Source organism: Leiobunum rupestre, chromosome 11, assembly GCF_980474605.1.
Source record: "Leiobunum rupestre chromosome 11, qqLeiRupe1.1.hap1, whole genome shotgun sequence".
NCBI lineage: Eukaryota > Metazoa > Arthropoda > Arachnida > Opiliones > Sclerosomatidae > Leiobunum > Leiobunum rupestre.
The window spans coordinates 48,151,555-48,223,643 of NC_143394.1; the positions used below are offsets into that span (position 1 = coordinate 48,151,555).

At 35.2% G+C, this 72,089-nt stretch overlaps 1 protein-coding gene across 1 annotated transcript; it reads right to left on the minus strand.

Annotated features, from left to right (window-relative positions):
- Nucleotides 1-12,749: 12,749 nt before the first annotated feature.
- Nucleotides 12,750-37,788, minus strand: LOC149923106 (uncharacterized). Its single transcript, XM_090162984.1, has 2 exons — nucleotides 36,846-37,788; nucleotides 12,750-13,716 (listed from the first exon to the last, which is right to left on the minus strand). The coding sequence occupies exons 1-2, from the start codon at nucleotides 37,786-37,788 to the stop codon at nucleotides 13,256-13,258; spliced, it is 1,404 nt and encodes a 467-aa protein (XP_090019110.1). The 3' UTR covers nucleotides 12,750-13,255.
- Nucleotides 37,789-72,089: the final 34,301 nt, after the last annotated feature.

Genomic DNA, 72,089 nt, shown 5'->3' on the forward strand with positions numbered 1-72,089 from the left:
ATGGCCCCGCTTTCTGGGAGTCCGCACCAGGCGCCACTTTCGGCCATCATTTGCCCTCTCCCCGTGTTCCTACACACCCTCAGATAGAAGAGTCTACGGAAAAGTATCCCCCGTAAGATGCGCTTCTCCTTTTTTCGATCGGTCATCAGTGGTCAGTCGTATATACCAAGGAGATGTTCTTATAGCGTCGTCCGAGGCAGGATTTGGTCCCTTATAGCCGAAGGCTGTTTTCGCCGTCGAGAGTTTCGCGATTAAAGTCGTGATGTTCTGGCTGAATTTTCGTCATGTCGAAGTAAGGGCTGCTTTTCACTAGGACGGCGAGGGTGGACGCAAAAATATTGTATTAGGCCTAACGGGGATTTTTTGCGTCGAAGCTATGACCGTCGTGGCATTTTAGGCTTAGTGAAAAATAGGATTTAGTTGTTTAGATCGAGCGACTGTATGAATCTGCCGTCTATATATTCCATAAAAATAAATATGTGTTTATTCTGTTAAAACCCTCCATCTAAAATTTTCCAAAATAGGATTTTGCCAGAGTATTTTTCGTTTAAAAATATGTGATATCTAATTTATGAGGTTTTCATACAGTACTAAATATAGCTCCAAAAATATCAGATGAAATTTTTAATACAGTAAAAAGTGTAGATTCCAAAAGCATCAGTAAGAAATTTAGACTCCAATAGTACTAAATGGATTTTTAATACAGTAGAGTATGGCTCCAAAAGTACTAAATGGATTTTTAATACAGTAGAGTATGGCTCCAAAAGAACCAAATGAATTCTTAGTACAGTATACTATATCAATTGTAAACTCCAAAAGTATCAGATAAATTCTTAATACAGTACAAAGTATGGCTCCAAAAATATCAGATGAATTCTTAATACAGTTCGAAGTATGGCTCCAAAAATATCAGATGAATTCTTAGTAAAGTACAAAGTATGGTTCCAAAAGTATCAGATGAATTCTTAATACCTAACAAAGTATGGCTCCAAAAGCATCAGATGAATTCTTAATACAGTACAAAGTATTGCTCCAAATGAAGCAGATAAATTTCTAATACAGTATAAAGCATGGCTCCAAAAGTTTCATAGGAATTCTAAGTACAGTAGCAAGTGTAAACTCCAAAAGCATCATATAGATTATCAGTACAGTACAAAGTGTAGACTCCAAAAATATGAGTTGAATCCTTAATATACTACAAAGTGTAAATTCCAACAGTATCAGATGAATTCTTTGTACAAAAGAAAATATAACAACGGCAAGAGACTAAACTGTCGCTACGATTCTAAAAGACGGAAAACACGAAAAACCGCGATAAAACGACAAAAGGAACGATGGTTAAAGGTTAAGATTTTTGGTTGGGAGTGACTTTATCTTGATCATTTTACGGAGTTGAGCGCCGCGGCGTACGGGCTTCGCGAAACGAAGTCTGAATTATTGGCATTTCGCCCTGAACCTAGGGATTACGTTTTCGTTATTCTCGATGGCATGTGTGTTGTTTCTCCGTTCGTTCCTTCGAATTTCGGTCACTTCCAAGAAAAGCGGCTCGCGTTTTGCTACGTTTGATATGAATTATTGCGGAGAAACCCAAAACGTCCGGACATTTGTCTTGGTTTCTGGCCGATCCCTCTGCCACCCAACTGGATTTCGGAATTTCTCGTCAACTATACAGCGCGAACAACAGTGATAAAACGTTGAATTTATCAAGTTGAATTTTTCCACAAAAAAAAACCAAAAACCAAATGAGCCGGGATTATACAAGGTCATCGTTGGTTCTAGGTTTTCTAGAGAAATAGCTCAGCTTATATGGATGTTTGTTTTTATTTGTTCATTTGGTGCAGTCTCAAATCTTCAACATACTGTTCTCCAAATCCCAACATTACTTCACGTAATACTACTTATCCCGTCCTTCAATTTATTAATTAAATAAGTTAAAGGCAGGTTTATTCGCTTCGAAGAACCTTTCGGAGTTTTAATTATAGCATTCTGTTACTCTTAGTGCTGTCTCGAGATAGCAAATCATCATTTTCCTTGTTTTGTCATCGAATCGATCTCAATTTTGAATCAAAGGTTTACTGATGTTTTCTACCATTAAAGGTATTTTTTACTATCATCATTTGATCACCCAACTCAGTCCTTTGAGGTTTTGTAATCGACTCCGTGTAAATTAAGGTAAAATTTAACACTGAATAATTTTACGTAATGAAATGATAAATTCAAGCTTTACTTTACCAAAATAATGTGATCTACTTTTATATACGGAAATAGTAGTTTTAAAATAATGTTTCGCAGACTTTAAAAATACATTTAATTTAATTCATTGATAATAGGAAAAAACCCAGATACTTTTTTAGCGATTAAGTTCAAATCAGGATGGCTGTAGGTGAATGTATATGCCTAGTTTTTTCATTAGTATTACATAATCATTTCCGCAAAAATGTTCAAACTGGCATTCAAAACCGACTGACATATGTAAAATATGTTGTACACTAAATCTAATCTAATATAATTGTAGACTGTTTGCTAGCACAGGCTGGTCCCTGCACATATCTGACTCTAGTGTGTTATCTATATATCTATATATCTATATATCTATATATATATATATCTATATATTTATATATCTATATATTTATATATCTATATATCTATATATCTATATATTTATATATCTATATATATCTATATATCTATATATCTATATATCTATATATATATATAACTATATACCTATATACCTATATATCTATATATACATTCCAATTATAAACTATAATTTCAAACTGATTTCAAGTTATTAATACATAAAATGTGACGAAGAACAACTTCCTAATTTAAATTTTTGCTCTAAACCTAATGGTTCTCGAGATAATTTAAGTATGACCTTGAAGACATGGTTCAAGGTCATACAATTTTCCGAATATTAAAATCTCCTACCGTGATGCGATTGTCTAGCAAATTTCGATAATGTAGCATGGAGTAATTAGCGCTGTCTTGCAATTTTCCCGTGTACGACCTTTGCGATTTTGGGTAAATTTTTTCTCTACTTCCTATTGGCATACATACATACATATATATATATAACTTATTGCTCCGTAGTTTACAGAAGTACGTGTGAGAGCATTTTAAATAAACTTGAAAATATACAGAAAAAGTGTATTATTTATTTAATGCCATTAATGGAAACCCGAACGTAGAATTAATAGATTCAGAATGTAATCAATTTTTATTAAAACACGAACTAGACAGGCTCAACATGGACTAATTAATGTATACACAGGGACGGTCCGCATAGGAAATTTAGCGGCTAGCGATTGCTAAATGTGCCCTCGAGCGGCGATTGTGCGAACTAACGACAAACTGAGTCAAGGGGGATGGAAACGGGAGGAAAGGTTTAAGGGAACAAAAAAAAAGCAGTTGCCTTGCCGGCGATGTTGTAAGCTCCACGTGCATTTGGTAAATGAATTCATTTATATTAACAATTAAATTGATTGATATTAATTTTTCGGCCCACACATTCGAGACGTTATTCTCAATTTCTCCAGACAAAAAGAAGATTAAAAAAGTGGATTTAAGTGATTCCGATAATGGTAAATCAAAGATATTTTTGGACAAGGCTTAGAAAAAGATGAACAGGAAAGGTATAAAGAAATCTTTCGTGTGTTCTTTATGACAATACTTCGAATCACTTTTACACGAAGGGTAAACACACAGCTTTTTTCTCATAATTAATTTGTAAAACTACTTAAATAAATTAAAGCTCCTAAATCATACACCTTATTCAAATGAACGAAAAAAACCGTTTGTTTTTCAAATCATAAGCAGACGCCAACATCGATAGACTCCAAGACTTGCAGATAGAGGGCAGCATCGTTTTTCCGTTTGTGGACGTTTTGACTCGGCTAACTTTGCTTAAGGGGGGAGGAAAAGAGGGAACGGCATTAACAAGACTTAGTCGCCGATTTTATGAGAGAGTAGCGTTGTGCAGACCATCCCTGTGTATACATTAATTAGTCCATGGGCTCAAGGACATTATAAAAAAATTGATGTAAAATTTAAAAAAAATGTAATTGTGTCACGTATTCAATGTCCTGAGCCACGACAAAAAACTTTATCAAAAATGTATTGCAATGAGAAATAACTAAATAACATAACTCAAATTTTGAATTGTTATTTTATTTAAGTAATTCTATTGTATAATTTCATTTCATGTTTTACTTCCAATTTTTTTAATATATATATATATATAGTGTTATGGACGTCGGGTTTTTTCCTCTGTATAACACCATGATTCTCCTGTTATTGTATACTCTATACTCTAGGTTTGTTTTTTGGCTATTTATTTTAAACTTAGAGTGTTATAACTTTCTGGAATGTATTTTCCGTTTTCTAGCACAATAAACTCAATTCAATTCAATACATATATTGAATTGAATTGATTTTCAATGTGCTACAAAACCGTTGAGAAGACCAACAACTTATAACACAGTACCTTACTGTTTTGCAGCACAATAAAAATCAATTCAATTCAATCGGACTGAGCAGGACCAACGCTAAAAATCTAGTGTGAGACTCTATAGTTGACTGGACGAAAGGTACCATTAAAAATTAACTTGTTGATGGCTATAAAAAATATGTAAATTTCAAAACATTATAATTCAGAGACTTTTAATTAGTGCCTTCTATTTTTATCATTAATTAACGAAAAACAGCAAATGAAGTAATTAGGCGTTGAATTAAAAATACACTCTGGCATTAATTAAGTATAATATTGACTTGAATTACGAAGAAATATTTCTCTTGGCTGATTCAGAAAATAAGGGGCAGCCCAGCGTGGAACTTTCTGTCCACATAGGTCTTTTCGTTATTTCGGCCCACTGCAGGTTCGTTAAAGCGACCCTCGGTCATAATGATAGGGTCCTCGCTTCTCCGTGGTGTAATGACTCCAGAGTATAGGCGTCATGAATCTCGCGCTCAAAATTAAAATGGCGAACAAAAACTACTTAATTCATACACTAGCTGTCACACACTGTAACAGCGGGTCCGCCGTTTTCCGCTACTTCACGTAACTAAATCGCGGCGATGGTAGAGTGGTAAGGTAAGGAGTTGCGCTTCCCGGGGTTTTAGCAGGGCTAGATAATGATTTGTACGCATATTTAAGTAGTAGGAGGTTGCCAAAAAACCGCGCCAAGAAAAATATAGAACTTTTCTGGGATTGACGTTGGGACGCTAATAGTTTCGAGCATTTTGTTGGGAGTCGTACACCTTATCGTTGTTGCAATTAGCATAATGCCTTTTCGGCTAGCGTTACAATATAACGTATGTATTTCATGAAATAGTCGTCTGGTCGGCGTTGGTACGGGAATTCGCTAATGATAATTACGCGCTGTTAAGGTCCCTATTCATCGGTGTTGGTGCGGGAATTGAGCCAGGGGCAAATTTAGGACCCGCACGGTATTACGACTTTCTCTATGGACTCGGGCTTTAATGTTTCACTTAAGATGTTAGCCACATGTAGAAGTTGTACGCCGCGTGTTGTATATTATTGTTCGTAAGAATCATTATTTACTTTGATGGCACCCTTACTAATGTTTCAATGTCATTCTCTACGATACGCTATTTGCCGGCTCTGATACGCGCTGCTAGAATAATAAAGCTGGATTTGACCACCCCCAGCGGTTCTATAGAATGTTTTAATGGTGTCATTATTTCTTGACAAAAATTCCACACCCAAATAATTGATTTTTATTAATTTTAATATGAATTAAAGGTCCGTAGAATCGTTTGAAAATGCGGATATTTCAAGTAGCTCCTCCCCTTTAGTCACGTGGCTTAAACATACCTTGTCACTGGTTTGAAAAACACGTGATTAAACTGATTATGTAGCTTCAACCTCGAAATTCAAACGATTATGTGGCCCTAAAAAAATCCGGAGTAAAATTAGCCGCAAAATAAGGTGTAGTAATCTTGGAAACTGGATTTAGAATAAAATATGTATAAAATTGTACTCTTAAAATCTCAAAAAAACCTTAAAAACAGGATGAAGAATAAATTATATAGTTGTTCATTAATTCACGTTCAAGTAGAACACTTTTAATTCCACTCGCAACAATAAAATTCTGGACTAGAGTACACGGTTATCTAGTTTTTAAAATAGTTTTCGACAATTTTACAGTTAATAATTACTAATTACTAATTAGTTATAACTTTTTAAAAAGAAAGAAAAAGCTATATTCGCCGAAAACCAACCTTGAATTATGACTTTATATTTCCTTAACTAATTAATGGTATATTCCCATTCGATCGAAATCCCATTCGACCGAATTCAATATGTTTCCGAAATATAGCCCAAAAGGCGGATTCGGTTTATTGGGACCTTTTGTTTTGTTTTTTACTTCTGCCCCGAGATATAGCAGGGTACGCAAAAAACGTTATACCTAAACAAAATTGCTACAGGTGTACTAACGGTAAGGTTAGGTTAGGTTAGGTTAGGTTAGGTTAGTCTCTCACTTCCCTAGGGTGGCGTGCTTTTATAAATATATTTATGCTTTGACCTTTTTATTTATATCAAGATTACAATAATTCGAACAATTTCATTTTTTAATGTGAATGGTTAAGTTTGTAGCAATTGCGTCGAGTAAGGCTAATGCGACTTCTTCATTCGAACCCTATTTTCTCCATTTTAGCTAACTGGCTCCAATAAGACTATCAACACTTATTTATATAAGAAGTAAACCTATTTAAAAAACGTCTCATAAAAACGAAATTTGATGTACTATAAAAAATAATATAAACGTGCAAAATTGGGCTGTAAAACGCACAATTGGGGTATTTTCGATTGATTGGGACTCAATGTTAAATCGTTTTCGAACGAATGGGATTTCGGTTGAATGGGACCAAAGCTAATTAATGAAGTGAAATTCAACAAAGATATTGTTAAAAACTAAAAGAAATAGCTTTAAAATATGAATATTAAATCAAAAACTTTCTACTTGAACTAAAAAGCATGTCGTATTTTTAAAAACTATTTGGTTGTCAAATTCTGTAGACCCAACGTAGCTTATAAATCTTTCACAAGTTTACTTAATCTAATAGCCAAAATTTTGGTAAAAATTAATAGTGCTCGGAATTGTTTATTCATTATCCACAAATTTTCCGATTTATTTTAAAGAAGTTGGTAAAAACAATATAATTTTAACTTATTTAATTATGTTTTTTACGCAACCAAGCATTTATTTGAATAAAAGTGGTATTTATTTAAATAATTGTTTGTTTTATTTAAATAATAGGCTTATTCACTTTCGACTATTTAAACATTTTACAATTTTTATTCAACTATTGGTTATTTAAATAAATATTATTTAAATATCGCCGAGCTTATTTTATTCATGGATAAAAATTAATCGAATTCCGAGCACTAAAAATTAAAAAAAGTCCTGTTGAAAATAATATTAAATTTTTTGTAATAATGGAATAATAGAGAGTGACTTACAAAAATGTAAATATTATTTGTAACGGACCATTTTTTTAATTTTTGCCAAAATTTTGGCTTTTTGAAACACTGCCCATCAAAAAGTTTGAGAATTCTCGAATAGAAACATCGCGTAGGAAAAATACGTACCAAATTTCGCGCTACGAAGAAACGTTTCCAACCTTCGTAACTAGATGGCGGCTGCGGCGCTATAAGAAAACGAATGATAACAATCTACCTCTTGGCTTCAAATTAACCCAAAACTAACGAAATAATAATACGTCATTTTTATTTGTATCTTTTTAATAATATACGAAATAGGTATAAAATAAATTGGTGAAATTTAAAAACGTGGAAACCCCCCCCCCCCCCCGCCGTGGAAGTTTAAAAATGGCGTCCAGCATCGAAACATTATTCAAACGCGTTATCAGCGTCGAACTGGCCTCTAGCGCTGGCGAAAAAAAAGAGTGTATTCCCTTCCGTATTTGATATCGAAAACGGGCAGAGACTGGTTCCCGCGTTTTAGAATGGGCTGCCTTTGAGCGCGGGGCTTCTTTGGGTACACGCTTGATTAGAGATGGTATGATAAATGGCTCGGTCTGGTCAGGACGTCCTGGCCGTTTTCCCTACCGCGCCAGAAATGAAAAATGGCGACTTTGACACGGTTCGGTTTGTCTCCGATAAGAGAGAGGGCGCTTCTCCCTTCTCAACCTTGGACGGCCAAGCACGCTTTTCAAACAAAATTCGCCAGCGGAGAGACGATCCCTAATGTCCCTCGAGTTTAAACCCTGGCCCTTTCTCGGTGTCTCTCAAACACGACTGTGTGTGTCTCTCTGAGCTTATATTCATTCCCACTATAAATAGATTCGATACGTTTTCCTGTCCACGGATTTTCTAACTGTACCTTCAAAGCGGATACTTTTTCCTCTATTTTTATTTCGGCGAATTGACTATTTTAAAAATTGACTATTTTAAGAATTGACTATTTTAAAAATTGACTATTTTAAGAATTGACTATTTTAAAAATTGACTATTTTAAAAATTGACTATTTTAAAAATTGACTATTTTAAAAATTGACTATTTTAAGAATTGACTATTTTAAAAATTGACTATTTTAAAAATTGACTATTTTAAAAATTGACTATTTTAAAAATTGACTATTTTAAAAATTGACTATTGTAAAAATTGGCTATTGTAAAAATTGACTATTTTAAAAATTGACTATTTTAAAAATTGACTATTTTAAAAATTGACTATTTTAAAAATTGACTATTTTAAAAATTGACTATTTTAAGAATTGACTATTTTAAAAATTGACTATTTTAAAAATTGACTATTTTAAAAATTGACTATTTTAAAAATTGACTATTTTAAAAATTGACTATTTTAAAAATTGACTATTTTAAAAATTGACTATTTTAAAAATTGACTATTTTAAAAATTGACTATTTTAAAAATTGACTATTTTAAAAATTGACTATTTTAAAAATTGACTATTTTAAAAATTGACTATTTTAAAAATTGACTATTTTAAAAATTGACTATTTTAAAAATTGACTATTTTAAAAATTGACTATTTTAAAAATTGACTATTTTAAAAATTGACTATTTTAAAAATTGACTATTTTAAAAATTGACTATTTTAAAAATTGACTATTTTAAAAATTGACTATTTTAAAAATTGACTATTTTAAAAATTGACTATTTTAAAAATTGACTATTTTAAAAATTTACTATTTTAAAAATTGACTATTTTAAAAATTGACTATTTTAAAAATTGACTATTTTAAAAATTGACTATTTTAAAAATTGACTATTTTAAAAATTGACTATTTTAAAAATTGACTATTTTAAAAATTGACTATTTTAAAAATTTACTATTTTAAAAATTTACTATTTTAAAAATTGACTATTTTAAAAATTGACTATTTTAAAAATTTACTATAGGGAGCTAACAGTACTACGTCTCACGACGTCACCCATGCTTTTTCCTATTGAAAAAAAAATTCTACCCAACATGGCGGCCAAAGCCAAAGCTACGGAGTGTTAGCTCCCTATTTTAAAAATTTACTATTTTAAAATTTGACGTTTATTTTTCCCAAGACGTTAAATTTATACTGCGTGTGTGGAGATGTTTAAATGGTAATTGTTGGAGGTGGTTAAAATTTTATCGTAAAATTATGGGAAACAGACATTTAGTATCAATGTCATTAGAGGTTTGATTTTAATGCTTTTATTTATTCGAGATGACGCTAAATTCAAAGTTCTAGGTTTCAGACAGATGGCGTCATCTGGTGAGACGTGGGGTATTTCAAAATTGGCCTCTAGTTTGTATAAGCTTAAAAATCTAAAACATTTATCAGCAACAGTGGCGTAGACAAGGGGAGTGTTTCCCTTGGGCGTATCTTTGGCTGTAGTTAAATTCAACCCTTTATCAGGTATTTTATCTAGTTTAAATCCCTAGTTTCTTAACGTTAATATTCTGAATGTAACTTAATAATAAAGATAAAATAGAGACACCACGATAGGCCCAAGTCAGCTAGAGACTTTTATTGCGTGTTTTCCAGTTATAACTCGTAGAAGGGTGGTGTTAACCTCAACAAGTTTTCATGGAAACTTTTCTAAATTTAAATTGTGAGCTACATAATCACGTGTTTTTGGAAGTCTGATTTCAGCCCAAAGTTTTCAAACGATTCTGTGGACGTAGGGTTGACATATTTTTAAAGATGATGGCTGTAAGTGTTAAAGTGTGATTATCTTAAAAATTAAAATTAAAAATATAGTCTGAAACTTTGGTATATTTAAACAACAAACATTTTATACAAAAAAATAATTTCACATAATTGTTAATTATTATCTACAATTATTCTGCAACGAAAACCAGCGCGTATATTATTATGATCGTTAAGATTGGAAAGTATAATCACCTCGCTTAGACCACATTTTTATCTATTGTTTTACGTATCCACCTGGCGTTAATTTTTGCTTTCATTTTTCTCCGAAGTTTCTAAACAAATATAATCTATAATTTGGTGTTTGTTAATTCGCGAATGATTCGTTACATCGAGAAGGATCTCTTTAATCGAATTATTCAACATATTCGGGGCGTAAACGGTGATAGCATTGCAGTTCAATACTGAAGAAAAGTTCAACGCTATGGTTTATGGCGAAAACCTAAACGATGGTCACCATAGCAACGGAAAGCAACCAATAGGGTGAGACTTAATACAAAGGGCGTATGTCACATAACGCTTCGTATATACGTGTTTTTGTCGCGTATATAGACGAAAAAATATATCAAATAAATAGGCTTAGATTTAAAACCAAACAAATCTTCTATTTGCGAACAAAACATTGCTTTTTTTACATAAATTGTCGAATAATTTAGCTTTTTGTCCAACGATAATAATTCTACATTTAAAATTGTCTATTTGCGGTCAATTGAGGTTATAGTAATAAAGGCCTACTTTGTTTAGGAGGGCATTCAGTTTATTTATTTTTTATTGAGGTACGTTTTTTTTTATTTTTTGATTCTATACATTTACGGTGCCAGAAATTGAAACAAAATCACTTATTTAAATAATTTTGGAATTAGCGTTTTCGGTTAATATAGAGACACTTACACGTCAACGATAAAAGTTCACTTCGCTGTTAGATTTTCGACGTAGCAGTTTTAAATTAAGTGTCTACGTGAACTTTCAGCGTTAGCCGCTAGGTGGCTCTATTTTAATTATAAATGTTAATTACGAGTATTATGAATTGAGTATTTTTTCGTACGGTTACAAAATAATTCGGTTATATTGCAGGCAAGTATATTCAATAGTGATATAGCTTATTTTTGAGTACCCCAATTAAGAAACATTTCAGTTAATTTTGATTCCAATTACGACCAAAATAAACATCAAGATGTTAAAGCGATTAAATCAATTTTCATAAATTTAATTCCCTTTGCCCAACTTTAATTTTTTACTTTATTTTAAGTTTTAATTTTAAGTCCAAGTCAAGGTCTAACAACAGTTTTTCAGTTAAACGAATAAAATTGAAAAAAAAAGTCAAAATAAGTTAACGAACGTAGTGTTTTCTATAGAAAACAAAGAATTTGGCGTTTATATAATTTAATAAAGCCAAAATATAATTTTATTTTACACAAAATGTTTTAGTACTTTTCGCGTCATTCTAAATCCGTGCATTTTTGCAATTTTTTATACGTGAAACACCGCGTATTATTACACTTTTGTTATTAATTTACAATCATTTTTAATTCAAGCGTTTGTCGTTCAATAATTCGAATCGAGAGGTATAATTTCATCATTTGTTTTGGGCTTCGCTTTTCGAAAAATACCCAGCAACCGAAGATAATTCATTGAGAATTTATGTATAAGAAAAAAAAAACTAATTTATTTACATTTCCGAAAAGTAGAATTATACAAAACCTATCGGGCAGTTAAATCTGGGTTGGTGAGTTTCTCTTTTTCGTGGGCTTAATATTATTATATAATATAATATTAATATATTATTATCAAAAAAATTACGTAGTTTAAAAAAAATGTTTTTAGCTAATAGCGAGTTTTTATTTTGCGAGGTAGAATATAATTTTAAATTTAGTATTAAACGAGTTCATATCAATTATACCTTTAAAAGGGGTAATTTTAAGTATAGTAAATTTAACAATATTTTGCAAAAATTACAAATATATCAGTACAGATTACAAATATTTTAAATCAACTATAAAGTACACTGCACTTTTTACTATTTTTGAAAAAGGTTGCGATTTTGAAAAAAAAATGAATTGTTAAAATATACGTAACTTTTGTAACGTTTGAAAGCAATTAAGGGGGAAGACTACTGTGGCCATTGTCTACTTTCGCTCTATTTCAAGCTGAACTCTTTAAATTTTGTATTTTAACTTAAAAAGTTAATATCTAAATGTAGAACAGCCTCTAGTTTAGTGCCTAAAATAATTTTGACAATATTAAATTTAAAAGTAATTAAGTTATTACGTTTTAATTCGGACCCCCGGAGTTAAACAAGTTGGGCAAGCGCCCAAACTACCCTTTAGTTAGGACCTTATATCTCGTTAACTATTAATATTAGAATTATCAAAATTATTTTAAGCACTAGAGGAAGGTTCAGCCTAATAAGAAAAATAAAATTCATTTATGTAATTGTAAAAACAGAAACGTTCAGCTTGAACGAAAAAGAGGCTTTTACTGTATTCTTCCCTCTGAATCGAAGGAAATATTAGCCTGGCAAAGAGAAATTCGCAAACCCCAAACATTGCGATAAACTCCTGAAGTTGGTTTTCATAAACGATTAATTCTCTCTGTACAATAAAACCCAAAAGAGTCGTATAAATAGGACCATGCCCGAATTTCCGATCGAGCTTTCTTTCAATATAGTTTTTCTTCTTAATTCTTTGTTTTATAGTTAATAGTTTGTTTTAATAGTTAATAGGTCTGCTTCCGTAGCTTGTAGACGAGTTTTACAAATAGTTCTTTGTTTTTAAAATTCAGACGATCGCGCGTGTTTTAATAATAATTAAATTTAAATCCCAGCTACGAGAAGCGGCTAATATATCACTTTTTTTGAAAATTTTAATTTTGGTTATCATTTTTTCTATAGAGAAAAATATATAGAAATAGTGACAGTGTTGTTAAGAAAAGGAACTCACGAACCCGAGTATGGCCGAAACGCGGTATCGTCCATTTTCTATCGTCTTCAACGTCTATAGTTTCGAACGTTTTAAGTACCGCCGGTTTTTAGTAACGATGATTTGAAGCGAATCACTGGCTATTGTCACTGCCGGCGAGCATGCCACCGCCGCCGCCGGCCGAGTTGGGTTGTCCCGGCGACTGGGCCGACGACGGCGGCGACGAACTGTCGGTCGAGATCGGTTCGGGCGGGATCAGTCCTTCCTTCATGCGTTTCTTTTGTTTCATGCGTCGATTTTGGAACCATATTTTGACCTGCGTTTCGTTGAGTTGCAACGCGGTGGCGATCTCGATTCGTCTCGCCCTCGTCAGGTACTTGTTGAAGTGGAACTCTTTCTCCAGTTCCGTCAGTTGCTTCGTCGTGAAATTCGTCCTTCCCGAGCCGGGACCTCCGGCCAGACCGTTCGAGCCGTTCACGCACATGCCCGAGCCCGGCATCCCGCCGCCGCCGAGGCCGCCGACGCCGCCGCCCGAACCGTTCACGCCGCTCACCATGTTCCCTCCGCCGCTGAAGCCGAACTCCGTTTTGTTGACTGAAAATAAAAAACAAAAATCATTAATTATTCGATAGATAAAGCGCTGAACGGGATGATATCAGTTTAATGTTTATTATCTAAATGAATTGAGAAAACAATTTATATTTAAGAAGCTGTAAAAGAAAATATACTTAATATTCATCGGACTATTTAATTTTGTATTAATTAAAATAATATTAACTAATCTATTTCATTCTTACCATAGCAAAATCTTAATAAGATTAATGTTTTGTATAATCTAATTAAATTGTGGTAAAATATTAATCTGTTAATAAATAGCTTATTTTTACGTTTTAATTTTATAATTCAGACGACTATTAAATTTTTGGTTTTAATTACAAACTAAACTATTTTATATTGTAAATATTTTTAAAAAGTTTAAGGTTTTTTATAACCTAATTGAATTGGATGAACAACATAATTATAAACATAACATAAGAAGCTGCAAAAGGAATTACGTTAATTAAATTTATACTTAATGTATAGAGCAGTTATTTAATTATGGTTTTAAATAAAATATTTAACTAATCTATTTCATACTGAATATAGCCAAATCTTAGTTTTAATTAGCATGAGTTTAATGTTTTGCTTTCCTTAATTTAATTTAATACTTAATATTCGCTCGACGATTAAATTTTTTGATTTAATTAAAATAATATTAAACTAATCTATTTCATACTGAATTTTATTCAAAGTTTCATATTCTCTAGTATTTCTAATTGAATTGGGAAATATACTTTTGTAGTTTTAATTAAAATAATTAAAGTATTTTATACGAAAAATAGTTTTAAAAAGTTTAATGTTTTCATAAACTAATTGAATCTGGATCATATTCTTAAAAGGCTGTAAAAAATTGCGTTTATTTAATTCTGTACTTAATATTCAGTTGACGATCAATTTGTTTAGTTTTAATTAAAATCATATTTTACAAATATACTCGTCTATTTTATACTGAAAATAGTCAAATCCTGTTTCAATTGGCATAAACTAATATAAACTAATTGAATTGGGAAAAGAATTAACCCATGCCATTAAAAGGCTATAAAAAGAACATTAAAATAATGTTATTTTATTTTATACTTTAATTTAATTAATTTAATTTGATACTGAAGTTTTCTAGTGCGATCATTATTTAGGACTGTAAATCCCAAACAAAATAATAATACAGCTTTTATATTGTAAGTTCAACAATGTATATAATCTTTCAGGGCTGAAAATAGAGAAGTTAAGTCCGCGCTAGATAACGTGTAGGGAAAACGTGTAGAATGTACTCAATGAAGCTAATTCTCCTAACGCATTTGCTATCGGGTGCTTAACCTCTATTATCTATAATATCAGGTAATCTTTATATACTTAATGAATCTAATTTTAGGGTGTTTATAACAGCGACGCTCGACGAGCGAGTTTAAGTTAACCTTGGAAAACACATATAGGCGTAACGCGTAGGAGTGTAGATGTATCATTATTAAGCAGAAACTGTCCATAATATAAAACTCGTAGATTATATTAATGCGTAATGAAATTGGTCTGCTTTATGAGTTTTCTGTTAATTTCGATGTCTAACACGACTTAATTCAATTTATCAGGAAGATATTTCGTATCGAAAATAATGTTAATAAAGTAGGCAAACTGGGCGCGTTCTCCCTACACTTAATATTAATATTAATATTAATAACAATAATTAAAAACCATGTTAATAAAGTAGACAAATTCGACTTGTTCTCCTTACACTTAATATTTATATTCATAACAACAATTAAAAACTGTTAATAGAAAGTCGGAAAATTCGGCATGTTCCCCCTACACTTAATATTAATATTAATAACAACAATTAAAAACAATGTTAACGAAGTAGACCAATTCGACGTGTTGTCCCTACACTTAATAAGTTAATATTAATATTAATAACAACAATTAAAAACTGTTAATAGAAAGTAGGCAAATTCGGCGTGTTTCCCCTTATCTTAATATTAATATTAAAAACAACAATTAAAAATCATGTTAACGAAGTAGACCAATTCGACGTGTCCCTCTTAAACCTAATATTAATATTAATAACAACAATTAAAAACTGTTAATAGAAAGTAGGCAAATTCGGCGTGTTTCCCCTTCTCTTAATCTTAATATTAATATTAAAAACAACAATTAAAAATCATGTTAACGAAGTAGACCAATTCGACGTGTCCCTCTTAAACCTAATATTAATATTAATAACAACAATTAAAAACTGTTAATAGAAAATAGGCAAATTCGGCGTGTTTCCCCTTCTCTTAATCTTAATATTAATATTAAAAACAACAATTAAAAATCATGTTAACGAAGTAGACCAATTCGACGTGTCCCTCTTAAACCTAATATTAATATTAATAACAACAATTAAAAACTGTTAATAAAGTAGACAAATTCGGCGTGTTCTCCCTACACTTAAAATTAATAACAACAATTAAAAACAATGTTCATAAAGTAGACAAATTAGACATGTTCCCCTACACTTAATATTAATATTAATAACATCCATTAAAAACAATGCTAATAAAGTAGGCAAATTCGGCGTGTGGTCCCTACCCATAATATTAATATTATATATTATATTACATTATATGATATTATATTATTAACAATTAAAACAATGTTAATAGATTAAGCATGGTCGACGAGTTCACAATACACATCTTAATATAACGCAAATTAATTAAAAGCTAATGAAGCTTTAAATTCCTCACGTTAGAGTGTTTAATTTAATAATGTCATGATATGGATTTCAAAATTGGCCATTTTTAAGTATTCATAAATTATAGGTGAAACAACGCGTTTTCCTGTGCCAACTTAGAGAAATTGCATAATTACCCGGTAAAGAAAATCCGTGAAAATTGACTTTTCACGCCGCGTACGATTATCACGCGTACACTTAAGGGAAATTAATGTAAAATTAAGTACCGGCGAAGAATCTCCGCACGCAAGGTCAAGGATGCGTTTGCCAAGAGGCAATATATGCTAATTTCTCAGCCGTTGATGATGAGGATGCGAGAGCCCTTTAGAAGCGAAATTATTCGGCACAGTAACGTCTTTGTGTGTGTTTTTGGGCGGTTGTCGCGATCAAATGTTTTCATCTGAATTCCCTTCTTATCCGCAAACGCGTGGGGCTTCTACGGATCTCCAACATCTCTCGGTCGGAGGGGTGCCGCCAGAGGACAAGCAGCTGCGGAATGGCGCTTAGTTGGCCATATATCATGGCGTAACGAGAGCCTACCATTTGGGATGGATAGGACCGAGAGGGGACTAACTTGACTCCATTGGACCTCTTCTCAGAAGGGGGAGGAAGCCAGCGCCATTTTGCCAATTGCATTTGAAGGCAGACGCCAAAATCGGACGAAATTTCGAGGACGGGCCTTCGCCAGAATAGTTTCAACTTTTTCATAACTTTGCGTTAACGATACAAATTATTTGAATATCTCACCACGTAAGAATATTGGTTGTACTTGCGAATTTTATTTCAAATAATCTTAAGTAAAAATGCTTTACTATTTACGTTAAAAAACCTTAATTAGATCATGATTAATGTTTCATGTTAATCAAGAAAGTAATGGTAATAGATATATCAATGGTGTGATGAAATTTGGTGCTGTGGGTTTCTTCGGAAGCGTTTTAGACTATCCGTTTTAAAAACCGTAATAAGATCATGATAAATGTTACGTGTTAACCAATAAAGTAATCGTTATGTAACTATCAATCTCGCGATAAAATTGGTGCTGATGGTTTCTTCATAAGCGTTTTAGACAACCCATAAAAACCTTAATAAGATCATGATAAATGTTTCTTGTAAACCAATAAAGTAATGATAATAGAAATACCAATGGTGTGATGAAATTGGTGCTGTGGGTGTATTGATACACGTTTTAAAACCTTAATAAGATCAAGATAAACGTTACATGTTAACCAAGAAAGTTAACTTAACGATAAAAGTCCGAGAGTAGGGTTAAAGCTCATTGCCCAATGGTAGAAATATTTTTGATTTTGTATTCGTGTTATGAAATCACTTGTAACAGTCACTCGCTAAAGAAGGACCACGGTCCGAAAGCTCTGAATAAAATAAAGTTTTTTCTAAGTCATGAAGTAGCAGCTTTTTTAAAATTTAACAATTTAACAAGAAAGTAATGATAATAGAAATATCAATGGTGTGATATGAAATTCGGTGCTGTTGGTTTCTTCATAAGCGTTTTAGATTACCCGTTTTATAAACTTAAATAGATCATGATAAATGTTTCATGTTAGCTAAGAAAGTAATGCCAGTATAAATATCAATCGTTTGTTGAAATTTGTGCTCTAATGGGTTTCTATACAAGCTAAATCCGTTTCCTTTTTGTATTTGTTACGCGTCTCGAAGTATCTTACGCGAAACAAATCACGAATAAATTCATGATAAAATACGCGAAAAAGATCTAAACCCTAAACAAATTTGAAGAAATTAAAAAACTTACTAATAACTCGTACCAATAGGTCTTCGAGCGAATCTCGGATCAAATAGATCTTCGACTAATAAACTACATAAAAACTAAATAAAATAGCCAGAAATTCCAACGGTAGACCGGTTTCGTTCTATTTGGAACTCATCAGTACCGTGCGGGAAATCTGGCTGGCGACTGTTATATCGAAAAGAGAAACTAAGCCTAAACATTAAAAATTTCAAAACGCGTTTCGGCTTTCCGTTGCTATGCAACGCGTTTTGAAATTTTTAATGTTTAGGCTTAGTTTCTCTTTTCGATATAACAGTCGCCAGCCAGATTTCCCGCACGGTACTGATGAGTTCCAAATAGAACGAAACCGGTCTACCGTTGGAATTTCTGGCTATTTTATTTAGTTTTTATGTAGTTTATTAGTCGAAGATCTATTTGATCCGAGATTCGCTCGAAGACCTATTGGTACGAGTTATTAGTAAGTTTTTTAATTTCTTCAAATTTGTTTAGGGTTTAGATATATTATCCCTTTTAATTATGGACTAATCTACTTTTTCGCGTATTTTATCATCCTTCTCACAGTCCATAGGTGGTCTCTTCTAACTTAACTTATCACGAATAAATTAAACAAAACATTAGCTATTTCTAGTGACTGTTTATGTGCCCTTTCTATTCAGCACATTATCTTTAATTTCTGCGCTGTTCGTTCTTGGAACAAGTCTCAAAATTATCCTAAATACTACAATAATAGAAGCGGTATTTTGGTTTTCCTCTTTATATGTCATTTGACTGAGTACAATAATCAGAGTTAGTTGAAGCGATATTCTTCGGACTGTTTGCAGGGTTTTTGATCATTGCTATAAATTAGCCTCGACTTGGCGGTCAGTCGTCATTATCGAAGCAGCGTCCCCCCTAGCTCCCCATACATTCTTGGAACTCTTTTAACATTGAAATTTTTATGGTCGGTTGAGCGTGTCTCGCGTTTAATAGTCGATAATATATACGACTGTATTCCTCCGTGTTCTGTCATTCAATCACGGCCTCCTACAATTATCGTACCGCAAATAACACGCCCCAGAAACAGCGCATCCGGTACGCGAAACTGAAAATGCTTTTTACGCTACTAGAAGTTGCCATTAAATTTTGTAACTATGTAATTTTATACCAATGTAGAAATATTTAAAATTTTCTTACTTCATTAACCTATGTTCGAATTTCAAAAGATAATTTGACAAAATTGTTGTTAACGCCATTAAAGGGGAATTGTCACCAAAACCAAAATTTACGAGGGTTTTTTACAGAATGATTTATAGTTATTGGAAAAGTATTTAAAAAGTTACGCTACCTTTCCCGCAACCTACATCAAACGGCTCCAAAATTTTCAGGAATCGCGGTTGAACCTACGTGCAGCGCCAAAGGAATGAAGCGGCAAAAATTTGAGAGAAGGCGGCGCTTAAGGCGCATTTTAAAAACACGATAGACTACAATCTACGAATATAACTCGGTTAAAAAGCCTCGGAGAATGTCGTAGCAGACGACAGTTCCGACCGAAAAACGATAAAACCGGGGAAAATAATATTTCGTTCGTGAGATGGCGCTGCGGGTAGGTTCAATCAAGCGGTTCTGAGATTCTCGAGTCGGGGAGATAAAACACGAAATTTGGTTGCTAATAATAAATCAAATACTGGAAATATTAACATGAAATTTTTTGTATAACCATTTTCGGACGTCCTCTATCCGTTTAACCAATTTTAGGGTGGTGACAATTCCCCTTTAAGAGAATCAACAGGAATCTGTGCGGCTTTGGCACTAGGAGGGTTGGAAGGGTAAGTCAATGGGGAATCACTGTTTTAACTCCCCCCCTCATTGGTTACGCAATTTTTAAGAGTATTTTCATGGGCTGAAAATTTCGTAGTGCGAAAATATTCATTATCTTTGCTGGAATATATTTTATAGATGCAATTTAAAACTGATTATAAATAGAAAGTGGAACAATAGGCGATATCAAGTTAATTCAATTAATATTAATTAATATTTAAAAACATTTTTTTATATATTTTGTGTCTAGCGCCACTCAAACCAATCAGTGCACGTGGAATTTATATAAAATATATATATATATATATATATATATATATATATATATATATATATATATATATATATATATATATCGAAATTCACGCGTATAATCCACGCCAGCTGCTTGACGTACTGAATAGTTTCACTTGATCATAGTTTTCAATAAACTGCCATGTTATAAACTGTCACATCGACTATATGTTCTGATCATAATTAATTAAATTGAATTAATTACCTGTCTAATTACGTTCAAAAATACAAAATTGGTACCATTTGAGTGTAACAATCAGATAGGCCTCAGCAGGTTTTCCACAGTTTTTTTTACAATCAAATTCCCTGACTTTTCCAAGTTTTTCCTGGCCACGTCTGGAGATTTCCCCGTACTTACTTTGCGCCAAGATTTTGTATTTTTTAACCTATATTTTAGTAAAAGTTTTCTATTTGTAACCGAAATTAAATTCCCTGACTTTTAGACTAATTTTTAAAATTCCCTGACATTTCCCTGGTTTTCAGACTAAATTTTAAAATTCCCAGACATTTCCCTGATTTTAAGACTAATTTTTAAAATTCCCTGACATTTCCCTGATTTTCAGACTAATTTTTAAAATTCCATGACATTTTCCTGATTTTCTGAATAATTTTTAAAATTCCATTTCAGACTTTTTTAAAATTCCCTGACATTTCCCTGATTTTTAGACTAATTTTCAAAATTCCCAGACATTTCCCTGATTTTCAGACTAATTTTTAAAATTCCCTGACATTTCCCTGATTTTCAGAATAATTTTTAAAATTCCCTGACATTTCCCTGATTTTCAGACTAATTTTTAAAATTCCCTAACTTTCCCCTGATTTTTATACCCATATTGAAGTTCCCTGACTTTTCCAGGAATTCCAGGTTTTCCAGTTACTGTGGCAACCCTGCTAAGTCATCGAGCGACTTTTAAAGCCATTAATTCAGGTGGCCGGGTTACAATGCTGTAAAGGATTCGTATCAATAATAACAACATAGCTGCGAGAATCAAAATAATCCTATTAAGTTTAAAATCCAATAAAGAATTTCGAACAGAAAATATTCTTGTAAGACGATAATTCGCCCGCTAAAACAGATTTCGCGTTAGAAATAGATCTCTTGTTCGAACATTTTTTCTTCTCCCCCACTCCTCTTTGAAAGCGATATTCCTGAACGTTATTTTGGCTGGAGGATTTTTTGGGTTCGTCTCTCTCGGGGGCACGGAGAGGGGCCGAAAGAGATTTAAAGTCAGTTAGGGGCTTCGTCTGAAAAAGATGAATTTGGCACCAATTTATCAAAGCAGTTCGGCGGTCATTACCGAGCAGCCGAAAGCGCCGCAAAGCGCTATTGTTCATCCCTGCCTTTCCCCCTTGTAACACTTCACCGCTTACCGCCAGCCTAGACGTATAGCTGAGCGGCGCTCTTTTAAAGCGTAGACCCGCGGAAGAAATGACTCTCGTGTGTCGGGGCCCCTGCGTAGAGCCCGTGCATGTGTATCGCTACTTTTTTTGGCTTATTTTTTATTTTAAATTGTTTCCGCGCTTGTGGAAATTCTGTTTCCGCGTCATTTCTTAAACCCGTGTATACAGTGTACGAAGCTGTACGCTGGAATTGGAGGGTAGACCATTATTATGAACTTATCTTTCACCTCGTTAACGTTCGAAAGACTTAATGAAAAAAAACGGTTCTTTACAATGGTATATATCCTAATATATTTAATTTGAAGTATTTTCAAGTTAATATCTTGTGCGCTATATCAATGTTTTAAAAATAAGAACACCTATTTATTGTATTAATTTTAGATTGACTGCGTTAAGAGAAATGTTCTTTCTGAAATTTGTGCGCTATATCAATGTTTTAAAAATATGAACATATATTTATTGTATTAATTTTAGATTGACTGCGTTAAGAGAAATGTTCTTTCTGAAATTTGTGCGCTATATCAATGTTTTAAAAATAAGAACACCTATTTATTGTATTAATTTTAGATTGACTGCGTTAAGAGAAATGTTCTTTCTGAAATTTGTGCGCTATATCAATGTTTTAAAAATATGAACATATATTTATTGTATTAATTTTAGATTGACTGCGTTAAGAGAAATGTTCTTTCTGAAATTTGTGCGCTATATCAATGTTTTAAAAATATGAACATATATTTATTGTATTAATTTTAGATTGACTGCGTTAAGAGAAATGTTCTTTCTGAAATTTGTGCGCTATATCAATGTTTTAAAAATATGAACATATATTTATTGTATTAATTTTAGATTGACTGCGTTAAGAGAAATGTTCTTTCTGAAATTTGTGCGCTATATCAATGTTTTAAAAATATGAACATATATTTATTGTATTAATTTTAGATTGACTGCGTTAAGAGAAATGTGCTTTCTGAAATTTGTGCGCTATATCAATGTTTTAAAAATATGAACATATATTTATTGTATTAATTTTAGATTGACTGCGTTAAGAGAAATGTTCTTTCTGAAATTTGTGCGCTATATCAATGTTTTAAAAATAAGAACATCTATTTATTGTATTAATTTAAGATTGACCGCGTTAAGAGAAATGTTCTTTCTGACATTTGTGCGCTATACTAAAAATATTAACATATATGTTAATATTTTTAAATTTCGCTCATAATGTCAGAAATAAATATATATATTTATTTCTGACATTATGCGCGAAATTTTTATTTAAAAATAGATTTTTAACACATTTAGACTAATTTTCAGATTTAAAAATTGATTTGGAGATTTTAAAGTATGATTTCGCTAATTATACGTTTGATTTTTAAGATTTTTAGTATAGATTTCTATAGTTTGAGCCTTGATTTTAATATTTTCACTCATTTAAATGTTTCACGTATATGCCATAAGAAATATTTGGAGGTTCGTTTATTTTTGCGTGGTGTTAAATCATGTTGACACATTCCACAACACGTCTTATCTTTACATAAATAAATGTGTTCTTGATGACAGCTATTGATGTATATACATAATTATTTGTAACACGATATATCATAAAATGTAATTTGATATAAGATACAGTTTGATACGGTTCTTTCGCTTATTAACCCTTTGACAAACTCGACATTGAATGTATACACTATTCTATCTAAAACTACTGTCAGACTTTAGCTAGAAATCTGGGTTTTAGGATATTGTGTTACAATGGTTTTAGCTTTATTAGTTAAATAACGCGGGTCTTACATTAGTACAAATCTCGTACACTTATAGATAAAAATCATTTTTTAAATCTGGAAATCAACTTTAAAATCCCGAAATCTGGGCGAAAATCAGTGCCAAAATCTCCCTACAAAAACCAGAAATAAACACGAAAATAATGCTCTGAAATCTCAAAATCAGTTTCTGATTTCTGAAATAACTTTGAGATTCAAAAACCCGTAGGAAAAATTTTGCAGATGTCGGAACCCTCGGTAAAAATTTGACATAATTAATAAAGCACCTAAAAATGTGACAACAAAGATGCAAAGACGTTAGAAAAAAATTGAGCGTCAAAAAAAGGACGGATCTATAGCAATAAGTTTGATCAAATCGTTGGCCTTTTTACTCGTTTAATATAGTTGAAAATTATCCAGAGGTGGGAACTATTTCCATTACGATCACACATTTTTGGGGAACGTTTTAAAGAATTTTTCTAGCTTATGTTTTTCGGGTTGACGACAATTCTAAGACACATAGTGAGTACCCATTTGGGTCATTAAAATAAAATAACATTAAACGCAAATTTCCCAACAAACCATGTGAACACGGCATTCATTACATCGCTTAAAGATGTAAAAATTAAAAAAAAACACTGCGTAGGGTTATTTAACTATTGATAAACCATATTTTGCCGATGAAATAGTAGTAGAAAATCAATATACAACTGTTTTAATTGGCAAACGTTTTTTTGGAAAATTAAATTTAAGCTAATAACACTAGCAGGATATGCAGATTAATGAATATTACATCAGTTATTATTTTTATTAACTGAACATGGCCGCTTTATCCATTGGCAGGACCACACTCAAAATATTCAATTTCTTTATAGGAAAAATAATAGGGCTTTATAGGACAATTATTTTAAATTATAAGATTTTATAGGACTATATATGCTCTTTCATTTACTAACTTTGTGCATTTAAAAACAAAATCTATATAAAGTGAAATAAATCTTTGACCTTCACTTGAAAAATAGAAACAATTTAAAACATTTTAACACGAAAATATACTACAAGCTAACCATGTTATCGATAACAAAAGTATAGACTAAAATGACTTTGTATAGGAATTTATCCTATAGTTAAATCTAGCAATTTAACTGAGTGGCGGGATTGGTAAAGGCTAAAATATCAAAATTATATTTTTGTAGAGGACTTTTTGGGGATTTTATAGAAAATGTAGAATGTTATAGGTTATTTTGAAAATATAGGATTTTATAGGAATTATATAAAATGGACACAGTGCCCAGGGCCTACAAAGGATTATGAATATGAAAAAAATCAATTAAAAAATATATCCTTAGAAATAGGGCCTACAAAGGTCTTACCGCCTAATCTGTACAAAGAAAATATATTATTTACGCTGGCGAATAAATTTAGCGCACTCAAAAGAGGTAGACACGGTTTAGAATTTATCTGAGTAACGATAAATTTATGGGCATATTGGTACTAATTATTAAATAACCGTGGTTATCAAATTATATACCCATTATGGGACGTGGAAATAAATTTCAACGTAAAAAAAACTAAATCATTAATCGTAATAATTTCTGCGGTATATTATCACTTAAAACGATCGTTCTTGCTGGCGGGAAACGCGTAAACAATATCTGAGCCCGAAATCTGCTTAAAAAACCATTTATCTTAATATTTTTCGGTTAACGGAAAAGTGTTTTAAATTGTGTTTCGTGATTCTTTTTTTGTAGGGGCCACCTTCTAAGTATCCACTTCACCCCTTTACGTCACTAATTGACACAAAGCTCTATTGGAAATTGCGTTTCTTATCACGTATTTGCCGCGTGTTACTATTAGAAGCGTAAATGAAATATTTCCGTGATATTATAGTAAAATTAGAAGCTTATAGTTGCCGCGTTAAAAAGGCATTTATCACGTAGCTTTGTACCAATGTAGAGTCTGATTTTAATATTATAAACATTAGCGTAAGCGCGTAATTTCAGCCATTCGTATAGTCGCAAACCTAACCTTCGTCCGGCGTTGTCCTTCAATTGTCCGGTTACTTCGATCTAGCCAGGGGAAAAATACGCCATTCGTCTGTTAGTAAAGAAACTGACTTTCGAGAGCGCGGTACCGAAAACATTCAACGCGAAAGTACAATTTATCACTTTTGATTACGGCCATATGAAACGGAGACCCGCTTGGAACTCAATTAATCACGTGTTGGAAGTTGGTACTCCATGTTCGCCACTAGATGGCAGCGTCGACGCTTAAGAGCGGACGCGACGGAGAATTAAACATTTTTTCGCGTATACGGGGTGCGACGATGGGACGCGAAAATACCACCAAGTATACGCGAAGATATCGTAGGCCTCGGCTTCAGAAGCGCTTAAAAAATGGCAAAATGAAAGTTTGAGAAATGGAAAAACATAGCTCCACGCTTCAATACCACCCACTTCGGGCCTAGGCACTTTTTTGTATTTTCTTTTTCAACGGATCTTCTTTGAATGAGTCAAAGATTTTTCATTCTGGCGAAGGCGCTTATATTGATGGTATGCCTCATTTTTTTGGATTCATTATGATTAGGAATGGTCAAATGTGACGACTTCATCGGCTCATTACGAGATGGATGATTGTGTTAATGCGAGGATACATCGAAATCTCTCGCTAGGGGCGCCGTATAAGTTCCATTCTCCCACATTTCGACGGGCGTGCGCTTGTATTTGTGTTTCCATTAATTTTCCTATAATAAGGGTTGTAATGGAAGGCCTCAACGCACAATGGATGGATTCGACTATTATCAATACGAATTATAATTAATGACTTTTTTTGTCGGGGTGTTGACGTGATATATAGTCCGTGGGTAATAGATTCTTGTGTGCTGTTGATATTCTTAAATAGTTTAAGATTTGATCTCAAAGGATATATGAGATATCAATTGATTTTTGTGATATCACCGGCGAGCAAACTACGTCATATCAGAAATATATAATATATATCTTAGGGGATATTAATATTTTCTTATGAGATATTAATATGTTTCTTATGAGATATCAATATATATCTTATGGGATATTAATTCTTATGAGATATCAATATATATCTTAGGGGATATCAATATATTTCTTACTAGATATCAATATGTATCTTAGGGGATATTAATATGTTTCTTATGAGATATTAATATGTTTCTTATGAGATATTAATATGTTTCTAATGAGATATCATAATATATCTTAGGGGATATTAATATGTTTCTTACTAGATATCAATATATATCTTAGGGGATAGTAATATGTTTCTTATGATATATCAATATATATCTTAGGGGATATTAATATGTTTCTTATGAGATATCATAATATATCTTAGGGGATATTAATATGTTTCTTACTAGATATCAATATATATCTTAGGGGATAGTAATATGTTTCTTATGATATATCAATATATATCTTAGGGGATATTAATATGTTTCTTATGAGATATCAATATATATCTTATGGGATATTAATTCTTATGAGATATCAATATATATCTTAGGGGATATCAATATATTTCTTACTAGATATCAATATATTTCTTACTAGATATCAATATATATCTTAGGGGATATTAATATGTTTCTTATGAGATATTAATATGTTTCTTATGAGATATTAATATGTTTCTTATGAGATATTAATATGTTTCTTATGAGTTATCAATATATATCTTAGGGGATATTAATATGTTTCTAATGAGATATCATAATATATCTTAGGGGATATTAATATGTTTCTTACTAGATATCAATATATATCTTATGGGATATTAATTCTTATGAGATATCAATATATATCTTAGGGGATATCAATATATTTCTTACTAGATATCAATATATATCTTAGGGGATATTAATATGTTTCTTATGAGATATTAATATGTTTCTTATGAGATATTAATATGTTTCTTATGAGATATTAATATGTTTCTTATGAGATATCAATATATATCTTAGGGGATATTAATATGTTTCTAATGAGATATCATAATATATCTTAGGGGGATATTAATATGTTTCTTACTAGATATCAATATATATCTTAGGGGATAGTAATATGTTTCTTATGATATATCAATATATATCTTAGGGGATATTAATATGTTTCTTATGAGATATCAATATATATCTTAGGGGATATTAATATGTTTCTTATGAGATATCAATATATATCTTAGGGGATATTAATATGTTTCTTACTAGATATCAGTATATATCTTGTGAGATATCAATATATATCTTATCGGAGATATCAATATATCTTATAGGAGATATCAATATATCTTATAGGAGATATCAATATATCTTATAGGAGATATCAATATATCTTATAGGAGATATCAATATATCTTATAGGAGATATCAATATATCTTATAGGCGATATCAATATATATCTTGCGATACATTAATATATATTTTAAGATATATCAATATATAATTTATCAGAGATATCAATATATATCTTATCGGAAATATCAATATATCTTATAGGAGATATCAATATATATGATGCTTGGTTTTGCGCTTGTTGCAGCCTACTTCCAGGGGCTAGTAGGCCACAATTGGAAGCTCTCTGGCGCTCTTTTAACTCATCGTATCAAAATGGGGGAAAAAACAGGCATACTTCTCAACTCACCCCTTACAACTTCTAAACATTTTTTGCATAAATTTTGAAACACCCAGTATATCTTACGAAATATCAATATATATCTTTTAGAAGAAATCAGTATATATCTTACGAGATACCATTATTTCTTACGAGATACCATTATTTCTTACGAGATACATTTATTTCTTACGAGATACCATTATTTCTTACAAGATACCATTATTTCTTACGGGATACCATTATATGTCTTACGAGATACCATTATTTCTTACGAGATACCATTATTTCTTACGAGGTACCATTATTACTTACGAGATACCATTATTTCTTACGATATACCATTATTTCGTACGAGATACCATTATTTCTTACGAGATACCATTATATGTCTTGCGAGATACCATTATATGTCTTACGAGATACCATTATATGTCTTACGAGATACCATTATATGTCTTACAAGATACCATTATATGTCTTACGAGATACCATTATTACTTACGAGATACCATTATTTCTTACGATATACCATTATTACTTACGAGATACCATTATTTCTTACGATATACCATTATTTCTTACGAGATATTAATATTTCTTACGAGATACTAATATGTCTTAGGAGATACCATTATATGTCTTACAAGATATCAATATATATCTAACGAGGTATATTTTAGGATGTAAAAATGAAACTTGCACCTTCGCACACTCTGGAAGTTTTCAATGAGTTTCAAATGTGCTCTCAATTTTCTAGTGAAGAATTTCCCTAAAATGTCAATTAACGTTTTCCATGGACTCGCTTTGTGACGTTTCCGGCTTGACGCGAGTACCAAGGGTTAACAAATTGAGCGGCTGATTCGGTCTACCGGCGCACACCTGTCACTTGGACCTTTTCCCGGCCGATTTGACGAATGCCGCCAATTTCTACGGTTACTTTTCCCCTATTTATTTTCGCATTATTTTTAGTTATTGTCAAGAGTTTTGATAGCCTGTCGCTCGTGACTGATATCAGATTTGAATTTTGCGACGTGATCCAAACACGTTTAGCGACGAATCGTAATACATCCACGTCGAAATCTATCCGACTATAGAACGAATTTCGGCTAATTATCAGGCCAACATTTTCTATAGATATTCCAAACTTTAGTACTCTATGGAGATTTTATGAGGCTATATAGATTTTATAGATATTTCTAAAGAAACAGCTTAAAGAAAAACATTCTAACTTGTTTCTATAGATAATTCGCAAGTTATTATAAAAAGGGTATATTCCCATTCGATCGAATTCAATATGTTTCCGAAATATAGCCCAAAAGGCGGATTCGGTTCATTAGGACCTTTTGTTTTATTTTTTACTTCTGCCCCGAGATATAGCAGGGTACGCAAAAAACGTTATACCTAAACATAATTGCTACAGGTGTACTAACGGTAAGGTTAGGTTAGGTTAGGTTAGTCTCTCACTTCCCTAGGGTGGCGCGCTTTTATAAATATATTTATGCTTTGAACTTTTTATTTATATCAAGAATACAATAATTCGAACAATTTCATTTTTTAATGTGAATGGTTAAGTTTGTAGCAATTGCGTCGAGTAAGGCTAACGCGACGAAATTTGATGTACTATAAAAAATAATAAAAACGTGCAATATTGGGCTGTAAACCGCACAATTGGGGTATTTTCGATCGTTTGGGACTCAATGTTAAATCGTTTTCGAACGAATGGGATTTCGGTCGAATGGGACCAAAGCATATAAAGACTATTATTGTAAAAAAAATTTCGTGGAATGGTTTTGCATTTAATTTTTGGTTACTTGAACGTTTTGGGAATAATTTTTGGCAGAACTTTGTTAGTTGATATATGGGTTACAACGTTTATTGGAAAAATTAAACCTATTAACATTGATTTTAAAACCGCTTAGTGGGAGATAAAATTCTACACTAGTAACACTACAAGTTAAATGAATATGATTTATTAGAATTTCGTGGTTTTAACACTAGGGTTATGACCTAATAGAGTATAATCATTTGGTAGGTGCCATTTGTCATTAATTTATTTGTGGTTTATTAAAGGTAATATAACCTGTAATATTTCTGTCACTCCCAAAAGTTAAAAAATTGACCGCTCCATCAAATTGCTTTTAACAATTTTGGCACTGTTTAGTGATTTGTTACGGAAGTAAACACTAAATTTGTTACTTTCCCTTTAAAATAATAAAATTTAAGTACAACCCTTTCGAGATAATCTGCAATAATTGACAGGTTAAATCAAGCACTAAACCGTGTAAAGTGAACTTGAAGGAGGTGCAGGCTGTACACACAAAGATACGTCTACACTCTTAAGAATTTCCTCTAACACGTTTTCGCTTAACCTCTCTATTATAAAATAATACCTATAGATAGGGCTGTTACTGACTAGGCAATTGGTTAGGGCCCGAATTTTAATTAATAAAATAATATTTTTTATTATTGATTAGAAACTTTGCCTAGGCTCCGTAAAGCCCATAAAAATGCTACATTGAGGCCCGATTAAATGACAGCATAGGTTACGTAAAAATGCTACATTGGGGCCCGATTAAATGACAGCATAGGTTACGTAAAAATGCTACATTGGGGCCCGATTAAATGACAGCATAGGCTACGTAAAAATGCTACATTGGGGCCCGATTAAATGACAGCATAGGCTACGTAAAAATGCTACATTTGGAGTCCGTTAGAAGGCTTTGTCTATGGCCAGTAAAATGCTACATTGGGGTCCGACTAGAAAACTTAGTCTAGAGTCCGTAAAAATGCTACAACAACATTTTGGAAATACCTTACGCGCCTAATTAAAATAAAATAATAAACACGAAATAAATGCGTAAGTAAAAGGTTTATTTATTTCGTGTTTATTATTTTATTTTATTTTTATTTTAACAGCCTAGGCCCCGTAAAAATGCTACATTTGGCGCACATAAGAAGGCTTTGTCTAGGGCCCGTAAAATGCTACATTGGGGCTCGACTAGAAAACTTTGTCTGGAGCCCCTAAAAATGCCACATTGGGGGCCCGTTAGAAGTCTTTGTCTAGGGCCCGTAAAATGCTACATTTGGGGCCCATTAGAAGGCTTTGTCTAGGGCCCGTAAAATGCTACATTGGGAGCCCGTTAGAAGGCTTTGTCTAGGGCCCGTAAAATTCTACATTGGGTAAGGATTAAAAGGCTTGCTAGGGCCCGTATTAATGCTATATTTGGACCCGGTTAGAAAACCTTTTATAGGGCCCGTAAAAATCCTACATTGGGGCCCGGTTAGAAGACTGCTTTGGGTCCGTAAAATGCTACATTGGGCCCGAAAAACAGCTAACGCGGCTCTTTCTAAAGTTAGTTTTGCCTTTGTACAGGCGTGCCGCTATTGTTGGTAAGTACTTCGTACCAAATTCATTGAATATTTATTCAGTGCTTCGACTTTGAGGGATTTTATCCCTTTTTAGGGATTTTCCGACCTAAATGGGATTTTATTTTGGAAAAGAGGGAAAAAGGTATAATTTAGGGAATTTCTCGAAAATTAAGGATTTTGGAAATTTTCCTAAATTTCGCTAGAAATATTTTGGTCTAGTACTTCAAATACCGCGCTTCTACCTTTATTGGAATCCAAGATTTAAATTAAATGGGATTCGGAAGTGTGTCATAGATTTTAAAATATTTTTAAGAAAAAACATTTTCTTTACATAAGGCCTAAAAATTATAAATTGTTTTAGTAAATAAAATTGTGAAAGGGATAAAAAGGGATTTATTAGAACCGATAGAGGGATAAATGAGATTGTCCAAGTGGAAGCGCTGTATTTATTATCTTAATACGCGTATAGTTTGATTAAACGTGTATAGTCGGGGCGATATATCGGTTTATTGGTGATCAACAACAAGGGGGCGCTTTTGTGTTGGAGCCACAGCGCGTATAAAAATGCATCCCGCGCTAGTTGCGAGACTGTGCTGACTCGGATTAATAAATTACCTCTCCGCGGCGCGGCCCCAGACGAGTACGGCGCAAATGGGTAATTATGGCTTTATTGCGCCAGAATCCGGGGGCCTCCCCGCTGAGCGCGTCTAACCAGCTCGGTAAGCGACATTTATTGCTCAGAAAACGCTATTTGTCACCCGAACGGAACGCTTGGTCGCTTCGTACCGGCACAAAGGATCGCGACCGAAGAGACCCCTTGCAACACCAATTTCGGGCGATAAAAATATCGTCTTTTCGGGCGATCTAGCGCGTGCTGGACTGTCTGAGCGGGCGCGAGTTTTGGAAGGCGAACAACAAATCAACGCGAAGGGAACGAACGCGACCCGGCGCAAGCGCTATCTCACTTTCGCCGGCGAACGCTTTAAACGCGAAACCGCCAACACTCCAAACGGATATTCACGCGGACGAAATGAGAAACATATCTCGGCTTTTCTTTCCAAGACAATAATAGGTGGCGAATTGATATTCCCATAGCGGGAAGAAAGGCCCTTTTATATAGGCCTTGGCTTATATAAAATCTCGCTTGAAAAACAACCGTGGTTTTTGGCTGGGTTACTTCGTCTCCCGCGGGATATCTTCGCGGTTCCCGGCGCCACCACGAGATCGCGGGGGAAACCTACGAAATTTATCGCTCTCTTTGTGCGATACCATTATAAGCGATACCATCCTTTTATAACAATCGGATAGATATATATATATATATTTCCCTTTTTAGTACCTTTTGAATTTCGTCTATTTTCCGCGCTGTTCGATTTTATTGAATAAATGCGGGAAAAATGTTTAGAAGCGGTCGGTTAGCTATGCCCAAATCATCGAGATTTCAATAAAGATGGGAGCGACCCGATACTTCAAGACTCATTGTAGGGGAAAATATGGCAATAAATACCGTCGTTATTACCCTCAAATACAGAGAGGCTGTTGGCGTTGATATGATTTATACGGCCCCCTTATGCTCGGAATCGTTCGGGTAGGTTTCTCTTATTAGTATAAGACTCGCAAAGGCTTAAGGGAGCGTAAGCCTCGGTCGCTGTAGTTTAGGCTTCTTTTGAAAAGCGTTTTTCCCTGGTCATATTTCTTATTTTTTTTCGAGGGCCGGCTAGTCTTATGGTCATATTTCACACCTCAGCGGGCAGTCGCTCGTTTGATATTCCGCCAGCCCTTTCGGGTCATAAATATAACGCTCTGGTTTTGGTTTTCAACAACTTTGACTCGCTTCGCTATGTATGGCGGACGCGTTATGACGAGAGCCCCGCGCGAACCCGATACGCGTTATTTGTCACGAGAACCGTATCTCTTCACGCTGCGCCATGGTTTTAAGTTAAAGCAAATGTTAGTAATTTTCTACAGTAACCCCGTACTGCGCGAGGCAACTGAAGTACTTCTTTTATCTACGAGGGATTTGACAATGTATCACTCCGCCCGTTGCGTCTATTAAGAGCTATACTGAAGTGGACTTTAATAATATAATTTTGTTTGTTCCGCGTGTTTTTCTTATATTTTCTTCTTTTAATTATAATTATATGGTAATTTTTAAGTCCTAATTGTTTCGCTTTTGCTGGCTAATGCGAATTTGATGAGTGTCGTTACAATTTATCAGAATTAAGTATATAATATATTTATTATAGATAAGTGCCCATTTAAGCCGCGAAATGTTCGCAGGTTCGTGAAATAAAATTCAAGCATTTACCACATTTATAAACCAGGCATTTTTGATGCCTCAAAAGTAATTTGGAACGTAAATGTTGCGAGCAAATAACGTAAGCAGTATAAAAGCGAATTGGGTAACTTTTATTATATACTTATGATTTTACGTAATATTTTATTACTCTGAAAATTGTCACATGAATAATTGCATATATACCGATTTTGGCTGCCATTAATAATCTTGATACCCTGATTAATAAGTAACACCTTAATTATGCTAAAACGATAGGCTATAAATAAATCGATATTTGGTTGAGCCTATTTGGTATTCGGGGAAATTTATCAATGCCATTATTATCAATTAGGTAATTTTAATCAAATTAATCGATTTAACGAATTTTCTAACGTATTAACTTCTATAACTATCTAATAGATGTTTGATACTAAATATATCATGCAAAGAATTCGTAAAAAAATATCTATAAATACTTCTCTGTCATTTACAATTAGGTGTACGAATAACAATTTTTTCTAATATTCTTCGGTTTTTTTTAATCGATTAATCAAATTGAATTCCGAATATTAAATTTAAAAAAGTGACAAGTCGAATTTTAAAACAGTTATTCGTATTCAGATAGGGTTGAATATTTTTAATTTGGTTTTACAGCTTTGCGATATTTCTTCGGAAAATTTAAAGCAAATATAAGTTTAAAACAATTAAAAAACAGAATTTTCGAAAATTTATTTTGGGAATCGAATAATAACCGCTTTTTTGGATAACCGTTTCGGTTTTCAAGTGGGGAATTTCTTTTCGAATCGTATTCTAATCGGTTTAAAAATTCACTACTCTCAAACCCCTAATTTTCAATAGAACATAGTCATTTGCGTAAACACCAAATATGAATATTTCGAGATTAAATAATTTTACATAAAAAAGGTGAAAGTTATTTGATAAATGTAATCTGATAATAAAATATGATAAATATAATGCGGTAATAAAATATGATAAACGTAATGCGGTAATAAAATATGATAAACATAATGCGGTAATAAAATATGATAAACATAATGCTTAATAAAAATATGATACACGTAATCTTTTAATAAAATATGATAAACATAATACGGTAATAAAATATGGTAAACATAATACGGTAATAAAATATGATAAACATAATGTGGTAATTAAATATGATAAACATAATGCGGTAATAAAATATGATACATGTTAATCTTTTAATAAAATATGATAAACATAATGCCTTAATAAAAAAGGATACGTGCAATCTTTTAATAAAATATGATAAACATAATGCGGTAATAAAATATGATAAACGTAATCTTTTAATAAAATATGATCAACGTAATGTAAAATATGATCAACGTAATGTAAAATATGATCAACTTAATGTAAAATATGATAAACATAATGCGGTAATAAAAAATGATGCACGCAATCTTTTAATAAAATATGATAAACGTAATGTAATAATAAAATATGATAAACGTAATGTAATAATAAAATATGATCAACATAATTCGGTAATAAAATATGATATTCTTAATATGATAATAATTACCAATAATTTTAGGAATAATTTTATCATATCCATACAAAGGAGATCAGTATATCATTGATTTTTTTAAATAATTTCCTATAGATTAATTTGTATTTAATACGAAAATAATAAAAATATTTAAGAAATTTATATTTATAATTACCTTTATAAAATCGAATATGTAATTATCAAAGCATGACACTATATAGATTTAAGAAAATAATGGTTTTGGTGTTATTAGGGCCTCACAATTTTTGGGGAATTGGCTTCTTCCAATTATTTCTTTTCACATTTCGCATGCTTCTATATTACAATCGTGAAGCACTTCAAGCCAGTGATTTTTTACCGTTTCGAACCAAAGTGGCGTAAGTTGAGCGAACCTTTTCTTTAAAAAGTTTCTTGGAAAGGTGTTTTTAGCCCCCCTGTAAAATGGCCTTGATAAATAACAGCTCTGAGGACCTCAAAAAAAGAGAGAACTTCAAACAGTGACACGCATACAAAGTGCGATTTTACGCCGTACGTTTTGGCCATTTCAGAATAACGCCATCTTTCGGGTGAAATAAAATAAATGCCCTTAACCATTGGTACTACTACTTGAATATTATAATTTTAATATAATTATTCTGACAAGAATATTTCATACCCAATCTAGACGTCCAAATTACCGCTTTCGAGAGAGTTGAAATAGTACCGGTACGTTACGCGCCCGTACGGGACAAACGAATCAAAAAATGAAAACAAACGCTAGGCCTTGGCCGCGGATAGGTTTATAGAAATATTATAGAGGTTTTTCTCGTACCAGGTGCGATAATATATTATTATATTAGATTTCAAAACCACTTTTACGTTTAGGACACATGGGTTTTATAACAAAAGTTATTTATGATAAGAATTTTGTTATTTAGTCAATAATACTCTAATAAGTAATAAGATTTCGGATTTAAATAAATCGATTTAGGGCATATATAAATCGATTTGGGGCATAAAATGAACTAAGTTTATGCATAAAATAAATCTCTTTCTGTTATAAAATTGTGTTATAGAGTAAATATCCTGCAGTTTAAAAAATCATTTTGGTATACTAAATACGTTTTATAAAAGCGAATTTAACGTTAATTTTAAAGATTTTTGTAACTAGAATATTCAAATTTTAATTATTCAAAGTATATGATTATTATAATGCTTCTAATTTGTACATAATATATATTTCGATAATTGTATGAATTTAGTCCGTTGGGCAATATACAGTTGTATTTGTAAATTTATGTAAGTAAACTTATTAGCCGGTGAATCAGCGACGGTGATTATACCTTCATAAACGACCGTTCAAGAGCGTACTATAGAACGCAAAAGCGTAGTGGTTGGATTGTAGACGTATAACACTTTATCGCGAGCAAGCAGTTTACCCTACACGCTAGCACCTCGTGTTTTTTAGCGCCGGTTTAACCCGTCTAACATCGCTTGCTTTAGTTCGTTCTTTATTATATTAATATTGGGATTAAAAAGATTTGAGGGAGATGGGTTTATCGCGAGATTAATATTGATGGTTTTCTTACCTGGTTTGGGAACGTTTCTTTTAACTTGCATCCACTTATAGGTGGGCACTGAGGCGGCTTGGGGCGGCGAGAGTCCAGGGCGGCCGAGGGCGGTGGGGCTGGGGTAGCCCCCGTTCGGATGACACCCTTCCCGGATCGTGGCTTCGTAGCTTTCGGCGTAGCCGAAGCCGTTCCTTCTGGTTATCGTCATAGAGTCCAAATAAGGGTACGACGAGGCGCTGGTGGGCGGCAAGCCACTCGCGACTGTCCGGCTGCCTTCGCCGCCCAAAGCCGCCACCGAACACGTGGGGTCACCGCCGTGGTGCGGAGAGCCGTTGTGATGGCCGCTGTTGACGTCGTGCACGTGGTGATGCGGGTGGTGACCCCCGTAGTCCAAGTTTCTGTAGGCGAAGGACGCGGTCGTGGCCGTGGCCACCGCGTTCCTGGGCACCATTCCTCCCGCGGCGTGGTGGCTGGCGCTCATATCCGAAGGGCCGTAGCCGTGGTGGTGCGAGTGAGGGGGCATGCCCGGGCTGCCCGGGACGACGGAGCCCGGGTGTCCGCCGTTCATGTGGTGAGACTGCAGGCGCTGCTGGTGGGCGAACGCGTTCTGTTGGTCGAGGTTAGTGTAACTCAACCCGTTGGATTCGTTGATGATTTGGTGATGATGAGGTAGGTGTCCGTTGGCCGTGTCCCCGTGCAGCGGGGGCGTCCTGTGGTCACCGGGCGCGTAGGAGCCGACCAGTCCGCCGCCGAGGTAATGGTGGTTGGCCGCGGCCGCCGCTGCCGCCGCCGCCGCTCCGGCCAGAGGATCGGCGGCTCCGGGCGGCGGCTGGGGGTAGTACACCTGGGCGGCCAAGTCGGCGTGGCCATAGGCCGATTGATGCGGATGGTGAGGGTTAGCGTAGCCGGACGACGCGTCGCCGTTATGGCAAACTCCGCCGTACACTACATTTGAATTCATCATTCGCTGGCCGTCGCCGGACGCGCGCTTTTTAAAGATGAGCCGCAAATTAGCTGTCGCGCTCGGAGATAAATCAGAAAATAAATGGATGGTAAATCATCGGGAGCGGTTGACAGAAATATGGGAGTTAAATGAATCACGTGACCCGCGGGCGACCAATGGCGGGCGACGCCGGGACCCTCGACTGCCGCGCATTAGGCCGTGATAGATCGACTGACAAGTTTTCTTCCAAATTACTTTTCTGGTCACTACCAGTCGTGTTAGCGAGTATTCGACGCCGCCGCAGCGCCACGGCGGCAGCCACGGCTATCACGTCGTCCGCGCCCAGCCAACTGCACTCGACTCGTCGCCGCTACGACTCTATGGCGATTCCCAGCACGCCGGCCAGCGGACAGTTCAATAACAGTCCCTCTCTCTTATAGCCGCTACCGACGCTCGTTGTACGCGCTAACGTCTTCCCTTAATTGTTCCGGAAACTGCCGAGACCTAGTCTCTAACTCGACGCGCTCCGTCCACGTAAATTCCGCGACAAATTAATCGCTTCAATCTCTCGATTGAGAATTAAAGATCGCCCGTGGCTGGATGAGTTCCGAACGACAATCCTTTCGGCAGAAAATCGCGAGACGCGAACGGCGTGTTTTCCCCGCGCGTGCTCTCAACGACGCCTAATTCCCTACAAGCGAGAGGGAGCGAGGGACGACGTTGGAAAAAGTCGTGGTGCCTGAAAGGGGGGCGGGCGGGGGGGGCGAAGGTAACTCGACAAAAAAAAGGCGGTACCCAAGCTAACTGGTCGCCAGATCGAAGCCAGGAGAGTCCAAAGACAGTTTAACCCCGGACGACGCGTTTTTGGTCGTCGTGTCGCGATGAGGCTCTCTTTCTTATATATATATAAAATCTTGACGCACCGAAAGAGGCAAGCAACCGCTCGAACACGCACAAGAGCACAGGTGAGAGAGATGATTTACAAAAATTTGACGTGACTTTTTTTTTGAAATTTATCTTTTGCTCCTATTATTATTATTTTATATTAATAACGGCGGGGTATTCCGCTAGGTGAAAAAACGTCGTTCCGGTCGATTTATAAGATTTCGATAGTCGAGACTGAAGAGATGTCTAATTTGTACGTTAATTCGCGTTAGAGCGTCGGCGGTACCATTTCGTAATAGGCTTCGAGGTGGATGCCGGCCCGAGGCGAGTCGAAAGGGTGGGGTCTATCCCGGGAACAGGGTGTCCCTTCTCTCATTCCGCGAAAAAGCGCCGCCGGCCTCGAGACGAACTGGGAGGGTACTTTTTTTAGGCCTATCGACGGTCGCGTTCGCTCCGCAACTGAGAGCCGACGCTCCGGCCTCCCTTTCCCACCAAGTAATACGCTCTGATATGCGATTTCCGCACGCTACGGCTCCACGAAGATAATATATAGCGAGAGAGAGAGGCGAGCTACGTCATTTCCCCCACCCCTGCCTATATGAACGCGGGCCTTTGGCTCAACCTCCCGTTTTCCTCCTCCCTTCGTAAGAGTTCGAACCCCCGACGCCGACGTTCTTTTGGCCCTCCCATTCCACTTTTCCCGCCGTTCGCACACCAGGCGGCCTTTTGCATTCGCGTCGTATTCAGATTCGCGGAGTCGACACTCTGAGAGCCTCATTTATACCATTACCATAAGTAACGTAATAACAATAAGTATGACAATTAACGAGATTTACAACCAAACTGATTTTCATAGCTATTGCGTAATCAAGATGTTTTCTCAGCACAGAGCCCTCTAGTGTCTAAAATACGCGAGACTTCCGCTAATCCGAAAAATCTGGTTTCCGATAGATAGCCGGAATATTAGGCTAAAATGATAAAAATTAAAAATATTTTTTTCTCGGCGTCACGAGCTCATGTTTTTTTTATCACGCGTAATTCGGACGTGGGCTTCGAAACAAAGCCAAAGCCCCTCGCGACTCCAGACCGTGCTCTCCGATATTAAGCTTACATTTTTATCAAAACGTAGTCTTCCGAAACGGTAAGTCGCGAGTCCAAGTCACAGCTTGAAGAGAGTATCAGTGCCGAAAAAAAGTTTCGGTTAGAAAATTATCATTAAAGCAATAGGAAGTGTCATACTTATTGTTATTATGTTACTTATGCCAGTAATATCACTTAGTGTTCCCACTTTTGTGGAATTTTGTTGACACACTTTTCTCGTGTTGTCTCGTTGTTTAATTACTATTTTGGTTCGGTTTTACGAAACTTTGTAATTCTCTTGATCGACGTTTAACGGTGAAACCGTTACGTTACGAAGTTGCAAATAGATTCTTAAAATGTACAGCTATCTTTTTAAATTTTTCTATTGCTAGACAGTTTAATACATTTGTAAACCTTTTTTTTACTTTTTTTAAACTTTTTTTTTTAAATTTTTAATTAGTTTTTTAAATGGCGATAATTCTTATTTCAAATTTGAGACGAAAGTGGTTAGGATACTTGCAAATTTTCAGATTTAATTGGAAAATATAATAAAACAATGTTAGAAATGTTCAATATGAAAATCTCCCTATCGCGTGTGGAACCCCCCTTACAGGCGTTCCATTCGGATACCGTTAGTTGGCTTCTTCCTGTAAGTTAGCTTCTCCTTGAACGGTTGTGTGCTGCGTGCTGAACACTTTTACAGGCGCTAGTAGGTAAAAATAGACCAAATTTACAAACTCGTACAAATAAAAATTTTACAAACAACGCTAAAATCGTCTGAATTTATTCATTATCCCTAACTAAATACACTCTGGTATAAAATAAACAAGAATATGATTTTTTTTTAAATTTACACGTAATATGCGGTATTTCTTAGGCGAATTACCAATCGGTTTGATATGTAACAGAATACCTTCACAATACAATTACAACCAGAATTTGTAATTGAGGCAAAACGTTATGATCTTGAACCGGATATTTTATCTTTCACTCTCCGGTTAAGAGGTCATGGCACGAAAAAATATCAAAATAAAAATAAACGTCATTCGTGAGAAATTAAAAATGTTGCGCAAAGGTATCTGATCCGAGCGTAGAGGCTCGGCAGTGTGCATATATATCAGGCGGCCTTTTCTAAACGTTTAACCGCGAGGAAGTAGTTATTTAATAATATTTTAATCCCTCCATTGTGGCAAAGACGTGATCAATCATGGAACAAACCGGTTCCGAACGAAATTTGAAATCGAAACCCCGTATAATGTGTTCTTTAAATATTTCTTTCCTACCAGTCATTAAAATGCATTTAATCATTTTTGTGACTCTAAGCCAAAGGAATTATTATTGCCTCCTTTTTTTCTAGTTTTATCTCGAACTCAGTGTAAATATCACGCAGCCATGAAATGTTAAGACGCCAGAAACTTCTTGAAATTCGGTACGCGTTCACCATTTCTCGAGTTCGCGGTAGATAAGAAAAATTTCGAATTCTAAATAAACGCGAAAATAAAAAAGCGACTAATTTTTGACGTGTGGGGTTCGTTTCGGGAGTTGCTGTGTTCAGGGGAGGAGCTCAAACTGTCAGCCTCTCAAATATAATAATTGCCCCGAAAAATATATCCCAGTTTTTGGGCGAGAACCGCTTTTTACCATAGCTTCACCGTAGGCTGAATGTTGTGTTTCAATAACAGCGAACGTTGATCTGAAGTGGGAGAGCTTTAAATCTCGCGTAACAACCACTTGGATTATACAGGGTGTCCACTAAAATATGGACCAGGGCGAATATCTCCAATTAGAAAGTTAATGGTAATGTGACGAAGAACAACTTTCTTATTGGAATTTCTGCTCTAAACCTAATAGTTTTCGAGATAATTTAAGTATGACCTTAAAGCGTTTATTCCCATTCGACCGAAATCCCATTCGACCGAATCCCATTCGACCGAAAGAATTTTAAAATGTAGCCCAATTGGCGGGGTGATTTGGTATTTTATTTATAAGGTATGTACTATCGAAGATCCATGTTTAGGTTAGGTTAGGTTAGGTTAGGTTAGGTTAGGTTAGGTTTACTATTTCAGTTTTGGTTCAGTTACTTTTCTTGACTAGGTGAAGATAAAAATCAACGACTTCAGTAACTAAATTGAAAACATAGCAAAAGCCAATTTATATAGCAGCGTTCGGTCGAATGGGACACATAAAAACCGCACGTTTCGGCGGAATTAGGTCGAATGGGACACCTCAAAAACCGCCTTCGGTCGAATGGGATTTCGGTCGAATGGGACTAAAGCACCTTAAAGACACGGTTCAAGGTCATACAATTTTCCGAACATTAAAATCTCCCACCATGATGAGATTGTCTAGCAAATTTCGATAATGTAACATGACTTGCTTTGGAGTTATTTCTTTCTTGCAATTTTCCCTTTTACGATCTTTGTGATTTTGGTAAAATTTTTCTCGACCTAAAACGTGATGGGGAACACTTTTCTAATTGGAACCAACTTTCTAACAGTTACGGTTCTTGAGATAGTTTTTGGATGACCTTGAGGACATGGTTCAATGTCATCGAAATTTTCAAAGAAGGTACCTTCCCCATACACACCCTATGCGACCTAAAAATTTCAAATTCGTACCTAAAACTGTTTTGGAGCTATTCGCCCTGGTCCATATTTTAGTGGATACCCTGTATATTTGTGAGGACGGTTAGCCGATCAAGATATTTTAAAAGCTTATCTATACCTCATATCTCCATTTTCGATCCATAAATTAATTAATATTCAATAAACATAAATATTATTAATTTTAAATATTCAAGGTTAATGGTTATATGCAAAATATTAACTTAAGGTTTTTGGCCAGATTTCATATATTTTTGTAGTTTCAGAACTATTAACCACCCTGCCACCCCACCTTAACCTATAGACCTGTCTAATACTTAATTGGCACCTCTAGAATTAGACAACGCGAGATAATTTTCTTTTCGGTTTGGAAATCTGATTCTAAAACTTCCACATCCCAAATTAAATAATTTTGAGACAATAGAGAGTTTAAGCTAGTCCCCCCCCCCCCCTCCTAAACAAACGTGTAGGAGAAAATTGTACGATTTTAGATTCTAAAAGTACGCTAACCATCTTACAAATCCTTACCTGGTACGTCTTGTAGTATTTCAATAATAATATTGAATATTTAAATTATTCAGCTAAATAAAAATAATATTGAATATTTAAATTATTCAGCTAAATAAAATTAATATTGAATATTTAAATTATTCAGCTAAATAAAAATAATATTGAATATTTAAATTATTCAGCTAAATAAAAATAATATTGAATATTTAAATTATTCAGCTAAATAAAAATAATATTGAATATTTAAATTATTCAGCTAAATAAAAATAATATTGAATATGTATTCAAATTAATCAGCTAAATAAAAATAATATATGAATATGTATTCAAATTATTCAGCTAAATAGAAATAATATTGATTATATACATGTGTAGATATAGCGGAGACACGAAACCACGGAAACAAACAGGTTCTGTTGGGACGCAATTCAAAATTTTTATAAAATATTGTTGTGGGCCTAAAGTTTTTCCTCGTCAACTCGACGACGGTTAAGCACTGAGACTTATCCTTTGGAAGGCCACAATGGGAAAGCTAGTGGAAGGTGGTCACTAATTTGTATGCAAATCTGATCAGTAGGTTTTGCTCTAGAGCGGTCTGCAAGAAGAAGGAAGACGAAGAAGTTTTTTTTTTACATTTTGGCTATTCTTGAACTACGTCGCATTATTAGCATAACAGCCCCAGATTTATAGTTTTATTGTATTTTTGTCGTATGCGCCTGGACTTTCCAATGGTATATTGCTTGTCTCGCTACTCTGAGTGGTTGAGGAGATACAAGGGGCTGAAATCGGCCCTTAGTTGCTTCGGGATAATACTAGCTCGGTCTCGAAAAGCTAGGCATTTTCCCGGACCTTGCTATATGGGGACTACCGTCCCCTCTGATTTAACTAAACGAAATGTGTTAATAGAAACAAAAAAGGATTATAACTAATTTAACTACACGAAAAAGGTTAACAGAAACAAATAATTCATACAACGAATTTAAATACACGAAATTTGCTAAGAGTAACAATATACAAATTAAAACAACGAAACTTACTGAACGAAATTTGCTAAATTTAAAATAAACCAATTAATTATCTATTTATGACGTCGATTTACGATAAAAACAAATAAAACGAAATTAATAAAACGTATTTTTTACAATAAAAAGTTAATAAAATGAAATTAACTAAACTAAATTTGTGAAGATAAACTACAAACACAGGAATATTAACAATTTTACTAAACGAAATAATAAATATTAAAAAATGCGTATAACTATTGTGACTACACGAAATATATGCTAACACAAACAAACAAATGATACAACGAATTTAATTAAACGAAATTTGTAAAAAAAAAAACAATATACAAATTAATACAATGAAACTTACTGAACGAAATTTGCTAACAAAATAAATTTAAAATAAACATATTAACTAAAATATGGTGCAAATAAAGTTAATTTTAACAACTTTAGAAAAACAATACATTTAAATATCTAAAAATAAACTAACTTGGAATAATTTTCAGCCTTTCCCTGGAAAAGAACTGATCATTAGCTTAATTAAAGTTTCTCATTTCGTATATATCGGAACGAAAAAACATAAAAATTCCGTTTCCGTTTTTCGTTTGCGGCGTTATTAAGTTGGAAAACGCGAATCGTTTTAAATAGGGGCGCACATCCTATTTTCACTTTTCAAAAATAGAAGCGAAGAGGGGTTCGCATGATGACGGCGGCTGGGCTTGATGGGGAGAGCGGCGCGGGGTGAAGCCCAACTTTTCAAATCGATGATTGCGTGCATGCAGAATTCTCCCTTCTCTCTGTTGTTTCTGCCAGTTGTTTCCTGTCTCCTGATGAATTTTAACAGCGAGGTTCTGCCCCTTTAACATATTCCTGCGCCCCTGCTCTTTAACCTTTCTTCCCAGCCACCCCCAACCCACTTCCCTTTACATCCAGCCTTATTCCCATCTTTGATGGTGGCTGTCATTAGGAGTATCGACTCGCCATCGCAGCCCCGTTGAATCGACCGAGTTTCATTCTCACTTTTAGCAGTTACTTAAGCTCTCGTTCGTTAATGAACTGCTTGACTGTATAATTTGGGCGTAGCGTTACTCTATTGCCTAATATGTTTACAGCTTCGTAATTATCAGAAACGGGTTGTTTTCGTTTCATCGTTTCATTGTTTGTGGCGTTTATGAAGTGTGTATTTTAATGCCGGTTCTGTAACGGTGCTTTTCAACCGAAATTTGTGGTTTTATAATATTGTTAAGAATCTTCAATAAAGTGGTCCTATAGCAACCATTTTACGGTGCAATAGGGGCTGCAATAAAACATCTCCAAGGAAATCGTCAAGAAGTAATATTTCCGAGAGCCAGGATCTGCAAGTTACAGTTTATATTGTGCTTGTTGAAATAATGGAAACTTTTCACCTGTACCTTACGCTACGAGTGCTTAATTTTAACCAGGTAGCTTTTTTGACGTATTAAGGCTTAGTAAAAACACGACGTTCTGTTTACAGGTGAAAAGTTTCCATTATTTCAATAAGCACTATATAAGCAGTAACTTGTAGGTCCTGGCTCTCGGAAATATTACTTCTTGGCGATTTCCTTGAAGATGTTTTATTGCAGCCCCTATTGCACCGTAAAATGGTTGCTATAGGACCACTTTATTGAAGATTCTTAACAATATTATAAAACCACAAATTTCGGTTGAAAAGCACCGTTACAGAACCGGCATTAAAATACACACTTCATAAACGCCACAAACAATGAAACGATGAAACGAAAACAACGCGTTTCTGATAATTACGAAGCTGTAAACATATTAGGCAATAGAGTAACGCTACGCCCAAATTATACAGTTTTGAAACCAAGGAATTGAGAAAGTTGTTAGTCCCACAAACTTGGTCGAATAGTCTTTGTGAAATGTTGCTCCGGTTTTTCTCGGATTTTATAGAACGGGCTATAACCCATGAGCAGGGCCCACTGAAGCTCGCCCCCCCCCCCCACAGGAGGCCCTGCTCACCATCAACTACGCCACTGTAGCTTAGGCCTAAGTCAACCAGCCTCACTTGGCCTTTGAAATCGCGTCACTAGAAAGGAGATTTTCTTCCTGAAATGACGTCACTTCTTAAATAGCTCTCAGTAAAATATTTCACGAAGCTAATTTTGGTGCCCTCTTTCACTGGCGAGCGAATAATATAATTGACAAATTGATGGAAAATACCATTTCAATGTAGACTTTGCTGATATTTTAATGACGTTAATAAATTATTAGTTAAAAGGAACCACCTATGGACTGCAATGTAAAGGATTATATAATTAGCGAATAGAGTGATGGCAGTGCTACGTCCCATGACGTCACCCATGCTTTTTCCTATTCATAAAAAATTCGCGCCCACAATGGCGGCCATGGCCAAAGCTACGGAGTGCTACTACTCTATTTAATTTAGTTTTTCTCTCGAAGATCTATTTGGTCCGAGTTTCGCGTCTTTTTGTTCGCACGAAGACCTATCGGTACGAGCTATTAGTAAGTTTTTAAATTTCTTCAAATTTGTTTAGGGTTTAGCTTTATTATCCCTTTTCATAATGGACTACTCTACTTATTTGATAATTATATAATCCTTTAATAAATTATTACTTTACATGGTATCGAAAAATGTGGAAAATATTTTTTTGTGAAAAGAAAATTATAACTTTTGTACTTTTAATATTTTTGAAACTTCCTGGTGCCCCTTGTAGGCTTGGTGCCCTAGTCGTCCTATTGGGTAATCCGGCCTTGTATAGCTGGTGGCATTTAAGTAACAAAGTGCGACTTGGAGGTAAAATCCCGTACAACCCACAAAAAATATCTTAAAGAATCATGAAAGTTGGTAGAAAATCGGTTCTAAATTCAAGAATCTACAACAAAACATAACAAAAGTTATACCTATATTTTTAATATATAAAATCTCAAAATCAATTTATTTTAAATTGAGTTTTATCCGAGGGGCTAACCAATTCCTTAAATTCTGTACACCGATTACAGCCTTTGGTAGTGCTAAATCGGTAATCGATTGCGTAATCACTTTAGTACACCGATTACGGATAGATAGTGGTCAGCAGTGTGAGAAATAAGGCACTATCACAGGCCAATCACCAGTTTAAAAATTTGCTGGTCCAGTTTAAAAATTAAATGCTTGTGGTGTTAGTGGTCCTGTTGACCACTTAATTAATTTGTTTTTCCCTTCAAGATTTTAGTTCATTAAAAAAATAATATATTAATCCCTAAAATTGTTTGGTCTTTGCTTCTAGCACATATTTTCAAGAATGGATAATTTGACCATAATTTATGAAAGCCTGATTTTTAAGGTTAAAAATGGTAAGTGGCCAGTGGCCAGTTTTTTAATTAAACTACCTAGGCGCTACTGGCCACAGGTCCAGTGTATAAAATTCCTTATTTCTCAGCCTGGTGGTCAGCCCTTCGGTTTTATCTGTTTCACCAAGAATGTATTTAATTCTAAGAATTCTTCCCTTGATAGTGAGAATTATCACTTCTCAAAATTTTGACGGTCCTTCTCGCAGGAAGTGACGTCATCTCTTCTCGCAGGAAGGGACGTCATCTCTTCTCCACGAGTTCTCCTGGTCAAAAAGGGGGGGATATTAAATAAATATGGCAGCTAATATTCTAATCAGTTTACTAGATGCCAAAGAAACTAATCATTATGATATTTTGGTTTGAGTCTATTTGATCGATTCCCAAATGATCGAACGGGTCCCATTTGATCGAATTTCCATTTGATCGAATTGCATTTGATCGAACGAAATTTGATCGAAAGCTACTGTAGGGTAAAACTACTAGTTTTTGGGAGAAAATCGAAAAGGCAACGGTGCATACGCGCCTACGGCCCGCGTACCTTAACCTAACCTAACCTAACCTGACCCTCTTTATATATATCTCAAAAACAACGGGCCGTTATCGTCGATGTCATAAAAAATTCAATCATATAGTGTATAAAGTAAAAATCTCTTCATCTTTTTGGCTTAATACAGTTAAAGCAATGAATTATTCCATCATTATTCCTTCTGCACTTCATATTGACATTCGGTAAAATAAAAACATACCAACTGGTACTATAAATACTTTTGAATTCGATCAAATAGTATTCGATCATTTGAAGGTTCGATCTTATGAAACAAATGACAAATGGGATTCGATCAAATGGAATTTCGATCAATTGCAACGTATAATGATCGACTGTCGATCACATATTTTTCGATCAAATGGACCAACACCGATATTTTTGTGGACGAAAATTAATTTCAGAGAATACAGAATGGTTAGTTAATTTCCGAATAAACATTTCCTTTTAAATTATAAATCAAATGTTTTCTTCTTTTATATATGGTCGTGAAATCGTGTAAAAATAATATTTATCGTCCAAGGCTTAGTTTACAACGTTCGTGGGATTCTCGTAAGTCGCCATCTTTAAAAGAATCATTTTAAATTTGACGCATTTTAGCGAGTTCTTACGGGGAGTAAAATTCTCACGAAGAACTCAAAAAGAAGAATTCCTTCTAATAATTTTGACGCACCCATGGTTGAATTTTATCCTAGAACGAAAGGAAAAACATAACCGGCGAGCACAGGAATCCATACCTCTAAACGGAATGTTCATCGCGGTAGATTTTCGTCGCGATGTGGCTGACGGTTTTTTTGACGTCACTATGTTAATTAACAAACAACAACGTGGGAGGGGAGTGCGCGCAAAGGGGTCATTTCTCTCGTAGGCGGGGCCAAAGCCGTCAGAGTGATCTTACCATACGCGATACGCCAGGATAAGCATTATAAGTAGAGGCATGGATTCCTGTCCATCAGTATACACTCTTTTTTTGGGAATTTTGCTGGGCGCGTTCATGTTGAGTTTACCCCCCTTAAAGGCCGACTACACGAATTTTCGGTTTACTCAGACTTTAACTGGAAGTAGGCTGACTGCATAGCACACGTGTCTTGCAGTCAGCCTACTTCCAGTCAAAGACAGAGTAAACCGAATATTCATGTAATTCATTCGAAATAGAATGTCCACCTGAATAACCATCAACATATAGTCATTCACTTGGTGGAACCAAGGACTGCATTATAATACAGTCCGTGGTGGAACCTATTACGAAACGCATATATACCCTGCTTATAAAATTTCGGTTTTGTTATTTCTGGCGGCCAGGACGTCAAGGTTCGTTTGCCAATCGGGATCTCTACTTCGCTTCTGGAGGGATTTTTGACAACGTGTATATGAGTGCAACAAACGTTCAGGGGTCATTGATGTGTTGGCAGTCCAGCTACTGGCCGGGCGCCGCGATCGAAGCTTCGGTCATCCGAGCTGATTCCCCGGAATACAGGGAGACCTATCGATCCAACCATTATAACTGTGTGTCTCTATGTTTGCCAGTCTACGGTGTGTGTCTAGGGGGTCTCTACCCCCCTTGTACGCCCCGAATTGAAAATAAACCCCATACAGTAGGCAATTCTTAGAATAAAAATTATCGGCTGTGTTTTCTGGTGCCAATTTTTTTAAATGGCGCCTACCTCGTGGGTGCAAAGGCTTAATTGAAATTCCCACGTGCACAATTATTTAGATTAAATACTTGGAATTTCCTTAATTATTTTATTGTTACTGCAATTACTTTGAGTTATTATATATAAAACAATGATGAGCAACTTGACGTCGGAACCGGAAATGCGAAAAGACGTACAGCTAGAAACTGGATTCTAGGTTTATGACTAGTTTTCACTTGGTCAGAAACACTGGACGCAAAAACAAATAATATTAGGCCTAAAGGCTAGCTTTCGCCAAGGCCGAAATTCTTCAATGGTGATCATAGACGCAAAAATAAATGTATTAGGCCTAACGGGAATTTTTTTGCGTCGAATTTTTTTCCTAGTGAAAACTAGCCTTTAAGCCTTTCAAGAGTTTCATCGCGGCGTTTAGAACCAGCCCGCAGACACTGTTATTTTGGACGAAATTAGGTCCCATTCAATAAATATTTTCTGTTGAGATAAACGATCTAATTTTACAATTGCTCACAGTTTTCCTTAACAGATATAGGTTTGTCTGATGTAGCGGGGAGGGGGGGGGCACGCGGGCAAAAGGGAATAAAATAACAGGCTTTCAAAATTTTAGTAGTTTTTTGATAAGCAAAGTTCGCGTGTTGTCGCCTAATTTGGTAGGTTTGGCAGGTGACCGTGAAACGTGTCAGGACTACCTTTTGTCCGCCTGTCCGCGAGGTGTCACTCTCGACGACGGTGTCGTCCCCGAATTCCCACCCTTTCCGCCGACGCTGATGCCCAAATGAGCCCGCACTCCTATTACACGAAAACCCCTTCATTTAGGTTTCCCAGAATGCCACATTTTTTTCTTCGTATCCCGTCTGATTTGATGAGCCTTTCACTCCTATCGATATTAACACTCTTTTTTAACGGTTCATTTTAACGGTAATTTTTTAGAAGTGTTGTTAATTTTCCGGAAAAATAAAATGCGGAAAATTTTCCGCAAATCGGAAAAATAAAAATTTGAAACCTAAATTACTTTTTAAGGGTTTTTAATGTTTTTAACTTTTTATCGATATAAAATGTCTAATAACAGTAAACATACTACAAAAGATTAATAGTGTTACATTGTTAATCAGTTTAAACTAGTCTAGAGGTTTAATTTTATTTTCAGATTCGAAAAAGTGTGGCGAAAATGCCGCTTTATTTCAATTTGCAAACAATATTAGACTAATCATGGAATGAAAACTTTTTTTGCGGAAAAATACGGAAAATTTTCCGGAAAAAGGCCTCGGTCATTTTCCGACTTACAACACTATTTTTTAGTATGTAATATTTTGGTTAGAAATATTTAGGTGTATTACCCTAAAGGTTTCGTGTACTACTCCAATATTAGCGTGTATTCCGTTGTACACTTTTTTTGTAATGCAAAATAATCGCAAAATGTTTGACGATAAATATCATGTATCATCGTTTGTTCAGGTGTACACTCTATTTCGAAATAATCAAACAATCTAAAACCAAGAATAGGTGTACTAATACTTCTCTCCCTACTGGTTAAAACGGTGGTTTTCATCCCGAGTTCTTCGGTCTCACTTCCTCGAGTGGCACGAGGAGCTAGCCACCTACGAAATATAACCAGCCACCTGAATATAAGGCAATGAAAGTCGCTAGATTACTCGGGCACTAGGGGTTAGACTTTCACCAAAAATGTGTTCGGGATTTTCAAATCCGGGATTTCGCGTTGGATTTCATAACGTTTGGCCCGGATTTCGAGATTTCAAGATTTCCCGTCGGATTTCTGGATTTCATGCCAGATTTCGAGATTTGGAAAAAATCTCCGGATTTTGAAATCCAGGCTAGATTTCGGATTCGTTGTCGGATTTCTTGGAAAGTGTACGGAATTTCTTTGAATGTTTGACCCATCGCTCGGGCCTAAGGTGGTGCCTTAGGAATCTAATTAGGCTATTGAGAAGGTACGAATTTATATACAGGGTGTTTCAAAATGTTATTCAAAAATTTGAAGGAGTTGTAGGGGTGAGTTGAGAGGTATACTTTTTTCCCCACATTTTCCTACGATGAGTTTAAAGAGCGCCAGAGAGCTTCCAAGTGTGGCCTACTAGCCTCTGGAAGTAGGCTGCAACAAGCGCAAAACCAAGCAGCTGGGAAACGCGAACATTAAGGTTTCGGTTCGTGTGATAGGTAAAAAAGGACTTTGTAAAGAAATCGAGGTAACCAGCTTAAAAAAGGAAACTTAAGCAGTATTTAAAGTCCCCGCTGCTTGGTTTTGCGCTTGTTGCAGCCTACTTCCAGGGGCTAGTAGGTCACACTTTGAAGTGGCGCTCTTTTAACCCATCGTAGGAAAATGGGAAACCGGCATATTTCTCAACTCACCCCCTAAAACTCCTTTAAATTTTTAGCATAACCTTTTGAAACACTATGTATCAAGAACCTATTTAGGCTATTGATAAAGTACCAATTTACATATCAAGAACCTATTTAGGCTATTGAGAAGGTACGAATTTACATTACAGGCTGCTAGCGTGATCAACTTCTCAAACCTAATTTCTCCATTTTAACAATTCCTTTGTTGAATCGGTGGTAATAACGTATTCTTTTCATATAAAATTAGTTGCGAGCTCTTAATTTTGTTCGTGAAACTAAAATTGGATTCTGAATGATTAAGATTAAGAAAAAATATTTTAAATCAAATCCTCCAAAGATGACGTTAATTGCGATTTCCAGTCTGTCCGAGGTAGTAAGTCTTGGTACTATAAAGCGGTCAGCTCGTACGTTCTTAAAAAGCTCAATACGTTCTTTATCATTTACAATTTATAAAATAAAAATATTATCATTAATGGTCATGTATTATCACATATTTTTCGCTTAAAGTATTGAAATATCGCGAATTTTCATTATCTTATTGTATTGTATTAATGAATAATTTACGAAATACGTAATATTTTCGAATAATGTTTAATCTCAAAAGTAATATATGACATATTATTAAAAAAATCTTGTATCCCCTTGAATTTCGAAATAATATATTAATACCGTGTAATATCATAAGTGTATAATATTATTATATATATATATATATAAGTGTGACACCTTCTATTCTTCACACGCAAAAGTTTTACTGGGAGCTATTCGCAAGACAGACTGCATTACGGGCTTCGTCGCCGTTTTGCGTCCGCTTGCTAACGCGTCACACGTAGCCTTTGACAGCGCCTCACTTATGGAAAATATTATAGACTTATGGTAATATGTATTCCTCGTACACCCTCCCGCAATGGCGTAGTCAGGGAGTTGTAAACCCCATTTGGTCGTAGCTTTGACTGTACTAAATTTTCACCCTTTGTCTGACGAATTGCCCCCGCCCGAGTGGTAATCGTGAAACATTGCGTGTCATAGGTTAGTATGTAATAAATTTCGTCATGTGCTAAGTATCCGCTTCCTGATAAGCTAACGTTGCCTAAAACAAATTTTCAAAATTAGTTGACTATAGCTTTCTTCGAGAAAAGGGGAAACATATCCACTTTTTAAAACTCTTAAATCAGAAAAAAATTATTTTATAAATTAGTTAATATCCTTACGCGTATTTTTTACGTCATTAGGTGCTAAATGAGCCGTGATTCCCTTTTATGGGCAAGATAGCTACTTCAATTGTAAGATATACATGTACTTCTGCAAATAAGGATTGTGTGTATTTCGCGGGTGCTATAGAAAAAGCTATATCCAAATGTTGTAGTTAAACTTTGTTAAAGGCCTAGGATTTATTCTGCCAGTTTTCCTGTAAGTTTTCTTCCCGCCGCGCAAATATCCTGGTGGTAGGCCAACGTGTTCCGCGGTTGGCCTACCACCAGGATATTTGCGCGGCGGGAAGAAAACTTACAGGAAAACTGGCAAAATAAATCCTAGGCCTTTAAGATTCTCAATTTGCGGGTCCTGGTCCAAGTTTCTTTCGCGTACGCGTTGCAAACTATTAGGAATATCATTTCTCGCGTGGTCACTGTTCGGAGCTCGCGGGGATCGTTGGACTTTGATCGATAACCTCAATTAAAGCTATAAAGTCCCTATCTCCGAAAAAGGGGGCCAGCTCGTTTAAACTTCTCCGCCTAAGACCAGCGTGCGCCGTTCAACCCCTTTGTACTTTTTTTTCCCACGTTCGTTACATTCGTTATACGGTACATAGCCCAAGAGCCCAGATTTTTACCTTGGCATTAGCTCCCCCGCTGACGATGGCTTCCTGTTGGATTTTGAGAAAACGGTTCCTTTTCGAACCCGACAAGTAGTCCGGCTTGCCATTTCAATCGCGTCGTTGATGGTGGTTTTATAGCTCAAAGCTTTCCGGATGCCTCGTCAGCTTGTTTCGGCTAGGAAGGGGTAACGACACGTGAATTTCATTTACCGTTGGCCCCGAGCGCTCTCAGTGGCGGTCTGTCACCGGTCAGAAAGAAACTTCGGCGGGGCCCCGGCCGCGATCGTGTTGGGTTCTCGAAAGACTTTGGCATAATGGAAAAACCCCGGCGGAGTTTAGTGCTTAGGGGTTTAGGCGGGCTTCCCCGCGTAGCTTCCGTGCCGCCTGTCACACTTCTATCAAGCGAGCCTCGAGAACCCCCGCGCCAAAGGAAACGCCGTCTGCCTCTCGCGCGAAATACCCCTCAATAATGCACCCCCGCGCTAAATTCTTCTTCACTTCTTCTCCTAATATACGCCAAAACTGGGGGTATTAAAGGATATATTGGGACGAAAGGGGTTGTACCACTCGCCGCCTACGACTAAAGTGAAAGGATTTGCGATATAAATATAGGAATTCTCCTACTCCTTCCTCCCGCCGCGGATACGAGAGCTCTCAGCGTGAGGCGCACCACCTCGCGATGAAAGGATTCAAATCTGCCGGCCTTACTTTGATATTATTTCCGAGGTACATCGCTTTCCCTTTTATTCAATGCCCAAAATGACGAATATTTTTGACGTACCTCAACGCGATTTTGGGGGTTGAATCTCTTTGTACCTCACTGTTTTTCGTTGTACCGCGGAAAAACGTTACTACTACGGTTAAAATTATTTCGCCCTGAATTACCTGTCGAAAATGCTTTGAAATTTTCAACGTTCTTTTAAGTTCACAATCGACCTCGGTTAATATTTTGAAAATTTTGCTCACCCGATAGTTTAGAAATTTGATAACTCGTTTTAAACAGGTTTTTCAAAATTCATTTTGAAAGGGGTCTTAAACATTCGTTTTAAATACGTTTTTCCACATTCGTTTTAACCGGTTTTTCAGAATTCATTTTGTATGGATTCTTCAACATTCGTTTTAACCGGTTTTTAAAGTTTAATTTTGTATGCAGTCTTCAACATTATTTCCAACCGGTTTTTCACTGGTTTTCCAACAATGGTTTTTAACTAATTTTCCAACATTCGTTTTCAACTAGTTTTTCAACATTCGTTTTTAAATGGTTTTCCAACATTCGTTTTCAACTAGTTTTCTAACATTCGTTTTCAACTGGTTTTCCAACATTCGTTTTTAAATGGTTTTCCAACATTCGTTTTCAACTAGTTTTCCAACATTCGTTTTTAACTGGTTTTCCAAAATTCATTTTTAACTAGTTTTCCAACATTCGTTTTCAACTGGTTTCCAACATTCGTTTTCATCTGGTTTTCCAACATTCGTTTGCAACTGGTTTTTCAATATTCGTTTTTAACTGGTTTTCCAACATTCATTTTTAAATGGTTTTCCAACATTCGTTTTTAAATGGTTTTCCAACATTCGTTTTTAAATGGTTTTCCAACATTCATTTTCAACTGGTTTTTCAACATTCGTTTTTAACTGGTTTTCCAACATTCGTTTTTACCTGTTTTCCAACGTTCGTTTCCAACTGGTTTTCCAACGTTCGTTTCCAACTGGTTTTTCAACATTCGTTTTCATCTGGTTTTCCAACATTCGTTTTCAACTTGTTTTCCAACATTGGTTTTAAACCGTTTTCTCAACATTCGCCGGTTTTTCAAAATATATTTTCAATGCGGTATTCGTTTTTAATAGATTTTCAACATTCGTTTTTAATGAGTTTTCAACATTCTTTTTAACGGGTTTCTCCTAAAAACCTTCTACTCAATTCGATTAATAGTTAAGTACAAAATGATTCTAATTATTATCCGCGCTTCTGGTACGTATTCAATAATTATAGATTTTAAATTTATTATAATAAGTAATTGTTATGTATTGTTTTGTGGAAACAAAGTTAATACCAATTCTTACCCAAAGATAATTTAACAAAGATGTATGTCCAAGTTGTCAAATATTTCTGATTTGGTGAAAATGAGTTAAGTATTCACCGTGTATATTAGATTATACGTCTACAAGCGTCTAGGTCGGTACCTAACTCTTTCGCGGCGTAACCCTTTTAGTATATATATATATATATATATATATATATATATATCGCTTATTGATAATTTCTTTAATATCGGGTATCGGTAACACAGAGGTTATAACAGGGGCAGAGTAGGCGGGGGGGGTATAACAGGGGCAGTTTCGGGTGGGGGGAGGACTGTGGGGGGTTGGTTCCGCTTTTGCACGTCAGTTATTGTTTCTAACTCAGCGTTTTTCTTTTGTTTCAGAGGGAGAGAGTAGCTGTCACCCGGGAGGGGGCTAATATCGACAGGCCGTGGGAAAAACAGAAGACATAACCACTTTAATCTGAAACGGAGACCTGGCTCCGCATTAAGCCCACCGAAACTCGCCGATACAAGCTGGACGACGGACTGAGGCCGCGGAGAGGGAAAGGGTGCCGATCTATAATTTTCTATATCATCACCGCGAGCGAGAGATTATTTAGGTAAGAGAATATTGCTCACGAACATACATATTTATATCAAAACCGGCCGTTGTTTCCCCCGTTATACTCCCCCCGTCCCAGCACCCGCCAACTCGCGCGCGCCTCTATCGAGGAAACGTCATAATTTGCCCTCCCGCCTAATAATACGCCGAAACCTGTCTCTATACGGTCGTGTCCAAGGAGTACCAATACTCCTTGTCATTTGCTCTCGTTGCGACTTGTAATCCATATACTGTATTAAACTTGGTAACATACGTGATAATTTCCCCCGATACAGTTGATGTAGTCTTTCTGAGACCAATTTTCGGTCCATTTATATAAAAGTCTGATCTTGTAAACCGGTTATACCGATCGTAACCTATTTGGCTTCAAATTGCTTCTCATTCATCCAAGTTTACAAAGATTTCTTGCAAGAAATCTAGGCTTTTCTATAAAATAAGCTACGCTTGCTGAACTTGTTTTTATGTAGCTCATTCGTCACGAAATACGTAGAAGTTCAGTTCAGTTTACGCTTAAAAACAGGGTGCCTCATCGAATTTACTCTTAAGTCCAGAGCTTTTCGTAGTGAAACGTCATCGATACGTCACCCGTGACGCGGCAGTAACTTTATAGAAAGGCCTATTTCGCGAACTTAGTGATTTTTCATAAGTACGTCTGACGTCAGCGTTCTTGCAAGATTCGTTAGATTGTTTGGGAGGTAGTACCTAAAACAGATACGTTTAAAATGAGTTTTAAAAGAAATAAAACTTTAGTTTCCTTATCGATTTAGAAAAAACACAATGTTAATTAAACAGAGGATGTTTTTTGCGCCTCAGGTCCTCGGAAGGGTCGCAGATAGCGGGCCCCGGGCCCCGCTGAAATTTGAATTACGGACCCCAAGAGAGCCATAACTATCGTTGACTCAAATCCGGGGCTCCGATTTGACCTCTCGTGTCGGGCCTGGCCCTAGGTAATTTTACAGGCTTACCTTGTACTTCAAACCCAGTCTCAGATAACAGTGAGGAAATATTTGCGATCGATCACATATCAGATTATCGGTATCAGATATTATCAGATCGACAAAATTTTCAAACCAAATACTTTAAACCCGAAATTAATCTGAGTTTATCGCAAGCCGACCGAATGTGAGCATATTTCAGATCGATTTCACGGTTATTTGAGATAATAAATCAGATATCAGATTGCTATTGAACAAAACAGATCAATCTGATCTGACTAACTGATATCTTCAGATATTTGAAAATTACCACCTGATTAACCTAATTAGTAGCACCTAGGAGCAACAAACACAGCCTTTAAACACGCTAACGAAGGGTTGTGTACTAATTTCATTGGACGAGCGTTTTACGGGCGGGGGGGAAGACAATTTCCGAATTTTCCCCTTCCGACGGCAGCAGGCGCTAAAGCGTCTAACCAATGAAAAACGTACACGAGAAAATCCACGACTTTTGACGGGTTGCGTTCTCCTTGTGTGGGGTGTTGTGTTTGTTGCTCCTAGGTAGCACTAGGTTTAACCTTCTCGAGTCGGGCCTGATTACTACAAAATATGTAAATATTAATAAATTCAAGGTTTAATATTTTTATTAGTTTCGTTCAGTTGAAAGGAGTGTTTACAAATTAATAGATTTAAATATTTGCCCCTAAGCCTTGGTCATAAAAAAGCTCGTTCTTAAAAACTTGATCAACAATAGCTTTAATGTACTCAACACATAATAGAATATGAATCCCTTTTCACACACAGCAATTGAGACTAAAAACATTGTTTCTAAAATCTTGCATTTCTGCGGGGGTGCCCCACTGGCTACACCGCTGGTTTGAAGAGGCCTTAAACATGCGCAGTTTAGATTAAATATTATAATAGAATGCCTTAATTAGGTATGTTAAGTTAGAAGAAACCACCTGGACTGTGCGAAGGATGATAAAATACGCGAAAAAGTAGATTAGTTCATAATTAATTTGGGATAATATAGCTAAATCCTAAACAAATTTGAAGAAATTAAAAAACTTATTAATAACTCGTACCGGTCTACCGTTGGAATTTCTGGCTATTTTATTTAGTCTTTACGTAGTTTATTACTAAGGGTGTGCGAGTCCTGTTTTTTGAAATTCGAGTCGAGTCTCGAGTCTTAGAAACTTGGACTCGCGAGTCCTCGAGTCCAAATATTAAGGACTTGATCGAGTCCTCTAGTCCTAAAGAATTAGGTTTAAAGCTTTCGAGTCCAATACGAGTCCGGAATGTTTTTAACGAGTCCAATTCGAGTCCTAATTTTTATCGAGTTCAATTCGAGTCCTAAGTGATCGTGGCCAATTCGTCTTAAATTTATTTGCCGCTGTTTAAATAATCTTGCCCAATAATAATGGACTCGCCGAGTAATAATGGACTCGCCGAGTAATATTAGACTCGCCGGGTAATTTTCAAATTATCTATTTACTCGAGTCCGCTTCGAGTAATTAAGTACCCTTTTCGTGGGAATCGGGTACCCGTGCGAGTAATAAAATTACGTATTCCGAGTCCGAGTCCGAGTACTCGGACTCGGACTCGATTACGAGTACTCGCAATTTTCGAGTACTCGCACACCACTATTTATTACTCGAAGATCTATTTGATCCGAGATTCGCGTCTTTTGGTTTGCTCGAAGACCTATTGGTACGAGTTATTAGTAAGTTTTTTAATTTCTTCAAATTTGTTTAGGAGTTAGCTATATTATCCCTTTTAATTAGGTATGACCATGCCCCGCTAACCGCTTTATCGTGTAAATGAGGAATTCGGGTGACCTGGCATAATGTAACTATTACGTAAATAGCGATGTAGATAGCGATCAATATAAATTATTTTAAATTAGAATCTTAGGAAACGCGCTGCATCATAATTTTAGCCTAGAAAAGTGTCGCTACCATTCGACACTCGTACAATTAAATAAATAACACGTCGTCAGTTGTCATTCGAAAGAAACTAAAAGAGCCGTTTAGAGTCGGAGGCCCTGACAAGCTGTCTTCAGCAAATATCCAGCCCTTTTTCTGGTTTCACAATGAAATGACACTTCGCATTAAATCCTACGTTTAATGTCAATAGAATGTTTCAACCTCTGTCACGAAATAAGGTTGCCCTTTTTTCACATTTACAGCTCGCGCACGACTTCGCGAAACCTAATTTAGACATTATTTACTTCGGAATCAGTTGCTCTTTTAAAAGGCTATACGCTATTGAAGTCGCTTTTATAGGTTGAGCACGTCGAAATAAACAGAAGCCAATTTTAAATAGCGTTCAATGAAAAGAATATGTTCTATTTATTTATAATAATATGAACAGAAGTCTCTTACCACAGAAGTGTCCACGCGGGCTCGGATATTCTAATAAAGGTGTACGGGATTAAGGGATTAGATTGAGATTTCATGATTTCAATACCGATTTTGGGATGGATTTCGGATTTGGATGGAGTGTTCATGCTAATCTTATTTGTTGGAAACATGTAGCTTCGTGGGCTTCAGTTGATTTTTCAAAATACTTTTGGAAAGAAATATCGCGAAACGAAATTCGTTGCTAAAACAATGAAATCAGAAAAATAAGGTTATTATAAGAAAATATCCCTACCTACTGGTGGTGTAGCACTCACGAGGAGACTACCCGAGGTGATAGTCACCGATTTTGTTGTAACTAGGTGGGTATGTAGACCTTATGGTAACATGAAATTTAACCAAGGGAAAAGTTGCAATGGGCATTAGTTTTGCCATGGCAACCCAAAATGTTTTTGACAACACAGTATGTATATTTTCCCATTGAAAATAACATGGGAATCTGAGCACTTCTAAAAAATAATAATAATAATTCTAATTAAAATTATTAATTTTGATCAAATTCAAACAACTAAATTCAATTTTATTAATTTTGAAAAAATTCATTTATTACCGTCGATTTGGCGATTAGTTGGTAAATACAACTTTTTACTTTATATTTCGCTTTTCTCTATTTTTACCGATTCTGATCAATTTTTACATATTTTGATCAAATTGACCAAAATTCATCAAAAGTCATAAAATTAATTTCATTTGTCAATTTTGATTTGTCAAAAACATTTTCGGTTGCCATGGTGTTATGTATTTTGCTAATCATAACGATACGATTGAAGTAAAAGTCAAGTCTTTATTACAAGGTTATAGAATGATGATATATACAATGAAGTTACATTATCCAACCTCCCAGATCGAGTGCCTGGAATCAGTAAGGTGCGCTCTTTATACGGTCGGTAAGACACGCCCCCACATATGCATTATCTAATATCTTATCAGATTCCCTTGGTGAAATTTCATGTTACCATAAGGTCTACATACCCACCTAGTTTCAACAAAATCGGTGATTATCACCTCGGGTAGTCTCCTCGTCAGGGTTGTTCAAAATGCTTTTTTTTTATCAAAATGCAAAATACTTTCTCCATAACTCAAAATGAAAAAAGTTAAATGTAAAATTTTTTCTCCATAAATCAAAATGCAAAATGTTAAATGTAAAATTCTTTCTCCATAACTCAAAATGTAAAATTATTTCTCCATAACTCGAAATGCAAAATGTTAAATGTAAAATTATTTCTCCATAACTCAAAATGCAAAATGTTAAATGTAAAATTATTTATACATAACTCAAAATGAAAAAAGTTAAATGTAAAATTCTTTCTCCATAACTCAAAATGTAAAATTCTTTCTCCATAACTCGAAATGCAAAATGTTAAATGTAAAATTATTTCTCCATAACTCAAAATGCAAAATGTTAAATGTAAAATTCTTTCTCCATAACTCAAAATGCAAAATACTTTCTCCATAGCTCAAAATGCAAAATACGAAATGTAAAAAAGATTCGTAGAAATTCCAAATGCAAAATGTAAAATAGTTTCGTAGAAACTCCAAATGCAAAATGTAAATAGTTTCGTAGAAACTCCAAATGCAAAATGTAAAATAGTTTCGTAGAAAATACTTTTTCTAACTCAAAACGCAAAATAGTATTTGGCATTTTCCATTTTGAAAATGCACTTTCGCCTCGCAGCAAGAGAAGCCGGGTTCAATCCCAGCTTGTGGCACTTGGTTTTAAACTCGGAACTACTCCTTCCACGTTGAGTTTGCACGTTATCTCCCCACTTTCATCTTAATGGCCTAAATTAATACTTCTTTCTTAAGAGATATTTTATAATATTTTGTTATAAGAAACCATATAATCCTAAAACATTCGTATTTTCCATTGGTTTGTTATAAATCCAGATATTCAAATAAACAGGTACACACAAATTTCCAATTATAGTAACAGATTTTAATTGCTTTTAATTCCTCTCTTAGCTCAAACTTCGTTTCCTGCATAATTTTATTTTCGAATGGTTCGTAAAAAGGAAAAGAACGAAATGAAAAGCAGAAAAGAAACTCCGAACCTTTTTTTTAACATGAACGAACGATGTGAATACATTAAAAATTAAGTCATCTAATTTCGGAAGGCTTCAGAATTTTTTTACGATCCTCAACATCCTTTTTTTAAACGAGAAACTTGTCTGGCAGGCACGTGAAAGTTGATTGGCGCTATTATTTTTTCCAAGTATCACCGAGTTATTCTATTCGAAGTCAGGGAGACCCTCGCGCGTCAGACCCAAGTAGCTTTTACCCGCGCACTTATCTTTGACGCACCCGTCAGTCGATGCTCTCTCGAAGCGTAGTCTTTGTAGAGGGCCTTCATTTCTAAGCAATCCTGATCAATAGTGGTATGAAACAGCGGGAAGGATTCTATATGTTAAAAGCATAAAGGATTTTTATGTTTCCTATATATATAAGATGAAGGGAGAAAAAATTGAAAGTAGTTGAATGTTATAGCCTCGTAGCGCGAGGCGTGTCTTGGAAACAAGCTTATAATAATTACCGAAAGGTATTGTATGCGAGAAAGAAGTTTGGATAGACATGTGGGCTTATTCTTCACCATCTACGAGAAATTACACAAAAGATCAAAGAACGAATACGCGAAGAGTTCGCGTTCGTATTTTTTCCAATCCATGGTCTTTGTACGGGTGGGGTTGGCCGACTTTGGTTGGAAATGTTACGTTTATTGGAATCGGATTATTTGTAATTATAACTTTTAATGGAGTATTAATAAAGTGCTGGGAGTTTTATAGGTTTAAGTGAATGTTATTTCGTTTATTGGTGACCTATTTGACCTATCAGTGGGATATTGGATTTATAGGGGATCTCTTAGGTCTATTAGCAGCGATAGACTGGCGAAATTTTAGTCAGCTGTGTGTTGTAGCCTCGTGTCCCCCGAAAGCACCATTCAAATAATAAATAGGGTTTGGTAGCCGGTCTATTAGGATTTTGCCCACTTGTCATCCAACCCTAGATATTGGTGATATTGATAAATGATTTAGCTGCTGGAGCTATGGTGGATATTGTTGGGCTATTGGTGCTATTTTTGCTTTTGTGGTGCTATTGGTGCTATTGTTGCTTTTGTGGTGCTATTGGTACTTTTGTTTCGCTGTTGGTGCTATTGGTACTTTTGTTGGGCTGTTGGTGCTATTATTGAACTATTGGTCCTACTGTTGCTTTTGTTGGGTTATTAGTGCTATTGATGATTTTGTTGGGCTATTAGTACTATTGTGGCACTATTGGTGATTTTGTTGGGCTGTTGGTGCTGTTGTTGAACAATTTTTGCTATTGATGCTTTTGTTGGGCTGTTAGTGCTATTATTGAACTACTGGTGCTATTTTTGCTTTTGGTATGCTAGTGGCGCTTATGTTGGGCTATTGGTGTTATTTTGGATTTTATCATTCTATTGATAGTATTGTTGAACTATTGGTATTTTGTGTGCCAACATTTCGCACTAAGCAGTAAGTCTAAAATATTGACGGGCCTTTGTTTTTGCACGACCTATTCGTTTTGTAACCTCTTACATTTAAATTACGCGAGTTTCTCCGACAAAAGGTTTCTTTTCAAAAGAAACTACGGCAATGTTTCGACTTTAACATTACGGTAAACTTGTCAACGAAGGTTTCTGGATCCTACAACTGGCATTGGTCTTTTAAATTCTATTATCCATTACTATTTGGGAACCTAACAACTTAGCCTATATAAACATGAATGTCTAGCGTATGATCGACAAAACTATACAGGTCATAAATTTTTAAAAGTTCGTTCTCTAACTGGCATACGGTGCCCAACAAACCGCATCTCTGCAGGAGGGAAAATTTCAATTTAGACCAAAATGGGCGTATAAATATATAGAGCCTATCTGGTAGTAAAGGGTTGAAAGCGTCAGTGGCCTACGCGAAATTCTCCGTCAGTGGAGAGAAAAGGGTCCAAAGTTAAAAGGCGTTGCTCGCGTTATGCTAATTCGCACGGGTAATGTTCGGCGTGGTTTTCTAAACGCCACGGTGGCCCCTTGGCCGTATTCTCTATATGGAAAATACACAACGGCGCAGTGTGTAGCCGCTATTAGTTTCGGGTGGCTTTTCTCAAAAATGATTTATTTTCGGGGGTAGGCGCCGAGAGATGGCGGAAGATGCCTGCCCTCTCTTCTCCGCACGTAGAAATGGCATCACCTCTGTTTTCCAGCGTTATTTATGGGGTCCCTTCTTAACTGACGGAAATACTCTAGCGCCTTCTTTATTCGCTAAACACGACAAAATTTATGACTTTTCGCCACGCGGGGAAACGCTATACTCTCGGTTTCTTAAGTTTGGCCACGTTGTTACTGGATATCTCTAGTTTTCAGCCCCTGTTATAACTATATAGTGTCTCATTGGTAGCCTTATATTTGAAAATTAAAGCTTATGGGGTGGGGAGTGGTGAATATTTCTTTAAATATATTTAAATTTAATTTAACGAATTCTGCTCGTAAGTAATTTGCAAATTTTCTACAGTTTATCAATGTTATTACTGTAAAGGATAATGACGATGAGTCGGACATTCAAAGAAATCTCGTACGCTTTCCAAGAAGTTCAACAATAAATCCAAAACTCAGCATGGATTCCTTCAAAATCCGGATAATTTTTCAAAATCTTGAAATCCCGAAAGAAATTTCGAAATCCAGAAATTTCAAAATCGCTAAATCCGACGATAAATCCTGAAATCCAGAAATCTAACTTAAAATCTCGAAATCCCGGACAATAGTTAAGAAATCTTGAAATCCGACGTGAGATCCCGGATTTAAAAATCCCGTATACATTTTTGGTGAATGTCCAACTTCTCGGATAATGACTATGTTGATTCGATCCGTGAGCATAATGGTCGAATTTTGTGCCTGGCACGACACGAGGGGGGCGGGGGGAGGAAAAACGTCACCAATGGACGCTTCAATAAAAGATACTCGGTTTCTACTCCCCTCTCCAAATTCATCTGGGAAGGAGCTATTTCCGGTAGGTCGGTTAAACGGTTAGAATGGCTTGCCAAAAAGTCATATTAAAGCCAATTGGAGCCGCGTTTTTGCCCTCATGAGAATTTTGCGTCAGATAAGAAACGCGTCGGCTCATGTGTATAAGGAACATACGAATGTTAATTTTCGATATTATATTTTAAGGTAAAATATATAATGTTACTTAAACTAAGTATAAGAAGATAATATTGTTATTGTTATCATCCTCTTATGGTATAAATAATTAAAATTATATGTTATATTTTTATAATACCGGGCAATTTTAAAGCTTCTCATGGAGGCAGAGTTAATTCATTTCGTATAAAATTATCTTTTGGAAAAAGATGAAAACTCATTCATTTAGAACTAAACGTATTACTTTTGCAGTACGGTATGCAAATAATGCAACAAGTGTTTCCTTTTAACCAGGTAAGGCTTAGCAAAAAACCGATGTTACGTTCGAGAAAGTTTCCAGCTTTCTAATATTTCAACAAGCACTATATAAATAATAACTTATGAGTCCTGGCTGTCGGAAATATTACTTCTTGGCAATTTCTGGGAAGATGTTTTATTTAAGCGTCTATTAGATACCAGGCTGATTTGGTTTCTTTTCAGGGGGATGGAACCGAGGATGGAGCCTAATATAAATAAATGTTTCTATACTGAAAAATAGAAAAACTATAAATATAAAATTTTCTCTTACGTCTTAGGTTTATTTTAAGTTTAGTTTAGACTTGTAAGTTAGGTTATAGTTCTTTTAGTTTAAAAATTACTATTATTCGCCTGTATTAAAAGGTGGGTAAAAATGTCGACCCACCTTACGAGATTTTAATTTATATGGAGCCGAATTTCCTATCTTGCGTGGTTTCGGGTTTTCGGTTTAAAATGGTTTGCGTTTCAGACGATTTGTACTAAAAAAATACAAATTTTGCTGGGTGGGTCCATTTTTTAACCCCTTTTAATATATGCGTATGGGTTCCTAGACGAGTTTTGACCAATGAAAATGGGGACCCATTGCTTCGTTTAGTCACACGTACTAGTAAAAGTAGGAGACAGTGACGTAAGAGCTACATTAAATCAAGAAGACCACGTTACTTTATACAGACTTATTGAAATTCACTCCATCATTGACGTAGACGAATTTGCAAATTAAAATAAATGCTAGAAATAATACTAATATTATAATCACATGAAATGAAATGAAATAGTTTATTTAACGTGTTCAACAACAGTTACAAATTGAACCTACAAGGTTGAACACGGGAAGCGTGTGTATTAGAAATACATTTATATAAAATCAGGAATACATTTTTATAAAATCAGGAATACATTTATATAAAATCAGGAATAAATTTTTATAAAATCAGGAATACATTTATATAAAATCAGGAATACATTTTTATAAAATCAGGAATACATTTTTATAAAATCAGGAATACATTTTTATAAAATCAGGAATACATTTTTATAAAATCAGGAATACATTTTTATAAAATCAGGAATACATTTTTATAAAATCAGGAATACATTTTTATAAAATCAGGAATACATTTTTATAAAATCAGGAATACATTTTTATAAAATCAGGAATACATTTTTATAAAATCAGGAATACATTTTTATAAAATCAGGAATACATTTTTATAAAATCAGGAATACATTTTTATAAAATCAGGAATACATTTTTGTAAAAACAGGAATACATTTTTATAAAAACAGGAATACATTTTTATAAAATCAGGAATACATTTTTGTAAAATCAGGAATACATTTATATAAAATCAGGAATACATTTTTATAAAATCAGGAATACATTTTTATAAAATCAGGAATACATTTTTATAAAAACAGGAATACATTTTTGTAAAATCAGGAATACATTTTTATAAAATCAGGAATACATTTTAAAAAATCAGGAATACATTTTTATAAAATCAGGAATACATTTTTGTAAAATCAGGAATACATTTTTGTAAAATCAGGAATACATTTTTATAAAATCAGGAATACATTTTTATAAAATCAGGAATACATTTTTGTAAAATCAGGAATACATTTTTGTAAAATCAGGAATACATTTTTATAAAATCAGGAATACATTTTTGTAAAATCAGGAATACATTTTTATAAAATCAGGAATACATTTTTATAAAATCAGGAATACATTTTTGTAAAATCAGGAATACATTTTTGTAAAATCAGGAATACATTTTTATAAAATCATTAATACATTTTTATAAAATCAGGAATATATTTTTATAAAATCAGGAATACATTTTTGTAAAATCAGGAATACATTTTTATAAGTTTTTGGTAAATTTGGTTAATATGTTTAATACTGAAAACGTGTATAGTAGGGATATGTATTTCCAGTTTTTGATATTTACAAGAATTTTTGATAGTTAGGTTTAACAGTGTTTTTAACGTGGAGTATGTGGAGAAATTTTACAATTACAAAAAATTTACAAACGATAACTTAAGGGTTCTTTGTTTTCTTTTAAATTTAGTATGTCAGCGTATTTGCACAAAAAAATATTTATGGTTTCGGAAAACGAATTGCATGTCGCCTGCATTCTGCTTAACGGAGAAACAACTGCGGTGCTACCGAATGTGGTTTTCTGTCGGGTGCCCTGACTGGGTACGTGGAAATTAATAATAACATAAGTAACATAATAAATATAAGAATGTCGATTAGGAAAAATTCCCACCGAACTGATTTTCAGAGCTATTGCGCAACCTAGGTTTAGTTCTTAGCAGAGAGCCCCCTTGTGTCTAAATATGCCTAATAAATAATAACAAAGATGCTACTTAGTTCGAGTGCAAGTCCAAGTCGGAGATGGCGAGAATGTCAGTGTCGAGAAAAGGTTCGGCCAGGTGGGGTGGCGAAGTGGTTAGCCGGGTTTGATTCCAGCTTGTAGCATTAATTGGGTGAAAACTCGGAACAACTCCTTCCGCGTAGAGTTTGCAAGTTCTCTCCCCACTGGGTTAAGGGGTTTCCTTCGAGTCATTCGGTTTCCCTTCCATAAAAACCTGTTGAGGTTAACGGTAATAGTTAATGTAAGGAGCTGTTGGCTCGTGTGTCATGAAGGGCTAGCCACCATCATCCTACGCATTGTAACCCGGCCACCTGAACTAATGGCTTTTAAAGTCGCTTGATGACTTAGGCCTAAGGTGGTGCCTTAGTATTAGCCTAGCTGATTTAAAAAATAAAAATAATTAGCATTAAAAAAATAGGAAGTGTCATACTTATTTTTATTATGTTACTTATGATTATAGTTATCAATTGCGAAATATCTAAGTGGCTATATAATCAAATATCAAATATTATCCATGTTTTTGAAAAAAAAACTTTAAATTCAGCGATATGCTTTTTTGGTACAATGTGAAACAGAACTACTTATTTTCAAATGTAATATCAGTTTTGCTTAGAGCTCGACGAAACAGATAAATTAACCGCTAAAGTTTTGATTAACCATAAAAATTACGATTAACTGTTTATCCGTGGATATTATCAACGGCTATATAGCAATTTAACATGTAAAATAATCGTTTTCCCCCGGATAATTTTCGTTTGTGGATAAAAATAAATAAAGTGATTATTTCTTATCCAAACGCCGAGCTCTAGTTTTGCTAAACATCGGGAAAATAATAATATACTATGGTTATCAGGAAGCTATTAAAGAAGGAAATAATAACATAAAAATAAAATAATTGATAACTATCTAATAAAATTACTACGTATCTGTAAATATAATTTTGAAATGTCTAAAAGAAATGATTTTCATATGTATGAATAACTGGAAAAATCCAATTGTTGCAAAATTACAGATGCTGGATTTGTTGTTTTAACGGAGGTCATCACCAATGTTTTTATGTGTAAAAAAGTTTGTTCGTGGTTTTAAATTAGATTATTTAAATTGTAAATTTAAAAACAAAATAATAATAATAATAAAATAATAATAAACGCTTAGGAGTGTAGACGTTGCTTATTCCTGCTTACCACTATTGCGAGTAATATTAAAACTTGTTATCATTACTCGAAAGTCATTATACAAAAGTAACGTAATTAAACCCCTTACGGTCGTAGGTTGAAATTGCATTTCCAAAGTGATTATAGAAAATGTATGTAAATATTTATAAAGGAAAATTCCATTTTTGGTCAACGCTCAGTCAATTTAATGGATAGTTGGATACTAGAGTTTATAAAGCGAAAAACAAACAATATTTTATTTGAAGTAAGCGGCGGCCAATCCGCGCGTTTACAATAAAAGATAAATGACGCTTCTGTCTCGAGACATATTTAGGAGTGGCCGCCGATATTTCTATTTGATAAGACGCGCCGGTATGCCACCAAACGAAATCCATATGGATGGCTTCGCGGTGACGATCGACGAATACTTTAAACAAGGCCGAGAAAGTCTCGGCCTTGTTTACTTCCTACCGCGCATGCGCCGTGACACGAATCATCCCTTAAGGTCAAACCCAAAGAACACTACACTCTAGACCTGGGGGAAAAAAGGCATGTCAGAGACTAGTTAACTAAACCTTCGGTGGAGCGAGTGAAGTCTGCATTTCGTAACCGTGTCCGAAGTGTCCGGTGATGGTTTCGCTTTTTTCCCCAACGTAAAAACTAAGTAATCCGGCGCTGAATCTGGCCAGTACTATTTATATGGGAGCCTACGAAAGGGAGAGCCGTGGTATGGTAGCTACGTAGAGAGGCGAGCTGATTGGGTCCTCCTTTTCGAGAATGGAGAGTTGACAGACGAGTCTCGCCGGCGTGGCATGGCTGAGGAGATGCCGGGCTCGTCTCCCCGTACTTGTTTATCCCGCTTTTTCTGAAGGACATAAAGCGAATGAAAAAATATCTTTTTCGCTGTCGAGGGCTGTCGAGGGGTACAGGCTGTGCCCCTACGCTCCCTAGGAGGAGGCAACGCTATCCTCCCCCCCCCCCCCCGCCAGAAGCACCAACGGCCAGTTGCTTGGGAGATGGAGAGGGGGCTATACTATGGCTATCCCTATACTTTGCACGCCTAAATATATATTATTTATATTATTATCGCGTGTCTTAGACCTCGAAAGTAGATGTGTCTAGCATATGTTTAACCTTTCCCCTGACCCCCCCCCCCTTTTTGCACCGGCGCAATGTGCCTCAATTTTTCCTTATAAATTGTCTATCAAAGGCGATCTTCTCGAGTGTAAACAAGTCGTTGTTTATACAGTTTGGTATATACTAAATGTTTTTCTTGAAACCTTTGTAACTTAATTTTTAACTAATATTTACGAAGGGTGATTCCATGGACGAAATAGCGCCACACTGTTAACTATAGTAACCTAATAAGAGCTATCAGTTAACGGTTAACGTAATAGACGAAAAACGTTTAGCGTTTAATTTTCATTTCATACTTTATACAAAAGTTAAGAAGCTACAAACTTTCAGTAAAGTCAGTGGTTCACTCTAACAAGGAGACATCCCGAAGTGTTCAAACTCGGGGGATTGGTAGACCTTCATGTAACTTGAAAAATCCTAAAGGGAATTTATTCAATGGGTAACCGTTTTGCCATGACCACGAAAAATGTTTTTGACAACAACAAATTTAAATTTTCCCATTGAAAATAACATGGGATTCTGACCGATTCCTGTGAAAAAATTTAACAAATTTCAAAATTTCGAAAATGCCAAAAATAGAAAAAATAGATAAAAATGGACAAAAAAACATCAAAACTGATCAACTTTTGATCAATTTGAGGACAAAATCCCATGCTATTTTCAATGGGAAAATTTAATATTTTGTGTTGTCAAAAACATTTTTCGTTGCCATGGCAAAACGGTTGCCCATTGAATAAATTCCCTTTAGGATTTTTTATGATACATGAAGGTCTAGCAATCCCCCAAGTTTGAACAAAATCGGTGGTTTACACTTCGGGATGTCTCCTTGTAAGAACAGGGTTGCCACACATCAGGGAAAACAGGGATTTTTTTATTTATTTATTTATTTATAGTAATACATTTTTGTTACAAATTTATTTTTATAAATAATTTAGTCCCCTAAATAAGCAAAAGCTTGTGGGTAGAGAACTGGTTTATATAAATTAATTTTGTGTCGTACGCGATGGTACAGTATTAATAATCAAATTTCAAAGGCAAATAAAAGTAAACAAAATAGCTTTACCAGCCTATACATCATAGTTATTTAAAATCCATAAAAGTAGCTTTCTTTTAAATTGAACAATTTTTTTTCTTTTTTCAATTCAAGGGGTAATAGATTGTGACGATTTTAGTTCCCGACTCCTACCTTACAGACTGCGAGAGTGTCCCAACCAAACAAACATACATTATCTTTCCAGCCGACACTAAATATCATCTACAAAAAGGGTTACACACTGTTTAGATTTGATCCCGGGTTTCCATTCGCGTAACAACCACTGGGATTGGAGTTAACGAAATATACTTAAACATGGGTCAGCTGTTGTCTAGGGGTATGAAAATTTTTAGGCTTATACTAAACTGAAAACGAGACTTTGAGAGTACCAATAGATTTAATAATATAATTAAAAGTAGAATTAAAATTGAACGTTACTAAAACAAACATAATTGGAAGTACTTCCCTTCGCGACATAAATACACTATTAATCATGCAATATATATAACATGCGGGGAATGGGACATTAGGGATTATTCACATTATATTTACAACATTAGTCCTTTGTCCAATTTGCTAATTGGGCTGGTGGCCATTAGTCCTTTGTCCGGTTTGCTACTTGGGCTGGTGGCCATTAGTCCTTTGTCCGGTTTGCTAATTGGGCTGGTGGCCATTAGTCCTTTGTCCGGTTTGCTACTTGGGCTGGTGGCCATTAGTCCTTTGTCCGGTTTGCTAATTGGGCTGGTGGCCATTAGTCCTTTGTCCGGTTTGCTACTTGGGCTGGTGGCCATTAGTCCTTTGTCCAATTTGCTACTTGGGCTGGTGGCCATTAGTCCTTTGTCCGGTTTGCTAATTGGGCTGGTGGCCATTAGTCCTTTGTCCGGTTTGCTACTTGGGCTGGTGGCCATTAGTCCTTTGTCCGGTTTGCTAATTGGGCTGGTGGCCATTAGTCCTTTGTCCGGTTTGCTACTTGGGCTGGTGGCCATTAGTCCTTTGTCCAATTTGCTACTTGGGCTGGTGGCCATTAGTCCTTTGTCCGGTTTGCTAATTGGGCTGGTGGCCACTTCTTGGGTTCCGGTTGATGGGTGGGCGCTGATGCGGGTGACACGTTGATACGAAGATGTTATGTCCTTTTAAGGAAAGGGTGGCATTTTCGGCACACCTGCACTGCACTTGGACCGTGCCACGGTACACGCAGTTACCTTGCGCGACTCCGGTTATCGTCTCACTTTTAGGGTGCTCACATTGGTCCTCAGTCCGAGAGGCAGGGTTCAGGCGTCTCCACTCTCTCGTTGCGCCAAAACCTTCTCTCCTTTTGCGCCAACTTTGGTCCTTTTTCTATTCGCAATCGTCATGTGACCATTCCTACGTTAGCCACTCAC

What these genes read in the sequence shown, in the direction of transcription:
- LOC149923106 (XM_090162984.1), bottom strand. Translation starts at nt 37,788, where the DNA reads ATGAATTCAAATGTAGTGTACGGCGGAGTTTGCCATAACGGCGACGCG. An exon ending in AAGAAACGTTCCCAAACCAG is followed by an intron (nt 13,717 to 36,845) that starts GTAAGAAAACCA and finishes TTTTATTTTCAG; the next exon opens with TCAACAAAACGGAGTTCGGC.